We start from the raw sequence: 72,089 nt of genomic DNA on the forward strand, positions 1-72,089 counted from the left end.
TCTCTGTGAGTTCATATGTATGCCAGTCCTGTTGTGTCTACACGCCTTGACTCCTGGTTGTCCTACATCCCCCCACAGGCTCCTACACTTAATCTGCCTCCTCTTCCACAGAGTTCCCTGACCCCTGAGGGGAGGGACTTGACAGAGACATCCCCTTTAGGACCGAGTGTTCCAAGGTCTCCTACTCTCTACATATTGTCTGGCTGTGTGTCTTTCTATTTTTTGTTGCTGTTTTGTTGGGTCATATCCAAGAGGTCATTTGTCACATTAACGTCATAGGTGTTTTTTCTATATTTCTTTCTAGCAGTTTCATTGTGTTGGGTCTTAAATTAGATCTTTAATTGGAGTTGCTTTTCATTGTAGTGTGAGGTAGGGCTCTATGCTCATTCCCCTGCATGTGGATAGTGTTCCCACCACCATTTGTTAAGAGGCTCTCTCTTTCTCATTGGGTTTTCTTGGTGCTGGTGTCCAAAGGAAGTACTTTTATTATCCCATCTAATTTTCCTCATTAGAAAACAATACATCAGAGACTTTAATTAAGATATAACAGTGTCGAGCTAGTAATGTCTTACTATTTTGACCTGAGCCCTCAGGCTTACGTCACTTAGTCAGGAAAATAAAATTAAGGTAATGGGTTCTTATGTACTTGTAAGTAAGAGCTCATTGCTGTGTTTAAGTCACGAGTCAATTTTAAGGTGAGCTAAAGGATCTGTGAATGTGTGTGTGTGTGTGTGTGTGTGTGTGTGTGTGTGTACATGATGGGGAGGGGAAAGGGCTTTTAAAAACTAATATATTTTTAAATTATAATTACATTATTTCTCCCTTTCCGTTTCCTTCCTCCATCCCCTCCCATCCACTTCCCCTGCTCTGTTCTCTCTCAAATTCTCAAATTCATGACCTTGTTTTCTTTAATTGTTGCTACACACACACACACACACACACACACACACACACATTCACACACTCCTAAGTACATAAATACAACCTGCTCAGTCTATATACTGTTACCTGTATTATATGATCTCAGAACTGAACACTTGGTATTAGATAACCAGTTAGGGGGCTCTTCCCTGAGGAAGACAATTTCTCCTGCTACAAGCATTCCCCAGTTGCCTCCCCCTTCCATCTTAGCATGTCCATTGGTGTTGCCATTATTCAGGTCTTGTTAGGAGTCATGTTGATGAGACTTACTAGGTGTAGCCTTCCTGACATTTCCAGGAGATACTCTTGCAGCAAACTTCCCATTCTTCTGACTCTTACACTTGTTGCACACTTTCTTCTACAGTCTCTTCCATTCGAGAGCTGTTGGTTACCATGAGTGTCACCATTGCACCTTTAGAGTTATTGTGCCAGTGTTGGTCATGGTTGTCATTAACAGGTGTCATAGAAAGGTATTACTATGGGTTGCTTCCCTCCTTTGAAAGTGTACACGGCATCTTCTAGTACCATGAAAGCTGGTTCTCAGGGAGGGGGCATTCAGGTTGTCACATTCAGGTCAGGGGTCCTCTGGATCCTGTGTCCAATATTCATGGTGTCTTCTGCAATAGGGACTTATTTTCCACCTTTGGGAGGCAACCAAGGGCAATACTGACAACGTATAATGTTTTGTGAGTCTCTTGGACAATCCAGACCAACAGCTCAAAAGGAACTTCTCACACCCAATGTTGAGTTTTTGCTAGATAGTCTGTGACTCTTGGGGGTGGGGCGGTGGAGCATTGACAGCCTAGGTGGAAAACTATATATGCATATGTATACACAGACTTATATATGTATTTATATGTATGCACCTTTAGATAGATAATAATATGATTCCTTATGACATTTTCAGACATCCTTACTGTTATTTTATCCACCTCCCTCCTCCTCCATAGTTAAAGCCCCTCCCCCATTTTTCCTATTTACCCTCTCAAATAACTTGTAGCCTGGTATTAACCCTCTTTATTGCTCCACCATGATCTCCTTTTATTTCCTGTTTTCTGCAGTTACCCCAGGTTATACACTAACATCTGAAGGTGTTGAGTTGCATTACATGCAGATGCGCTCAGTCATGACAAGGCCACATTCAAGGGTAGAAGGAGGCAGCTGGCAAGTCCCCATCCTTTCTGATAGAAACTGGAAAGTTCTCCCATAACTACTCAGGGTGAGCCTTATAGCTTTTGTGTCTCAGTCTAGGCAATCAACCTTGAATCAGCACAAAACATCTATGTTTGGCTAAACATGAAGGACTAGTGTATAGCTAAGTCATTAGACTCTCAAATAAAAACATCATGCCCATGAAATCCATCATTGAAAAAATATTATAGAGTCAGTGAGAACAGGATAGAGTTTATTTTCATACTGAGTGAATTGTACCTTGGAGTTTATTTTGGTTCATGTGCATCTAAATTACTCATGATACAAAGTTGGGTCAGGTGATCTGTTCTCACACCTACCTTGAGGATATGAACTGTGTATGTGATAATGAAACTACTCCTAGATATGCATCATAATTACTTCCCTCACACATGTGGAATCTGCAAAACATCAACCTAAAGAGAGATGAAGAATCATCAGAGATTGGGAAGAGTGTGTGGTCTTGGGGAAGTAGAGAATGGATGGCTTGTTGTGACTCGTGTGCCCCATGTGTATGTATGAAATACTGTATAAACCCATTAATACACACCACGAATAGATGCTGCCAATTGACGACTGCAATGAACATTTTGATGACAGTTTTACCTAAAATATATTCTCTCCTTGTGAAATCTCCTTTCTAATTTGGCCATTGTAAAATTACATATAATTTTATACATAAAATTACATGTAAAATTACGCATGTGCACATCTATATTTAGTTCTTACATAAAGTTTTTCTCACTTTATAACAGAACAGGTGCTCATTTGTGAAACTTTTACAACAGGTAGTTACAGGTCCTCATTCAGTCCCCCCAAAGAACCTCTCTTGGTCAAAGATGCAACAACAGGAAAGTGTGTCCTCTTCCCACATGACCAGTCCTCCACTCTGTCTCTAGCCACACATTCAGGCAAGGGAAGGATCCATTCTCCATCACTGAACGTCTCTGCTTAGGAAGGATGCTCCCACCCCCGGGGAGAAAACATTCTTGCCCATGCTTGGGGTGCTTTCTTTCACTGTCTTAGCTAGTTCATCAGACTGTGACTTTCACCATGGCTCTTAGCGAAATGGAAGGCTATGATTACACAGACACTCAGGCAAGTAGAAGCTCCCATGCTAGTGTGGTGAATGTAAACACCAGAAAGTCAAAGCCAGCATGATAAAGATTGTAGATAAAGACTGTAGGTTGACATTAATTAACTGTTGGCCAGGATGAGACTTGGACAACGTAGACCAGTTTGCTGAACCAGCTGCCATTCCCAGCCACTATTCTTGGTTTCACAGCATCTGTGTTCTGGAAGATTAGAGAACTTTCTAACATGCCTTGGACTCTTTCTCCTCACTCACAAAGCACAGCTTTCTGAGTGGACAAGGCTCTCTTGTTGCCGTCACTCTTGGTCATATCGCTTCCTGACCCTTCGTCTTGATCAAGCATCTCTTGGCTTTCCCATCACAACAGCCACTTGTTTCTGTCCCTCTACTTGTTCCATTATGTATTGTCCAGCATCCTTTATGTTCCTTTCAGAGTTTGGGGTGGGGGGTGAGCAGAGGGGATGCCCGTATACACCCGGTGAAGACCTTGGGAGAATTAACATAGATTAAATGAATATATTAAAGGAAACGGGAGTTCAGCAGCCTTGAATGGGAGATTGTTTCTCTTTGTAATCAACACTTGAGTTGTAACTGATAGGAGACATTTTCAAGGAATGTCTTTTTAAAAAGTTTCAACGGCTGAATCGTCTGTTTCCTTTACATACAGGACTCCCTTTGAGGTCTATAACTGCTCTGAGGCTGAGGGCCCAGCAAGGAGGTGCAAAGAATGTTGTTGAGACTTTGAGCAGAAAAACGCAGTATTTGAAGAATAGCCATTACTAGGGATTGGGAAGGGTGTGTGCTTCTAAATGATCTAGTGCCTGCTCTGGCCATTTATCACTTTCCACTTGGGACTAGGCTACCTTGACTATCTAAAAGGGATTGAGTGAGCCTCTGACCTTGGTAGAGGTCAGAAAGACATCGTCTAGGCATTGAACTGTCCAACTGAGTCTGGGTTTCTGTTCAATCCTTTGCTGATTCGGTGAAGTTTTGTGCCTGTTTCTGTGGGTAGGCACCTGTTGTTCACAGGGTCTTAGTCCATGCTGTGTTTGTTACATCATAAAACTGTTAATTCTCTGGTGCCTTTCCATAAATTAACTCATGAAGACAGTAGCCGTACATGTACACACACTTGACCTGTACACTGCTGCATCCTATCTCCCAATTTCATTTATGACAATCTTTGGTTAAACTGATAATTAGTTTTTGTGACTTATAATCAGATAACTTTCATTCATGGATGGCACATATGTTTTAAATATGCATCTCTTTTGTTTGCTTTTATTTTTATTAGAATCACAGTGTTCTACATTTAAATTACAGGCTTCTGAGTACCCAGCAACAAATTTCCCCTTTGATGAGGCTATAGTATTCATTTCTATTTAGTATAGACATCAGGTAACCTGGGAGTCTCTCTCTCTATCTCTATATCTCTACATCTATATAGATAGATACTGGTGGCAGCCTCCTGGAACCCTTGTGCCCTGCTAGCTGTTCTCTGGGTGTGTTCACATGACATGCATACTACTTTCCATTGGCTCCTCTCTACCAACATGGACTCTGACATTGCCTAGACAGATTTTATGGACAGCATTTCCCCCAAGGTGGAAATCAATCAATGGAAGGAGTTGGAGGGCAGCTAATCTGGCCATTCAGTGTCTAGCTGTCTCTTCAACCCACTGTTCTAATTTCTCTTCTCTCTCTCTCTCTCTCTCTCTCTCTCTCTCTCTCTCTCTCTCTCTCTCTCTCTCGTGTCTGGCCCTTGCCCAGTATGTATGGTGCCAATCCTCCTCTTTCCCAGAATTCTGTCTCAGTATCTACCAGTAGGAAGCCTTCTGCCTCCCATTAGGGTGGTGGGGGGAGCACAGTGATTGACAGAGCCTTTTGGAGCCCAGGTATGAATGCTTCTTCTTATGCCCCAGACACCTACTTGCACACCTGCAGGTCCACTCTTAGGCTCCTCCTTGAAAATAGTTGCTGCCTAGTTTTGACTCTTTCCAGAGGCGTTCGTTATCTGGTATAACAGAGTTCATTTTAAAATAGACTTTTTCCCACAGCAGTTTTATGTTCATAGAGGGCACAGAACTTCTTGGTGTACTCACTGTTCTACTCACATGCCCAGTCTCCTCCACTGCCAAAGTCTTGCACACAGGGACATTTGTTACAGAGCATGAACCTGTACTGACACAGCATTATCACCTGAAGTCCACAGTGCACGTGAGTCTTCATTCATTCTGTTCAGACCAGTGGAATGCCTTGTATCCACCACATTAGTATCATACGGAGTTGCTTAACTAGACCCAGATCCCCATGCTCCACCTAGTCATTCCTCTTGTCTTTCAACCTTCGGCTCTGAGCAGTTAGGACTGAACTTCCTTTCCCATGCTGTCTGCCATCCCCTGTCCATCAACTTTCACTCTTCCATGGCTTTTAGTGGTATCTCATCTGGTGATACCTCTTCTCCTGCTTCATTTGTTTCCAGTGGAAAAAGTTGGAAGTGTTACTCTCTGGCAACGAGAAGCGTTTCTTGACTAGGGATGCAGGAAAACAGGATATGCTGTGCCTTGATTGAGGTAATAAATGTGTACGTAGATACACTTGAGAAAACATATCAGGTTCAAGAGAGTGCCTTGTTAATGTAAACAAAGTAACTTAAAGATAAGAAAATGGACTTGAAAAAATGAAAGCAGCACCTTAACAGATAGCACCAAGGGGACTGAACTTTCGACTTGCCTTTTTTCCAGTGATAACATATTAGGCAGTTTTATGAAGTAGAATTAGTATTTCTTCAATAAGGTTAGGAAAAATAATAGATGCTAGCAAGGATTCAGAGAAAGGAGGGTTTCCATAATCAGTAGCATGTCAGTTACCCTACAATTATGGAAAACATTTTGAGTGTTCCTAAAAAAAAATGGAGTTTCTACTCAGGGGATTAAGAAAAGAGATTTGGTGAGGACATTAAAAATATTTAATAAAAATCATAAAATATCATTAGAAAGCAGTAGCATGAATAAAGTGAATAAAAAAGAATAAAAATGTGAGCAGTCATATCAGATGTAAAATGATATTTAAATATAATCATTATAGTGTTGTTAGTTTTAACAGAAGGAATAATGTAAACTGTAATGTGTTTTCTCTCTCCATTGTCAGAAAGAGAGAAAGAAAGAAAGAGAAAGAGATAGAGAGACAGAGGAAGAAGGAGTGAGTAAGGGAAAGAGGGAATGAGAATGAATCTCTCCTAAAAGTAATGGGAGAAAAAATTCTACCAGGGAACTCCTACAGCTGATAAACAACTTCAGTAATGTGGCAGGATACTAGATTAACTAAAAAAAAAAAAAATCAGTAGCCCTCCTATATACAAATGATAAACAGGTTGAGAAAGAAATCAGAGAAATATCACCCTTTACAATAGCCACACACAATTTAAAATATCTTGTGGTAACTCTAACCAAACAAGCGAAAGATCCATATGACAAGAATTTTAAGTCTTTGAAGAAGGAAATTGAAGAAGATATCAGAAAATGGAAAGATCTCCCATGCTCTTGGATAGGTAGGATTAACATAGTAAAAATGACAATCTTACCAAAAGCAATCTACAGATTCAATGCAATCCCCATCAAAATCCCAACATAATTCTTCCCAGACCTCGAAAGAATAGTACTCAACTCTCAGCTTCATATGGAAAAACAAAAACCCAGGATAGCTAAAACAATCCCATACAATAAAGGAACTTCCTGAGGCATCACCATCCCTGACTTCAAGCTCTACTATAGAGCTATAGTAATAAAAATAGCTTGGGATTGTCATAAAAACTGACATGTGGATTAATGGAATTGAATTGAAGACCCTGACATAAATCCACACACCTATGAACACCCGATTTTTGACAAAGATGCAAGAAATAAATAATGGAAAAAAGAAAGCATCTTCAACAAATGGTGCTGGCATAACTGGATGGCAGCTTGTAGAAGAATGCCAGTAAATTCATATCTATTGTTATGCACAAAACTCAAGTCTTAGTGGATCAAATACCTCAACATAAATCCAGTTACACTGAACCTGATAGAAGAGAAAGTGAGAAGTAGCCCTGAATGCATTGGCACAGGAGACTACTTCCTAAATATAACACCAGTAGCACAGATACGGAGATAGACAATTAATAAATGGGACCTCCTGAAACTGAAAAGCTTCTTTAAAGCAAAGGACACAGTCAATAAGACAAAATGACAGCCTACAGAATGGGAAAAGATCTTCATCAACCCTATATCTGACAGAGGGCTGATCTCCAAAATATATAAAGAACTCAAGAAACTAGATATCAAAATACCAAATAATCCAATTAAAAAATGGGGTACAGATCTAAACAGAGAAATCTCAACAGAAGAATCTCAAATGGTCAAAAGACATTTAAGGAATTACTCAACATCCTTAGTCATCAGGGAAATGCAAATCAAAATGACTTTGAGATACCATCTTACACCTGTCAGAATGGCTAAGATAAAAAAAAAACACTGATGACAGCTTATGCTGGAGAGTAAGGGGAACACTCCTCCACTACTGGTGGGAGTGCAAACTTGGAAATCAGTATGACTGTTTCTCAGAGAGTTGGAAATGAATCTACCTCAAGACCCAGCGATACCACTCTTAGGCATATACCCAAAGGATGCTCAGTAATTCTGTAAGGACACTTGCTTAACTATGTTCATCGCAGCATTATTTGTAATAGCCAGAACCTGGAAACAACCTAGATACTCCTCAACTGAAGAATGGATAAAGAAAATGTAGTATATATACACAATGGAGTATTACTCAGTGGTTAAAAAAAAAATGACATCATGAAATTTGCATACAAATGAATGGAACTAGAAAAAAAATCATCCTGAGTAAGGTAATTCAGACCCAGAAAGACAAACATGGTATGTACTCACTCATAGGTGGATAATAGATGTAAAGCAAAGGATAACCAGGCTACAATCCACAGCCCCAGAGGAACTAAGTAACAAGGAGGACTCTAAGACGGATGCATGGATCCCCCTGGGAAGGGAAAATAGATGAGATCTCCTGGGTAAACTGGGGGCAGGGTGGGGGTAAAGGGAAGGGGATGGAGGATGAGAACATGAGGGATCTGGATGGTCAAGTTGGGGGAGGGACAGAGAGGGAGATCAATGAAAGTGATATCTTGATAAAGGGGGGCAATTATGGGGTTAGGGAGAAATGTGGTGCCAGGGAAACTCCCAGGAACCCAAGAGGATGACCCCAACTAAGACTCCTAGCAATAGTGGAGAGGGTGCCTGAATTGGCCTTCTTCTGTAATCAGATTGGTGACTATCCTAATTGTCATCATAGAACCTTCATCCAGTAACTGATGGAAGCAGATGTAGAGATCCATAGCCAAGCCATGAACAGAGCTCTGGGAGTCCAGTTGAAGAGAGGGAAGAGGGATTATATAAGCAAGAGGGGTCAAGATCGTGGAGGGGAAACCCACAGATACAGCTGACCCGAGCTCTTGAGAGTTCACAGTCTCTAGAACGACAGCTAGGGAGCCTCTATGGGACTGACCTAGGCCCTCTGCCTGTGGGTGACAGTTGTGTGACTTGGTCTGTTTGTGGAGCCCCTAGCAGTGGGACCAGGATCTGTCCCTTTTGGAACCTATTCCCTGTGGTGGAATGCCTTGCTCAGCCTTGGTGTGGGGAAAGAGCTTGGTCCTGCCTCAACTTGATATGCTATGCTGTGTTGACTCTCATGGGAGGACCTACCCTTTCTGAGGAGTTTGGGGGTGGGGCAGGTAAAAAGGAGGTGGGGGAAGGGAATGGGAGGAGAGAAGGGAAGGGAAATTGTGGTTGGTATGTAAAATAAACTTAAAAAAATTAAAAAGTAATGAGAGAATGGTTTCTTTGATTGACAGTGTTGGGAGAATCACTAATTGAAATATTTGGGGAAACTCAGCTTTTTCTCATCAGTCATCATTTGTCTTAATGAGAACACACAGAAAAACACTAATGTTCAATACACTGGAAAGCATTGAGGTCACAGAGGAGAATATGATTGTGTTCCAACTTGTTTTAAATCCAAAGATCAAGTTATTAAGGCTAAGAAAATTTGTTATATAAATGCTGTACCAGTTACAAATTACTGTAATATATAATAACTTGTTATAAACAAGAAAAACTAAATTAATCCACTAATGCAAATGACCCAAGGTCAACTTATAAATTTCATATAAATGACAAATCAATTCAAAATCTGATAATGTGAATATGACTTGTGATAGATAGAATCCAAAGGCCCTGACCTAGAGCATGATGGAAGTATAACTAATTTAAAGTCAGGGAAATACTTTGAAGAAATATTTTCTATGAATACATTAGTAGTATGCTCCAAAATTTTAAATGTCTTTCATTTTCAGCCAAACAATTTCTAAGGCAGAGTCCAAAGTCATTGTTAAAGACACATTTAGAATCGAAATGCAAGTACGGTGATGTAGCAATAGATATAATAATGTTGACACTGGGGAACACACAGATGTTTTCAGAGAGATGGACAAAAAACTGGTGGTACTCTTAAATCAGTGATACGTTAGGTGGAGTGAGGAAGGATCTGATGAATTACAAAACTGTTCATGATATAATATGTAAAACACTCAGGCAAACCCTGTACATTATACATATGCACATGTATACATAAATAACAGGTTCACACTAGCTGTATTTATATGTGTACAAATATCAGAAATCACATCAAATATAGTTTTATGTCCTTTTTATCATGTATCTCCATTGTATTAGTTGTAAACTTATTAGCTTAATGGATAAATAGCTGGGCACGGTGTCTCATGCCTAAAAACCTAGCACTTGGATAACTGAAGCAGAGGTTTGTGACTTTTGGAGCAGTTCAGGCTGTAAAGAAGGATCCTCCCTCTAAACACAGCAGCAACAGCAGCAAAAACAGCAACAATAAAACAAAACAAACAAACAAACAAACAAACAAACAAGTAAAGAGAATGTGAACAACGAGACCTCATAGCCCTAGTACTTTAAATGCAATAGCTATTATTTCTGGATAGTTGTAAACTGTTTCTAATTCTTCAATAATTGTAATGATTTCTATATTTATTCCTAAGTTGAATTCAGTTTAGTTAATTTTAAAGTTAAACTCAAATCAGGGGAGGGTAAATATACACAACTAGTTCTGATGAAATTCGGAGTGAGAAAAAATGGACTTTATCCAGAATGGGAATTTGAATTTGTTATGAATGAAATAAGAAAAACAACAACAAACAAACACACAAACAAAAAGCAAGAAAATAAGGAAATAATATTGGGGGGTGAGGGCATCTGGAAAGATCAACTCAGCAAAGTATTTGTGCAGGCCACAGATGGTGTGACATCATCTGATGATGGCCAGTCTATGTGTAACCTGGGCCATGAAGGCTCAGAAGTGGTTCAGAATATGTCTGCTAAAGAAATAAGGAAGGTGGGCAGTGTGGGAAGAAAGGTAAAAAGATGGTACAGACATCAGCCACTTCGTAACACGTCGTTCGAATCTTAGATGGTCTTTTAATAAAAACCCCAGAGCCAGATATCAGGGTGAAAGCTGAAAGATCAGAGAAACAGAACAGCCAGTCACTAGCTCTTAACCTCTACGAAATCCTCAGTCTAAAGAGAGTGAATTCCTGTTTCCTCAGGCCTTATATACCTTTTTCTGCCCTGACATCACTTCCTGGGATTAAAGACGTGTGTGCTTCCCAGTACTGGGATTAAAGGTGTGTGCCACCACTGCCTGGCTCTGTTTCCATTGTGGCCTTGAACTCACACAGATCCAGACAGCCTCCTGAGTGATAAGATTAAAGGTGTGTACCACCACTGCCTGACCTTTATGTCTAATCTAGTAGCTGGCTCTGTCCTCTGAGCCTCATGCAAGTTTATTAGGGTACACAATATATCACCACAGTAACACATGCCACCTGTCCTTGACTAGACTGACGGGGACTCAGGAGGCTTGGAAGGAACACACAGCTGCCAGCAAACCGAGATGTAGGCAACATGATCCCTGCTGTCAAAGGTGTGTGCTTTTTGCAAGGAGAGTGATAAAATAAGTCCACTGGGTGGTTTTCTGCCCCTCTGAACTGTGTGCTTAGGAAGCGCTTGGGAAACACCTGCATTTGACTCTGCCTTTTATCCTGAGAGAATGTGACATCAGCAGCCATGATGAGTCCCAAGCCCTGGGAGAGGCTGGGTCATATGCAAGAGGCTCGGGAATGATGGGCAAAAATTAAGATGAAAATGTGTATAGATTCTATACTCTGAATAGGTACAGGTGAAGTCTCTTCAGTATTTCATGATTTCCCTAAAAAGAGCACCGAGGACTGCATGCTCAGCATCAGGAAGGGAGGAGGAAGGCTCCTGCAGTGTCTACAGCATCATTTGAGACAGTCACATGACAGTGGCAGCCTCTTCTGAGACTAATGGCACAATCAGTGTTAAGCACGACTCTGGAATACAGGAACTCGAAACATTTTTAGAGGAGAAAGATTTCGAACAATATATTGGAAACTCTCCCAACAGATTGTAACCGATTCTGGAGTGCTTTCTTTCTACGGACAGGTTGAAATAAAGTGTGGCTGGCCTTTCAGTGAGCAATAGACATCCAGAGGCTGTAACTATTTTCAGGGCTGAGGATGAACCAGTGACAGAAGCTGTAAACTGGCCCAAAGGGAGCCTCACAGCAGCCGGTCCTGCAGTGTGTTCCTTCGCGGGCTCCATGTTAACTAAACTGAAAAGTAAACAGATGGTGACTAAGTGATAGCGAATCTTCCTTGCCATTTTAGACACATCCTGAATTCTGGGTTACCCAGAACAACTCTTGGCTCACCACAAAGCTACTGCACAAAATGAAGGTTAAATATTTACCCCTTGGTTGGCCGAAAGGGGGGAAATGCTGTCTTTTTAAACCCACGGGTCACATCACTATGACAAGAATGCAACTGTTTTTTTTGCCCCTACAATAAAATATGCAAGACACCAGGAGCCCAGAAACCTGGCTCTTCTCATTCCCATTGGGCTCATCCTTGTCAGCCACATGAGTCTTTTGACGTGCGCTGTCTTTGTCCTCTTCCCATCGGCTTCCTTCCGGCAGCTTCCCAGACCTCCAGCTTCCCAGACCTCCAGCTTTCCTGCTCTGACATTTCCTTTCAATCTAACTCTAATAAATTGTACCTGAATTCCCCTTTGAGTCTGTCTTTAAATTCCTTTATCAATAAGACTAAAAGCCTGCAATATAGATTCTGTGTCCCTACAATGACAGATTCATATTAATTTTAAAGCTCAACTATTTGAACAACTATAGACACTGCTTGATTTATGATGGGGCTATGTTCAGATAAATATATCGTAGGCTGAGCAACTGGAGCCTACACTGGATTCATTGAATGAATGCAGCCTAAAGAACGCCGAGCTCAGCAGTAGAGTGCGCTGCACCATGGGATTTTCTTCTGGTGGTCTGTGGTCAATGATGGCAGGACTGACTGGAAACGGTGGCTTCTAATTCTGTTCAGCATCCTGAAAGATGATCCATCTGACATGCGTGTCCCGTCTTTGACCTTGTGACAGACATTTCATCTACAAAATTCATGCTCAAGAACAGAACAATGGAGTTTAAATAATTTTTTTTTTTTTTAATCTGGTAACGTCTTAAGTGATCTTATACTTTCATGTTGGGCCTCATTCATTGCCATCCTAGAGAGCATGTGCCTGGGGGTTGCCTGTGAGACATATCAGTGCAGGAAAAATGCAAATCTGAAATCTGAAGAATAAGTCTTGTGATTGTTTCCCACCAGCACCAGCTTGAACAGAGGTGAGCCTAACCATTGTAAGTTGGCTCATTATGGTAAGCCAAGGTCAGCGTGCACTGACATACGGACCACAGTATCATCTACTTTCTGAAATGTAATACAAATTTTCTTTACGTAATATTGCAACAATTATTTATAAATGCAGAGAAGAAAACTTCCCACAAACCCCATTTTTTGTTATTTATATCACTATAATCTATTTGAAGTTCATAGTTTCTAATGTGTTTTATTCTCACCTGTTTCTCTTCTCTCAGTGTGAACACACACACACATACACACACACACACACACATACATGCACACTCACACACACACGTATGCATGCACACTTTTCAGAGATCTATATTTTCAATATCTTTCATTTCTCTGTGGGGACACATAGTTTCAAAACACTCTCCCCATCTCGCCACAAAGATTCACAAATCTAGAATCCTCTAATTGAGCACGCAGTGCGGCTTAGCACTTTCCGACAAATACTTTAAAGCCCATAGTTGGGGAAATGGTGGCTGAATACGATGTTACATTATGCAAAGGTCAACAGAGTCTATGAAAGAAAGGTTTTCTTAACCAAATCCCCTTCTAACTTTCAGAGACAAAACAGCATCTACCCCGCCTTAACACTGTGAGGTGTGTGGTCCGTTACCGGGAGGACCAACCGGTTCAAAGTTCATCAGGTTGGAGGAGCAAAGAAGGAATGCATCACAGCAGAGATGGATGATTTCAAAGCCACTTCAAAATGAATCCTTCTAGACAGAGGCCAGTGACTGTCTGAGAGGAGTGTTTCCAGACAGCTCCCTCATATCCAAATGGCATTTTCTGCTATGGAGTATTTACTATCGTCCAACAAAGAGGAATAAGGTCAGCAGGGTGTTCCCAGTTCTAGAGTACCCAAACATGATGGATAGAGTGTTTAAAAATTCATTTCAAGGAACTACATTTTAATATGTTTTAAGAAGAAAGTAAATACCCCAGTGGAATGGAAAGCTAAACTTACAGCTGGGAAAGCCTCCCAGGCCTCAGCAACAAAGTGTTTCTTTGAAATGGGACACTCAGATCAACTGTGAAGACCCAAAAGTCAACGGTACAGTGATGAGACCAGGAAAATAAAGTTACCTGCGAAAGTGGTAATATCCAGACACTGATGAGCTACTTCAGGCAGTGGGAAGATAAAGTGGATAATGGACAGTTGTTAAGGGTCTGGACCTCCCACAAATGTGAGAATCAAATATTACTTTGGCTTCACAGAAGCGCTTAAAGCCTTGCCGAGAAGTGCCCAGAATTGCTTTCCCAAAGGAAGCCCATGGAGACATAAAACAGAGACTAAACAACAACATTTGAAGTCATGTTAGCCCGTGGCATCATACACACACTGGACTGCACACAGGCTCACACCAACTGAAGAACACTGGTTACATTACTGACAAAGCGGATTCCAGGGCCATGATCTTTGTTCATCCTTTGATGGGATGGATGCTGGTGGAGAGAAAGCACTCATAGGGATGTTAGAAGAGAGTGTTGGAGGATTCTGCCAGCTGTTCTTGATTGAACAACCTTCACTCTAGCTGCCAGAGCCAGTAACATCTCTGAGAGGTGACCCGGGTGATGTAAAAGGTGAATACCCACAACTACCAGAGTTGTTCATGGCTTCTAGAGATCCCTGTACCAGTGGCTTTTCTAGAAAGTGACATTTTGCTGGCCCACGGCAGTGAGTGACCTGTCACTAAAAGTGTGTCTGGGGACAAGAGATTAAACTCACAAACATTGATTCATTTTCAAGGGGTGTAAAGAAAAACATAAATCTCTGAAGCGAAACAAAACCAAAAGTAAAACTGGAAAAAAAAAAGTGGGTAAAATGCAGCTTTTACATACTTGGGACCAGAAACCAGACTTGAAACAGCCGTATAGGAAGTCTCTTTCCCCACCTGTTTGCAGGAAGTGGGAAGAGCAGTCTGACACACAGAGAAGATACAACATAATGGGGTAGGAAAAGCAGCTGCTGGGCGCTCTGAGGAGGGCAGCTGTGGCACTGCCTAGTAACTACATTCTCTCTCTGTGCATGCCTGGGTTCTGTGGCTGGCGGCCCTCAGAGGGCTGGGGACCCAGATCCTCAGGCTGAGTGATGTTTGTTTTTGTCTGCCCATTGCGTTGACCTTGAGCTAGCACTTCTTGCTATGAGTTACATTGTATCTTGACAATATCCTTTTTAGCAAGTTGGAGTAGAGCTCAGTTTATCTCTCAATGCAATCTTTCAATGTTTTTCCCCCATATTTTCAGACATGTTTCCCAATTATAAAATTGTTTAAAAATACAACAAAATTTGCCACCTTAATTATATTTTGGTACAATGATTGGTGATATGAAATTCATTGGTAATTTTACCCAGCCACTACTAGCATCCAGCTCTGTAACTCTTCTTGTCCTGCGAAAGCAGAAGTTGGTACCCGGTGAACAGCAGCTTTGCGTCACCCTCCCTGTGGCTCCTGAAATCCACCATCCACTTGTCTTGGTGATGTTGACTGTTGTGTAAACCTCACATGAGTGGAATCATACACTGCTGTCTTTCTGTGACTAGTTTACTTCCCATAGCATATACCCCAGGATCCCTTCATGCGGCATATGTCATGCATCATCGGCACATCCTGAACATTCACCACTTTGCAAGGAGATCCATCCCGTCTTTAAACACTGCTTCATCATCTCAGTCCCAGTGAGCCACCCTTACCAGCCAGATGGCCACAGACAATGACATTCATGAGTGCTGTTGGGAAAGTCTTTCAGCTCTTGTGTCCTTTAATACCTTGGGTGTGACCATGTGCCTCGTGATGGATAGTGTGTTTCAGTTAGTGAGCTACTAAGAACTAAGGGAAGAAGACTGTGGGCATACACAGAGCTCTGTAGTTCTCCCATGGTGCTCAACTTGTCATTTAAAACTCATGCATCCAACTTCTGACCTAAATCTATTGGGCTACAAATGTTCAGTTATCTGGCAACTCAGGGTATGCCAGGGTAGCTTTAGTAACTAGCCAGGACCCAGTGGGACCAGGGGAAGTGCCCTGCCACAGCCTGCTGCAGAGCCTTCAAGATGCACATTCTGCATTACCAGGTTCACACCACCCAGTCATCCTAGGTATCCTGTGGTGTGCCTAGTAACTGCCTCCCAGTGTCTGAGCCAGTGTGGCTCTGAGCCTACTGTAGGTGGAGCGGGCAGGTTCATGAGTGGTACCCAAGTTCAGCAAACCTCAACACAGCTATCACCGAACAGTCAGAAGAGACCGAGAACATGGGCAACTAGTCTGCTCCGACCTTTAGTCATCAGGGCTCTGGGTGTGTGTGACTGTCAGTTGCTTCCAAGGCCCTTCTTTTGTGTCTTAAAGTGACTCACCTTGGGGGTTTGCTGCTCTCAACAATCGTGTTGAGGGATTTATTTTTTTAAATATATTTATTTCTTTAAAATATATTCCTGCACTCTAATCTCAGAAAATGGACAGAAAGTTACCATCTGATTGTTTTCTAAAAATCTATAGATCTATAGGGAAAGGTGAGGGATGGAGCCCAGAGTCTGCATGTGAAACGCAAGGACTGCAGTTGGTAAATGCATACTGTAAGGAGAGCTTACAGTACACGAGGAAACTTCGACTGCTCTTGTCACAAAAAGACCCCCTGGGGGCCACTATGTGACACCAGGGGAGCTTGCTTCAGCATAGCAGCCTTCTATATATATATGCATCATTGTTGCATACCTTAAATGTATACAATAAAATGTGTTAAAAGGGGTGCATTGGATTGAAGAAAAAAGCCCCCACATTAAAAGAAGGCATCACTAAAAGCCATGCTTGTGTGCTATAATTTAAGCGCCACACGGAAGGAGCAGTAGGAGACAGGAAGTGAGAAGGGTGACATCACTAATTCAATCTCTAAAGGCTTCTTAGAGTTGTAAGTGGTGCTGCAGTGTTTTATAGCTCCTCATATTTGGAAATGCTATGACTTGCTTGGGGATACAAGACTATTATATACGATAGATAATATGTCACCTAGATAGATTTTTAAGGCATAAAATATTTTGCCTAAAATAAAGCAAACCATAGACCCTTCTTATCCAATATTTTAAGCTGCAAAACAATACAGCAAAGTTTTCTGTAAGCATTAGGATTTAAAATTCAAGGTTAGTCTACTGTAACATGCTTTCAGCAGGAAAAAGCATGTGTTCTTAGGGTCTCTTAAGCTTGGGACAACGCCAAGACTGTACATTCATTCCTCGTGGAACGCTGAACGCTTCTACCACCTTAAATCCACATTTGCTATGAAGCATTCAACCACTGTGAAGTATTTTTGATAATTGGTGAAGATCATTTCCTTTGATGAACTGTAAATTCTCACACTGCCATGTGGTGGGGCTGGTGGACAAAGGTTGGTTTGTGGCTTTCACTTTTTGGATGGTTGCTCTGCGTGAAATGTCACTTTTTGCAGTTCTTACTAGTTTGTCAAGTCTGATAAACTTCCCGTGGAACTCACTATTTACTTTTATATTTCTATTGATGATTCCTGCACGGCATCTGAGTACCTCAGTCCTTAAAGAGGTGCAGAGACAAATAAAAACTGGAACAACTTTTCAACCAAGAAATCCTCACAGAAAGGCAGTTATGGGACATGGTGTCTGCATTGCAACCTTAATGCCTATGCAGTAGTTTTTACAAGGTATATCATTCTTAAGACATAATACATGCTGCGGCGGTGCTTGCCTTTAATTCCAGAACTCAGGGGGCAGAGGCAGTGGATCTGTGGGAGTCTGAGGAGAGCCTGGATGACACCAGTGCAACATAGCGGGATCCTGTGTCAAAACAGACAAATAAATACAAGATATTATACACTACATACTTTCAGTGGCAATACTATTCACATGGTAGCTCCTCTGAGAATACTCAGACATGTTTACTATACTCACCAACTTTTCCTCAAAGCCAACAAATTGTTACTGTAAAACCAGCATGGTTCTCACTTGGAATCAAGACACATTTGGGACAGGGTTGTGAAGATCATCCACTTTGTTAATGGTAGTTTATGTAACATTAAACCCAGTGATAAGAAAAGAATGAAGTATACCCACAATGGGAAGTGCTAACACTCAGAGTGAGAATCAAGATCTTCTAAGATGGATTTAATTCATGTGTACACCTTCCAATCTAGCTTCTAGATAACACAAGTACATAAATAATCAAATAAGATCTTACTCCAGACCCAAATCAAAGAGCTATGAATTCCCAAGGGTTTGTATTATACAGAAAGACTTGGCATTGAATCAGCAACTATCTCAAAATTTCTGATTTAAAATAAAATATTAAAACATCCCATTGGCCAATTTATTGTAAGTCAAAAGCCACACAAAGGGTTTAGAAATATTTAAGAAACAGTAGACCAGTGTGATTTTTTTCAATCCTATATAAACATCCTATGATTAAATCCAACTAAATATTTATCACTTAATTACAAACTCATTTAGCTGTAGGCTGTGAAATGGAGCTTGACGGGTCTCCAAAAGGAATCAGCTCTCACTGGATTTTCCAGGTATGCCCTGCATTAGGGAGAAAGGGCATCAGGTAGCAGAGCAAAGGTGAAGAGAAAGGATTTCACTGAAGTTTGCTGGTGTGAGGCTCCCAGGTGTGGCACAGTGCACACAGGGAGATCATTGCATTTCCAGAGGATTAACCCTAGCCGTGTGCTAAAGCACACACTTACTTAGGTCTGTAGGATGCTTGTAGTTTATATCTCAATCCATTTGTGTGTGTGTGTGTGTGTGTGTGTGTGTGTGTGTGTGTGTGAAGGAAATTGCAGTATACATAAATTAATAATATACCCAGGATCCAACTAGACTTCAGATTCATGTCTGTCTGACTCAGTTTCTATTCCTGAAACCACATGCCCATAGGTGTACCTAGCCATTGGGGAGTGAAAATTGGTGACTAATAAGAGTAGATACATATACGGGAAGAAAAGAGGGTAATTTTAGATAAAATGTAAGTAGTGAAAGAATGCAACTTTTTATTTATTTTTTTAGCTGAAAGTGAATTTACAGGACAAGTAGGTCATTATATCACACAAATGTTTGCAACTGAGGAGTGCAAAGGACGTATCCGTCACTTCCGTAGACACTCAGACTTCGAGGGCTAAGTTCAAAGTCAAGAGTTGAAGGGGGCTAGGCAAAACAGAGTTACAATTCAGCATTTAAAGTATTTTAATTACTTACGGTATATGGGAATAGAAAAGTATGTAGCTAAGTTTGAATGAGTGTTTAATCCTTGGTACTTAAAATGTATTTTGGATGCGTGAATGAAATGAAGAAAGTCTGTGTGGAAGGGAGGACATTTGAGCTGAGTCTAAAAAACAAACCGTTCAGTGGGTGCATAAGATAGCAGGTGAGAGGAAGAAAACACAAAAGAAATCATTAAAAATAATAATTAATAGCAAGAATAATAAGAAATAATCTCTACTGAAATAGTTTTATGATACTAGAGCCAACGGAGCCAGATGATTCTGATGTCAGACAGATGTTTAGGGCAAAGCAGAGACAGTCTCACCTCTCGGGAAGGATTAGCACATTTCAGCCCAGGGTCACAATAGGGCCCATTATCTCTTTGACAAAAGTTTGATTGGAATATAGCCCTCCACATGGAATCTTCACAGCCACGTCCACTCCACACAGCAGATCTGAGCACTTGCAAACACTGCCTTGTAAAGTCTGGGATGTTTATTGTTCAGACCTTCCCTGAATAAGTTTGCCAACCTCTATTCTAGGATTCTGGCTTAGTTTTCTGATTTTTTTTATTTAACACTGGAAAACAATAAGAGAAAAATAAGATGACTAATAAAATAAGTTGACTAAAATAAATATTTTGAATCCCAATTCTAGAAACATGTTCCTATTTGAGGACAAGACCAATGTGAGAAGACACTAAACAAAACATAAAATCAGAAGGAAGAAGAGACAAGATGGGAGAAAGACTTGGACACTTCTGAGTGGTTAATTTCTAAATGGAGAAAGGCCCAAAGGAGAAGAACCCAAGAAGACTATTATTAGATTTGAGATTAACAGCTCAGGAGACAGCCTTGGACCCAGGCAGGAAGGTCACATGTCCTGCGAACGGTTTCGTTCAACCTCATCATGATTGGCAATCTCATCCGGCACACAATAATGCTTCTTGCTATGTGCAATTTCTGTTCTGTTGTCTTATACATTTTGCAATTAAGGAACAAAAGGTTTGGGGCTGGAGAGATGGCTCAGAGGTTAAGAGCACTGGCTGTTCTTCCAGAGGTCCTGAGTTCAATTCCCAGAAACCACATGGTGGCTCACAACCATCTGTAATGAGATTTGGCTCCCTCTTCTGGCCATGCAAACAGAACACTATATGCATAATAAATAAATAAATCTTTTTTAAAAAAAGGAACAAAAGGTTTTTGTAAATTTGCAGGTGAATAGAGATGGAGCTTGGGGAATGAGCTAAGAGTTACAGAAATGAGTCTACATCATACACACAGGTAAAATGAACAAAACCCAGAAAAAAAAATGGAACATCTGGAAGGAGAAGAGACAGGAGTGGTGCTGAGGGTCTCAGACAGCTGTGTAGAGTGACAAGATGATAGAATGAAGCTGGGGAATTCAGCATTTTATACCGAGCCAACCACAAGTAGAAAATGAGGATAATAAAGACATGTTCAGTCATGAGAGTTCTCAAAAAGCTGACCTGCCAAGTACCATTTTTCAAAGAATCCTGGAAAATGTCTTCCCCAAGGTGAAAGAATTGAGAAAGAAAGAGATGGGGGTGGGAGGAGAGAGAGAGAGAGAATATAAATTTTATATTTAGACTTGTGTTCCATCGCCAAGAAATCTCATAATGTATTTGCAAATATTCCAAACTTCAAAAAAAATCTGAAATCTGAAACATTTCTGGTACTATGCATTTCAGAAAGGATCATCCTGGGATTATTAGGGGCACATCAGGGATGAGGCTCCAGCCTTTGGCTGTGAATAGTTAGGATTGGTATGGCAAAGGAGGTTCAGTGTTTAATATTTAAAGAACGACTCTATGGCAGCAAGACAGAGATGGCAGTAGAGACAACAGCAGATGTCTCTCCTGAGTCAGGTGGCGTTCTGTGGGAGAAATGAGTACACCTTGGCCACCACTGTCATCTACACTTCTTGTCTGTCTCATAAACATAGGTAGTGATGAAATGAGCTAGGTATAGCAATCAAATGCCACACATCCTCGCTCATAACTAGCAGGCTAAAGAGTTGGTTTTCTAGAAATAGAGTGTGCAACGGGATACCAGGGGTTGAAGAGGGGGAGTGAGAAGGAGATGGAAGTTAGTTATCAGCAACAAAACCACAGCTAGACAGGAACACAGCACAGTTGGTAGCCACGATGAGCAATAACTATCACATACGCTAAAATATAGATTTGGAGTGTTCCCAACCCAAACATACAAATTTTTGAGGTGATAGACATATTCATTGTAAAAATCCACCAAAATCTCATATTGTACTCTGCAAAATATGTAATTGTTATATACCAACTATATTATAATAATCTAGTAATAATCAGAATAATAAATACAATAATAATAATATTACCACAGGAAGCAAATAATATTACCACAGGAAGAAAAAAAGTGGGATGTTACCACTTTGAGATCTGTCCTGATGACTTGGGTCCATATTACCTTCACCAAGGATCACGGCTGCCTAAACCACACATAAAATTTTGTAATCAATTGCTAACACACAGCCCAGGTCCACCTCAGGGTTTGTGAGCTGCGGTAAGTTGTGCTAGAAGTTCTTGTAATGGTTAATCTTCATGGTTAACTTGATTGCATTCAGAACTAGGAGACCCCTCTCTGGGCATGTCTGTGAGGGTGTCTACAGAGGTCACCTGAGGAGGGAAGACACCCTGGATATGAGATGGCCCCACCCACCCTAACCTGAATAAAAGGGAGAAAAGGAGAGAGCCTGATGAAGACTGGCAGTCCATTCCTCCGTTTCCTGACTTGCTCAGACGTAAATAAGCAGTCTCATACTTGTGGGAGAGGTGTGGTGGGGAGATAGTTCTTGGCTGTAGGGGAAGGGGTGTGAGACCACCACTTAATTACCTGCATTGGAACAGCTAAGATGTTTATGTATAGATTCTTATAAACGAAAATGAACTTTGCAGGTGCTGAGTCTGCTCTTCAAAGTGAAATTTGTTAGGAGTGATTCAGAATGAAACTGTCAAACTTTCTTAGATTTTGTAACTCATCGTTTAGGAGACCATGTAGAAACGAGTGAATAAAACAATAAGCACATCTTTGGAAAACATTACAATCTTATGAACTATCCATAATATAAGCTAGTCAATGAGAAGGAGAGCTGATTGTTATGAACTCTGTATCGTCTGAGCCTAGGACTGATTTGGGGCAATTGGCATATAGGCTACTGACCTGTGAGCAGAGTGAGACGGGCCTGGAGCAGAAGCTGTCATGGAGAAATGCACATTACTGGGCATGGTGGAGCATGCCTTCAGTCTCAGCATTTGGGAGGCAGAGGCAGGTAGATCTAAGATTGAGGCCAGCCTGGTCTACATAGCCAGTTCCAGGCCAACCAGGGCTACACAGTCTGAAGAAGAAGAAAGAGAAAGAGGAGGAGGAAGAAGGAGAGGAAGGGGAAGATGATGAGGGGAAGGAAGGGAAGAAGGAAGAGGGGGAGAGGAAGAAATACACATTACAATAGCTCTTCTGGGGTGCAGCATTTCACATTTAGGGAGGAAATTTTAGCCTTCAGCCAACATTCACCAGGTAGTTTGGTCAGGTTTTGTGGTCAGCATGGGGATATAGCAGGATGTGACTGTGTATATTACGTAGATGCTACAGGTACTGCTAAAAACTATCCAGAAAAATGTCTCTGATACCAAAGTTGATAGACAGTAACCCAGTCATGGCATACACTCTTGAAGCTCAAACACCCTCAAACACCGTGCAGATTCTCAAGGCCTCATTGGTTTTATTTCACCAATTCCAGTGCTAAGCCTTGCAATTGTGGCCTTGTGCATGTTAAGCAAATGTTCTATCACTGAGATAAGTCTCTGGTAAAGGCAGTATGTTTAAGGCTTGGATTACTATACTGTTTTGATAAATTTTTCTCTGTGTCTGTTCATGGTACCTCTTTTATGACAACACCAAATTTAAATAAAAACAAACACGCAGCTCAGGTGACTTGCATGGCCATCGCTAGTTGGGTATACTTTCATCCTCACCAGACACAAACGTGGTCAAGAGTTCTGACTTTAACTTTGGGTCTTGCAATCATACCCTCACTGGGCCCTGGAGACCCTACCACACAGCCATGTTGTAAGTATCTGAAGTTAATTAGTATGTTTGTGTTTAGTGTGGATGTCTTGTTTAGTGTGGATGTCTTTAAGTATTCTGTCGTTGTCAGCTCTCCCTACAAAGGGAACATGTGGAAGAAGTGAAGACCTTGTGCACATGGCATCACGTGTGCTGATATTTCTGTAGGCAAAACTCCGAGAAGTCAACTTCTTATAGACACGTCTAGGGGGCCTCTACAACAAGCCTTATCAGAGTTCATCACTACCTCATCACAAGAGGCAACAGTTGAGGCTGGAGAGACGGCTCAGTCAGTAAAGTGCTTGCTGGACAAGCATGATGACCCCAGTTCAATCCCAAGCGACCCCCAGAGAAGCCAAGGTTGGCAGCATGAGCCTGTGATGCCAGTGCTGGGAGGCAGAGACCAGAACACCGTGGAGTTTGGTGGCTCCAGGTTCAGTGAGAGGCGATCTTAAACAGTACAGTGGGGAGGGATAACAGTACAGTGGGGAGGGATGGAGAAGATAGCCGATGTTAAGCTCTGGCCTTCAACATGCACACCTTCCCTTCCCCCATGTGTGCTTGTGTACGTGTGTGTGTGTGTGTGTGTGTGTGTGTGTGTGTGTGCATTACTACACATATTACTATAAAAAATAAGAAAAGGAAACAGCAGTGATGGAGTTTCTTTCCTTTAACCTTTTCTTTAAATCATTTCAACCCTTCAGTTCTCAGAAATAATTTTTCCTTTTACTCATTGCTTTTCAGCCACAATAAACCTAACATGTTACTCCGATCCAGAGTCATGAAAGGCTGTGTTCCCACCAGCCCTGGGCAGGAGGGTCAGCTCATTATAATAGGGTGACTATCCCTGACAGCCATAAACTTTGTATTTCAAAAAGCTCCATGAAAGCATGTAGAAAGCTACACTACAAAGAAGTAATGTCTAAGGAGAAAGGTAGGGGACTGTTCAACCCAATCGTGTCATGCATATATAGACTGAAATGTGACCTTGTGCATTAGCATGTGCATTTTTTTGGAGATTTATGTATTTTTATTTTTATGCGTGTGAGTGGTTTGCCTGCGTGTATGGATGTGTGCCATGTATATGCCAAGTACCTGCAGAGGATGGAAGAGGGTATTGGATTCCTGGAAATGGAGTCTCTGAGCTGATATGTGTGGGCTGAGAACCATGTCTGGGTAATTTGTAAGTGTCTACTAAGTCAGCTAAAATAAACTTCAATTGAAAAGAGAATAAGCAAATCAATAGATTAATTAGTGGCAATAAACACTCAGTGGTTCCCTTCTGGCTTTTGTGAGTCACATCTTCAAGTCTTTTCCTACTCTGGCTTTCAGCTCGACTGGGACTGATCGCTGGGCCACCAGGATGAAGGCAGGGCTCTTCTCACAGGAAAATGCGAAGAAGAGGGGGTGGGTGTTCAGAGCCAAGAAGAGAATCATTTGCCACAGTGTCTGGTCAGACCACTGAACTAGAACCACCCCCCCTCGCCGCCAAGCCCGTGTGTGTGTGTGTGTGTGTGTGTGTGTGTGTGTGTGTGTGTGTGTGTGTGATCTCGGTTCCGAAAGAACCATTCAGGCTTTCTCATACAAACACAAAACACAACCTGAGGCAGATGTTAGTCTGCTCCTTGTTTTTGAGCCATCCTCTGACTGCCACTTCTAGGTCACTCCATCCAGTGTGGAAGTCTTGGCAGGCTTGTTAAAAGGGGGAGATTTTTGCTACATTAAGTAAGAGTAAAGATATTCTCTGTTCACTCACTGTCTAGACATGGGAAACATCTGGGAAAGGCACCAGAATTTTCACATAAATTCCATTCTGCATGTCTCTGAGGCCCGCTCAGGAAGTGGTTCAACTGCTGGTCTCTGATAATAGTCTGTGGGCTCCCAATGCTCCCCTTGATATGCTCCTCAGCCCGTGCTCTGGTCCCCATCCAATAAACGCCACCTGGTTTCGAACTCAGTGTAGATGCAAATGTGTTTCTTTAACCTTGAGCAGAGGGGCGAAGCTGAGTGTCTGCGGCTTCTGTGTGTAAGCACCCTGAGCTCGGAGTCGCGGATAATGCCCCATCAAGTGGGAAAGCGTGGTCTCTCTTCCTGAAAGCTGCTTTCATTCTCATCTCTGGAAAAAGCTGCCTGGAGCCCTGCACTGGTCAGCGCCTTCTCTCAGCTGATGCAAGCTATTGCCGTTTGTTCTCGGTGATGTGAGCTTGCCTCGCTTGTCCTTGGAGAGTTCCCAGATCACTCAAACGCTCAGAGCAATCACTCTGTTAATTAGTTCTCCTGACAGTGTGCTGTGCCGCATGCATTATGAGATTGGCTTTAAAAATGCCAGTCTACATTTAGCCAGATAGCCTGTGAGAGAACAGTTACTGTGCTGTGTGTGACTTTGCATGACTCCCCGTGTGTAAACATGATATGCATGTTCTTCCTTGGCAAGGACTGTTGTCTCCTCCTCTTGAAACTCAATAGAGTGATACTTCAGTGACCCTATGGAAAGGAAGCCATGGTTGGCAGTCTGCAGGTGTCTCATACACTGTGTGGTGGAGTCTAAAGGTTCTTTAGAAGTTGACAAGGCAGGACTATATTTAGACACGTTGATACTTCTTCAGCTTGGTTATGTCTGACTGGAGACTCCAACTCAGAAGAATCTGTGAGATCATCTGATGAAGAGACTCGAAGAGATTTTCTAAGCTCTGTCTGTGGCGATGCAGGTCACACAGTGTGAAGCATCACAGCCTTTCTGGCGCTGCTGCCGCTGTGGCACTCAGGAGCAGTTCCTCCAGGAGAGACTGACAATGAGGCAGAGCAGAAAGTCCGGGAGGAGGAGCTGCAACCACAGAAAAGAGCAATAAGAGTGACTTTTGAGATAGCCTTCCCAAAACGGATTTCAATTATCTCACTGGAAATACTTGAGGAATAATCTATGTGATTTATATTCATCCTCACTAAGAGTAAAGAGAGTCAATCACTTCCACATTTGCCAAGATGAAGAGGAAGAGGAGGGCTAAACCACACTAATCTGGAATATTTTGCATGAATTCACAAATAAAACTTAGGAGCAACAACCATCAAACACCCTCAGCATCACAATCCTGCTTTTGATACAACCACTCCTGTTGAGGAAGATGATAGTCCTGATCCATCCTCCAGGAAACTCTCAGTAGTTGGCTAGCTATATACGGTCCTGGTAGCAATGCACTGGCAGGCAGGCACGTATTGCCAACTGTGTTATATAGAGATGGGGAAAGATCGACCAACAGGCACCAAGTCACAATTAAAAGAGAGAAGTAGCAGCATGATATTGAGCAGCAAGGTGACTGTGGCCATTGTTATGGACTGTGTACTTCTAAAGCTGGAGAAAAGGAATTTTAAAAGATTTATACCATAAATAAATATATGTTTTAAGAATTAAACGTGTTTATCCTGACCTAAGCATCGCACAAGGTTTTCATGAAAGAAACATAATGTAAACACACATAAATATAATTTCTTTATATTTTTATGTATCAGTTACAAATGAGTTTTAAAAATTAAAAAAAAAAACCCAGCAGTAAGACCTTAAGCATAGCATGTATTTTAAAATAGGCTACAGTGTGACAGCAAAGATGTGAAAGATTGTAGGTACTGCAAAACTGTCAGTCCTGCATGTAGTCAGTTCTCTGTAGGTGAGGGCACACCAGGAGTAAGAAAGGCTTGTCAGCCATAGCGGGAAAACTGGGGGAACACACACAGAATTGCTACAAATCCATTCATTTTAGAATTTACCTTTCTGTGGACTTTTAGGAATGAATTAGCATCCTAGTACATTGAGAGGGAGTATCTGTCTACCTGCTAACATTGTTTAAAATGGGGTAAACATAGTTAAAATAGAAGGAACTTGATTAATAACAAAACTCCATCTATGGACTTAGAGCATGATGTATACTAATCTCTTGTCAGCGTGATCAATTGCTATGTTATTGCTGTCTCACGTGTCGTTATTTACTCTGCAGGACAGTTAATACCCCTGAAATCTCATGGGAATATTTAATGGGGAGCCCATCACCGATGGATACAGGTTGAGGTTTTGGCAGCCATGGGGTTAGTGTGGAGAGGAGGTTTCATTATGAAGATAAAAGGATGAATTTAAGGAAAGCCCCTCTTCCTACTTGATGCAACCTCTCGGTGGTCCAGGGCCTCGCATGCAGGCTGCTTGCCTTCCAAGGCTTTCCATAAAGCCCAAGAGCTGGCAGGGCTCATCTCATTCTGAACTGTCAAGAAGGTAGAATCTTTATACCTAAAATTGCAAAGAAAATAGAATCATTTGCTCTACTAAGTAGACAGTGGGTCTTTTGATACTGCTATTTGCTTAGTGCTCTCATTTTATTTTGTATTTTTCGATGATGGGAATGAGCCCAAAGCCTCATAAATGGTAGATGAATGGGTGCTTTACCAGTAGGTCCATTTCCAGCCTCGACAGTGACTTTGCAATGAGATTCTGTATAGTTGGAGAGAGGGTGAGGAAGGGGGAAAGTTAATTTTCTCTCCTTAGCATTGAAGAGTCCTGTGCACGCAAAGAATGTATATAGGAAAGACAGTTTCAAGCTCTCATATTACATGGTACCAGGTTAAAGAGAGGGGAACAGAAGTGAATAGAATAGAAGAAGTGGATAGAATAAGAAGCCATCATTTCATCATTTCATTTTAAACCACAACGTGTGCCCGTTTCTTTATGGATTACTTCCCTGTTGAGTTGAAGATTAAGTTGGAAAGGATGATCAGAGAGAGGCCGCTAAGTCACTTTAAAGCATTAATACACAGAAAGGAAGCTGCAAGCCCATTTGGCAGTGAAAAACCCCTTAAAAATGCTTTAGATCACACTAACTGCTTACTAGAAGAAAAAATATTTTCAGAAATAAAACTTAAGGGGCTGGAGAGATGGCTCAATGGCTGCTTTTCCAGAGGTCCCAACATCCACATGATGGCTCTCAACTGTCTGTAACTCCAGTTCTAGGGAATTTGATGCCTTCTCCTGGCATCTGTTGGAACCAGGCATTCATATGGTGCACAGACACATATGCAGGCAAAATATCCATACACAAAATAGAAAATAAAATATAACTTAATACTGTTGTTGGCATGGCATTTCATGGAGTACTTTTGCTGGCTGTAGGATATGTTAATATTTCCCCTGAAAGAGACCAATTTTGATTTTATTTTTAGCATCTTTCAGCTAATACATCAAATTAGAATTTTTTAAAGTCCCTCTATTTAGAGGTTATGATGGAAATCGTCACGTAATGAAGTGAAAACTATTTTTACTTTAATCCAGGTTTCTGTATTCTACCACACCTAAGTCTTTTCCTGGAAAATGCTAATGACTAGTAAAGCATAATGACTTAATGAGGTCTCCTCTCTGTCCCCTAACAGTCTGTAAAGACTGGAAAGGACTCTCATTTAGACGAGGAGAGGTTGAAACTTCACTGGTACACACAACAAATACTTAGGATGCGTTAAGGTGGAGTTGAGTGTAGCCTCTGGTGATGGGTAGCAATTTCTGAGTTGAAACATTTCATACCAGGGGGAGGGTCCTTAGACTCTTCACAGGATATCCCTGAAACTTAGCGGATTCACAAGGCATCTTACTCTAAAAGATTATATAAGCAGTAAGGACTTCTGACGAAGAGGCTCGCCAACTCACTGACCTGTGGACCTGTCTGACCCTTGTGTAGAGAGCTCAAGGATGCAGCTTCCATGAGTCTGCCAACATCCAGGCTGAGCTGGGCTTTTTGGTGATATAGCTGCATTTGAGTGGTCCCTACTCTAGGAAGTAACCCTCACCTATACTCATGTGCACAGCCTCAACACACTCACTGGCTTGCCAAGTTGCCCTTTGTTAGATTGTTATTTTGGTCTGTTGCTAGTTCCTTATCTGGAATGAGTAGATGTTTCAGTCACATTTCTCTGGGGATTAAGTCTCACACAACATATGGAGAACATCAGAATTGGCAAACAGAAAGCCAGGCATGGTGGTGTACCCGTGTAATCTCGGTACTTGGGAGGAAGAGATAAAAGTACAAGCATGCAAAGCAAGCCTCATTTGGATGCAAGTTTGAGGCCAGCCTCAGCTTCAAGAGATCCCATCTCAAAAAAAAGAGAGACAGATTTGCCAGTGAATAGACTGAAAAATATAGAGATGTAAATAATAAGGTAATATTTGGGCAATAGAGTCTTTCATTAATTGAAATTTGGGGTTATAAATGAATATAAAAACTTGTTTTACTTTGCTTTGATGAGTATCTTCCCGATGTAGACTGCTGTGGGATGTCCTGTATGTCCTGTATGAATAAATAAAATGCTGATTGTCCAGTAGCCAGGCAGGAAGTATGGGATAGGCAGCACAAACAGAAAGGAGAGGCTGGGAGGTAGAAGTCTGGAGGAGACGCCAGCCTGCCGTCCAGGGAGCATCATGTAAAGGCAGCAGGTAAAGCCACGGAACACGTGGCGACATATAGATTAACAGAAATGGGCTGAGCATAAGAGTAAGAGCTAGACAATGATGGGCCTGAGCTAATGGCCGAGCAGTTTAAATAATATAAGCGTCTGTATGTTTATTTTATAAGTGGGCTACAGGACTGCTGGGGCTTGGCCGGGACCCGGAGAGAAAAACTCTAGCTACAGTAGACCAATTTATTTTTACTGCATAATTAAGTTCAGCAAAAAGAATTTTAGTTTTCTTAGTGATTGTTGATGGTACTGAACCCAACTTCTCCAAATCCAATGCTCAGATTTCAGGGAAAGGATGTAGCAGGCATATGATGACAGACTGTGATGCTGAACTCAAGTGTATGTCTAGGTGAAATGGGCTCTGACGCAAGATCAGGGCCATTTCAGGGCTAGGGACCAAGAGCAGGACATTCAGACTGAGGTGACCCACCTTAGGAACATCCTGAATGGACTGACATTGCTCTCAAATTCTATCCTTTTCTTTTTATTAAGAAGAGGATTTAATATTCCCTTTCTGGTTGTCAGCCTATCCTTCAACAATCTTCGTCCTTTGGGAACTAAAGCTTAAATTCGGAGTCTTGGTTATGCTAACCAAACACTCTACCACTGGGTTACACAACAGCACTGTGTTAACCTTAATTCTGTAGAAATCCATAGCACAGTAATAAAACAATTATAGCTGTCAGAGCGTCATTTGCTGGTATATTATATTATTTTCAATGCTCAGTCATCACAACTCCATGTGATAGATTCAAGTTATCTACATTTTTTTTTTTTTAACCAGGAGGAAAAATGGGCTCAGAGGGAATGTGTGACTTTCGGATGGTGACACAGCAGTTGTGTTGTGGCACTGGTTTCTGAGAGCACAGCTGGAAACAAGTTTAGTCAGTATAATCTGTTAGTGAAGAGGCCCACTTTCTATTGCATAGGGACATGTGTGTGTGGTCTCCTGTACGGAGTCTCTACTCTCAACTAGAACACAACTGTCCCTTCCCTTGTTATCCCATCCTCTACTAATCCAATGTTTTCCTTCTCCCCCTGAGATGGGAAGTGAAGAGATTTCTATTTGTTTTGTGTGTTGGGTATGGCACCATTAGACTAGCAAGGCCATTTGCTTCTTAAATGATCTATAAGAAATATGGAAATCTATCATAAGAATGTTGAGAATTCCATAGAACACATCACAGCAAAGTGGATCAAGTTCAAAGACAACTGGAACAGGGCATTTAGTAGTCAGAGCGATGTTTTTGCATCTCCTTAGTGTCTTTTGTACACATTCACTCCTGCCGGCCTGACCATCACTCTCTCCTCACCCTGCACACTGCTTCTCTCTACTTCAGGGATATCCTCTCAGTCAATGGACAAATGAAGGGTTAGTACAATCCATACATCATATTCAAAATGAACTATAGCCCCCCCTCCAATTCTATCCAGTGTCATAAAGTCATACTGAGTGGTTCCTTTTTTTATAACATAATTTTTACTCTTTTTCCTCCCTTCCTCAAAAGGAGTGAATTAAACAGTCTTTTCAGCCCATTATAGGCAGATGGAGATTGTCCACCCCAGTGTGATGACTCTATTTGATTTTCACTTGAGTGTGATTGTAGTAGTTCAGCATTCACATTTATAGGATTACAACTGCCCAACTATTTATCCTTACATTGTGTTTCAGAGCCAAGCATGAAACAAATGCTTTCTGGATGCCTGCTAGGCTGTTAAACTATTTTAGGAATACAGCACATAACTATTTATTTTAAATGATGTCTGATTTTGTCAAAAGAGCAAAACTACACCATGATAAAAGTCAAGCATGTAAAATTAGTTGTAAGTAGTATAAAAATTGAAACACACATTTGAATGTGTGTATGTGTGTGTGTGTGTGTGTGTGTGTGTGTGTGTGTGTGTGTGTTTTGCAGTTGGCAGACATATAGTATCTCATTAGGGTCTCTCAACAACCCACCGAGGAGGGTACACCATTCTACTAACATTTGGGTTTTTCCAAGATGAAGTGATGTGCAAGAATTCACAGGCTTCTAAGAGTTAGGATTGGCCTGGAGCCCAGGACCACTAGTTCAAAATGCATACCAGTTTCTATTGACTGTGGCACCATCACCTTTGAAAGAATATGCAAGTCCAATAGTCAGAAAATCGGAGGCTCTTGTAGAAAAACCTGAAAGAACTGCTAGAGATGGGAATGGAGAGTGTAACAGTTTAGGCTTATTGAAAGTGACATAAAATAAACCCAAAACACATTAGCAAAAATGGAAAGAGACTCTCAGAGAGAGAGAGAGAGATCTGTCTGTCACTGGAAGCCTGCGTTCTTGCAGTTGTCTCCACAGAGAACACATCACTCAGTGTAAAACCCATTGTTGGAGACGGGCTGTGAGCTGGAAATGGCTAGCCACAGCGGGAGCTGTGCCATCTCAGTTTGGCTGACCGCGGCCTTGTTTCAGCCTGGATGCAGGGCCCAACCCAAAGAACACAGGGCAGGACTCAACCCAAACAACCTGTCTAAACCTTTCCCCAGAGTGTCCTAGAAAAGACCATTTCTAGGTGCTCTCCACCGTCTCTGGCAGCTGTTACTCTCCTCATTACGTTCTTGACCCCCACATACACATATGAAGGTGTAGTTGGGATAAGAAATACATCCTGGGGTGACTGTGGCTAATCGTAAGACTCTGTGTACTTCAAAATATCTAGAAAACAGGGTTTTGAGTGTTCCCATCATAAAGAGTCAATATTGGAGGTGAAGAATATGCTAACTGCCCTGATTCATGAATTCAAATGAAACACTGCATTGTGCTTCCTAAGTATGTACAGTTAATATGATAATTAAAATCAGACTGAAAGTAAATTAAATCTAAAAAGATGATTTCTTGCCAGGCGGCAGTGGTGCACACCTTTAATCCCTGCACTCAGGAGGCAGAGGCAGGCGGATCTCTGTAAGTTCCAGGCCAGCCTGGTCTACAGAGCGAGATCCAGAACAGGCACCAAAACAACACAGAGAAACCCTGTCTTGAACTCCCCCGCCTACCCCAAAAAAGGATGATTTCTTATCTCTGGATTTGATGGCTTACCTACAGCGGGCAACTCTGTGCTCTGGGAGAAGTCCTGCCCAGTCATGAAGCCCAGCAGAACCTCACAGTCATGAACCTCACAGCAGCCTGCAGAGGGGGAGATGCTCCTGAGAAAACCTTTGCCCTTCTGAATCCCGTCAGCCCAAGGTCAGCTTGCCCCTTCATAGCTGATGAAGCCAACATATTCTCTACCTTAAGCTGGGTCCAGTTAGACCTGGTCCAGTTCTGTCGCCTGTTATTCCAGCACCTACTAGAACAATAGCATTGCCAGGCAGCTGTGCTGCAAGGTGGAGCTGGGATGCCATGTGTCACTTGTAGTTCTGTGGGTAATTAGAAGGCACTGGCGTTTTCTCAGGGGTGAATTTTATATTAGTGTTAGAAATTAAGACAGAACTACAGTTACTGAGATTTTAAGTATGACATTTTTATCTAGCATGAATAAAAAATTAAGAGACTAAGTTTCAAGCTTAGGTAAAAAGGAAATAAACACTTGAAAAAGCTTATGTTAAAGATATTTGGAACTGTAGCTACACGGCAGCGTTTCTGTGTTCACAACAACATGGATACCTGTTGATCTGAGGGAGAGTAGATTGAGAGTGGGGTGCTGTGTTCCCAGAGAAAGGAAAACCACACTGGGTATTGGAGGTGTGCAGCTGATTTCCTATCTGTCTCATCATTTTTGCCAAGTTCCAGAGGGAAAGAAGTGGAGTTCTCCATGTCCCAAGTGCTGGGGACAGGTGCTGGGGAGGGATGCAGCACTTGCAGACCTGGGTATCAGCTCACGTTCTTTGATCTTGCTCTGATGCCTACTGAGGCCTCCACTCTGAAACTAAAATACTTCACAGGGGTGAGGATGTCGGATGCCATCCTTCCTGCAGCAGCTTCTAAACTCACTGATTCTAAACTCTGTGAAACGATATCTAATGGGTTGCCTTTATTGACAGTTCTTATTAAGAACTGAGGCATACTGGTGTTTATTCTTTCAAGTTTCTTCAGGAATTCTCTCTCTAGTTCTCCCTCTCCTCATCTTTGTCTCTCTCCTTTCCCTTGCCCATCTCATTCCTTGAACTATATGATACTGAGCCAGAAGAAGCTGTGTTTCCTTGGTATGTGTTTCTTAATAGCCACTCCAAATGAGAGGCCAATCTACCCGACAGTAGCTTCAAACAAAATGAGTTTCTGGAACATTAAAGAAGGGCCAAGGATCACTGGGCAGTGTAGCACTGTCTGAGTGACTCTATCATAGCTTATTCCTCCTGAGAGGGTTGACAGGGCTGGGCACTCAGAGTGCAGCCCTGAGGTCACCACAGATTCACTAGCAGAGTGAGGCGCAGCTCTCACACGTCAATGGCTATGTGGGGTCTGTTCTTTCTCAAGGCACAGCCATACATTTAGTATCCTCACAGTGGAATGAGAGCCCAAACCTAGAGAGCCATTTACCTTTCTGTCACCGAAAACCAGAGTGGAGAGAGGGAGAGAGAAGGGCTGGGGTGAGGGCCTCAGTGCAGGGCGGACAGGAGTGGGGGTGGGGGTGGGGTGGGGGTGGGGTTGTGACTCTGCTTTGCCCTTGCAGTGACAGAAACTGAAGTTCCTTCAAGGACCCACTTCAGTGAGATGGTGGAGTGGCCTGCTTCCTCTCTTCCCTTTTAAAGCCCTTTGATATCTTGGTCTTTCCAAGATCATGTTGGGTCATAGTGGGCAAGGACCCAGTGGCCCATCACTTGAACAATCTTTGCTTTGCAGAGTGTGGACTCACTTCTGGTTCAGACAAAGAGTGTCTGGACTGTCTGCCCTTCGTGGTAAGTATATGGAAATGAGGAGGCTCCAACATTCTTCTGAACAGTAGAGGGTCGAAGAGGCACTCTCCAAAAGCTTTTGTCTGTCTGATGTAGAGACACAAGACAGCTGCTTGTGACTTGAATCCTGGGCCAAGTCTTGCTGCTACCCAGTGGTGTTTCTGTAGAAGTTCACTCTTCAGTCTGAGAGCCTGATGGGACATTTCAGCTTTCAGAAACTTCCCCAGACAGGGTGACCAGCTGCCACCCTGGGGATGGTTGTGCATGGAGACCTGCCTCAGGATTCACTCCCTGGAAGCAGGTGGTGAAGTGGAGTTGGGCTACACACTGATCTGTGGAGTTCCAGCTGGAGGCGTCAAAGCAGCCCTTTCCACAGCCCAGCAGCCTGCTGTAAATCTTCCCCCAGGAGCCAGCCCCACAGGAGAGCGCAGACATGAGCCCGCCCTTATCTCAGATCTCTCACGAGGGACAAAGACCCCTTTCAGGATATTAATGTGTGCCGAGGTATTGGATTAAGTCAAAAGTTGCCTTTCTTAAGAAGTCTTCAGAGCTATTTTGCACAAGTCTAAGCACAAGAAAGATTTAGCATAAGTCTGGTCCTCATTGGAAGCTACAGGAAACTCTGTAAGTGATGAGCTGTTCTTCAGGTTAAGGGTATGGGCCCCCAGAGTCCCTAACTCATCTATGTGGTTGATAACTCTCTCAAGAGATTTGACAAGACTCCATTACAGATCACACACACATACATACACACACACACACACACACACACACACACACACACATGCACACATGTTAACACACAAGCCGGAATACACAGAAAACATTTTTATTTGAAAAATAAGAAATCTGCAGACTGTTTGCTTCACTGACTCTCCTGGGGCCAAAGAGGTAGGGTTCCTGCCAGGAGTTCTGTCCTTGTTACTCACAGCGATGCTGGAGATGCTCAGGAACACACAGGGGAAATAATTTTGAAATGAATCATAGGCAAGAGACTCAGAAATCATCTTTTTTGATTCCTGTAATTGTTCAGTAGGTGGGATGCTGAGTCCCACACAAGATCTGGTTGGCTTCTGAGCTGCCATAAGCCATGTTCTTTCCCCGGCCAGATGGTTCCTTGCACCTTAATGTGACTCCCCACCCTATTGTCAGCTATTGAATAAAATGGACTACTATTGTGAATGAGCTGTTTCCACTGGGCGTTGGTCCCCTGGAGACTATTTCGTACAACTCCCAAGTTTAGACATCAGTTAGTTCATATTAACAGCTCATGGTGTTTTGTAGTCAGATTTGTTTTGTCAACTTGTTTTTACCTAACTGCTTGATTATTCCATAGGAATAAGCGGAAGGAAACATGCTGTCTTATGAAAATCAGACGCAGAAGATGCTTTGTTCTGAATTCAGTCTATCCTGTAATTGGCGCGGTTACAGAAAAGTGTCCAGGCTAATCCCAACCTACTGAAAATACCTTATCTCGGTTGCAATAATTCAGTTGGCAACGAAAGCATGGCTGCACGTCTAGAGTGTGTCTAGGTCTACAGGACAGCGGCAAGGGAGGAGAGCTCCCACATCCCCGTGCTCATTTTCTCCTGTCGACGCCATTTCTCACGGCTTCGGGGTTGCTGGTGTTGAAGGTGGCTATTGCAGGGAGTCTTGTTCACGGAAGTAGAATCCTTGGGAGACAGAGATGGGAAGAGGTGAGCAATTAACTTCCCATCATCAACACAGTCAGATGGGTTTGCTCGCACCCTTTCGGGGAAGCTGAAAATCTCCACCGGGAAACAGTTAGGAACTTCAGAGTGTGCTGGGTGAGGAGTTTCCTGTGTCCAGGAGAGTGTCACCTCCCACCTCACTCTCCGGCTGCCTCTCCATTTACGGCCACAAAGGCAGCGACCTTTAGTCACTTACGCGGTGATGTATTTCTGAGGTGGGGCCTTCCGTGTCATTTTTTTTGCCTTACAAGATAAAAGGGAACAGTTTGTGGCCATTTTCTATTTAAACAGAGTGGTCTTAGATATAGGATAAACAAATGTGCCCAGTGAATGGAAGCATTTATTTAAGTGCCTGGAGCAATTCTGAACCATCCACATGAATATTTCTTTTACCTCTTAAGTAGAAACTGTCAGAGAGATGGTATCGACAGAAAGGTTTCTTGAATGTGTCTTTACACTTGAACCACTAACTTGAAATGATTTAAAAAAATGTTTTTATATAAATATTTTTCAATTAGTAAATTTCACTAATGTAAAATGTAATGTCAAATATTCAGGACATTTAATTTTCTAACATGGAAGTACAATTGAATACCAGCAAATTAAGAGATTTCTTATTTTTATTTAAAATTCTACTTACAATCTGAAGACAGTGCCAAGTGAAATAGGCTAGTTAGAGTGTTTTCTATAGATGGTTTGCATTTATAGGCAATGTTGTATAAACAAATAAAATAATAAAAAGATGCCTAAACAGCCCTTTAATTTCATTCAGGGAAATTTATTCACAACACTGTCTCTATCTTATCTTCAGGCCACATGGAAGGATGGCCTCTGGGGTTTATTGAGCCTTGATGTCTATGAAGGATGAGTTCCAGAGGCCCCTCCAATACTGAAACCATGGATGTTCCAGTTCCTTTTATAAAATGATGCAGTATTTGCACATAATCTCAGTATATCTTCTTGTATAATTACTCATTTATGGAGGGGGGTTTGCAAGACTCACTCAGGAAGTTGTGAGATCCACAGGACATCTGTCCAAAGTTACAGAAGCAGCAACAGTTGCTAGAGAGGATGCACTCTCTCCAGGGAGCTGACTGAAAGCTGGATAGGGAGCTTCTGAAATGTAGCTTTCATGGTCACTCACACTGGCTTGGGTTTTGTTGATACTACAACTGCCTTTGAGATACCCAGGCTTCTGTAAGGAACCCCAGGAAACCCATTGGCCCACTGTTCTAGACTTGGGGAACATCATTAATTTGGGTGAAATAGTTTCTTCAGCTTGTCATCTGTGCTTTGTCTAGAGGGATGAGAAAAGTCACATCACAGTACTCAAACAATGTGATTGCTATGTAAGTAGTCATATTATCTCGGGAACAAGGACGAGATGGAGATCTGCACATTTTTGTTCGGATACAACTCTCTTTTTTACAGATATTGTGGATCTGCAGTTGGTTAGATATATAAACGTCAAGTCTACAGATCTCAGAGGACCAACGGGATGGGGGTGTGGTTCACTCTCATTCATTCATTCATTCATTCATTTGTTGAGTGACTTACAAACATTCTTGGGTTGTGCATATGGCACTGGGATGTAGTGACTAGAGAGGCTATTTGCTCCTTGTGCCTTTTAGGGGACAGTTGTGCACGTGCAGCCAAACAGAAGAGAACATAGAAAGACATAATGTTCAAGCCCCACGTGTGCACTGGGGTGCTCTCAGGGAGCACTTAGAGCAACAGCTGACTGGGGAACTGGAAACACAACCTTGAAGGGTCAGGACACAGCTCTGACTGTGTACCAGTTCTGGGCCTGTTTGAGAGTGGGGCTATAATTCAGCTGAGGGAGAAGTGAGCCGTTCCTCAGAGGTGTGCTTATACACCTGCCTATGATACACCTGGAGAGGAGAAGCTGTGGGAGAGCGAATGGTCTCAGGAAGACACTCAGTACTGCTCTAGCTGGTGTTCTCTTGACTTGTCTCATTTCTCACTCAAGGAGCAGCGCAGCACAGACCATGGTGAGCAGGTTTGTCATGTAAATCCAGTACACTTTTATTCTAATGAGATTCCTTTCAGAAGAAGAGAACAGAGTATATTCAATCTGGTAAAGGTTTGGTATTTTCATTTTTCTAGAAATTTATGTATAACGTACATGTGCATTTCAGAGAGTTCTTAATTTGATGATAGCCTCCTGGCTTCTTTGCATGTGCCATGTGAGAGGGTTAATCCCCCAGCCCTGGTTTCTTATTAGGATTCCAGATGACAGATTCAGTCCATACGTAATAGACACCTAGTTTTGTGGGACAGACCTAAAATTTTCAATGATTAGGTTCTGAAACTTCTCTTCCTTGTTCTTGTTCATCTGGGAGCTTGGAATTTCCCACACGCAGAGTAGGTGAAGTTATACCAATGGATGTTGTCTTAGGGATCTGCTGGAATTCAACAATCAGGTCTGTGGTGGTGGGAGACACTGACTGCTGGAGACCTGGTGGCTGTTGACAGCGCCTTGCTGGCTAACGATTCTGTGGCAGTTGGTCTCTGTTAGAGGTGTTGTGCCTGTTTTTGGTGATGTGATTGGCTGATTTTTGAGTGTACTGTACACATCATATGACAAATGACTGGACACATATAACATTCAGAGTTATAAGTGTGTGGGTGAGTTAAAATGACTGTATGTTTAACTTAGCTAATCAACTTAATGGGACATAGTTACTTACCATTAAGAAGATCTCTGACATATAAGTGAAAACATACATTAAAGACAGGATACTTGAGGATGTAGTTAAATCTTTTCCAAGGAGCAACTTTTCATTTCTCTAGGCTGTTGAAGATTCCATATCTGATTATTGAATCTCCCACTGTCTTTGTATATCTGAAAGGCCATCACTCTAATCTGTAGTCGAGAGCTCAGGAAGCTGAGGCTGAAACAGGAGGACTGCCCAGCTTGGGCTGCATATTGAGATGCTGTCTCCAAACAAACTCATTACAAATAAAGAAATGCCTCTGTGAACTCTTGCGTGCTGGACTGAAATGTCATGAACTGCTGAGCGTGGTGAAGCAATGTTCAGATGAGCTGTGTGCAAGCTCTCACTTTGTGTGTGTTTTTTTCTTCTCTCAGACAAATCCAGACAAACTTGTTTCAAAATTATTGACAGCAACAGACAACACACACACACACATACACACACACACACAAACAAAATGTTTGGATATATTGATAATGAGTTAAAAGTCTTCAAATAATGCAATCATTATTATTTTTTTTCTGGCAGCAACAAGATGTCCGAGATGGAGAATGGTTTATTTTCTGGGTTGGGTCTCCTCGAGAGACTTCTGTGGTCTGTGCTGCCACTGGAGGTCATGTTGATGTACGTGGTCCTTGGTGCCCCCTGAAGACATGTGGATGCCCATGATCTATGCTGCTGCCAGAAGCCATGTTGATGTCTATGATGTGTGGGGCTGCTGGAGGCCATGTTGATGTCCATGATCTGTGCTGCCAGCTGCTATGGGCAGGGAAGCTTCTTTTGCAGTGGTGTTAATGCATGCAGACTCATGACTGAGAACGAGAGACATTGACGACTTCTGTGATAACCTCCTCCCCACCTCCAAAAAAAAAAAAAAAAAAAAAGAAATGGTCCAGAGGAAGCTATTGAAGAGAGTCCTTAAAAACTGTGATAAAGATGCCGGAAGTGTAGCTAGCTCTTCACAGTTGATGGCTTCTGGCAGGGGTGGGAGTGGAGAAGTACTTAGTTTTCTTTAAGGGGCTGACCAATGGGAGTTTGACCATGCTCTAATGAGCATGTGGGCAACCCAAATTGGACTTGGTGCTTTTTCTTCTCTTTTCTTTTTTGGCGGGAGGCACAAGGGTGGGAGGGTTACTTGGGAGGAATGGGAAGCAAGTGTGATGGGGTACGTTGTATGAAATTCCCAAATAATTAATAAAAATATTATGTTGGGGGAAAAATCAGTGCTTGGATGGTGAATTCAGCCACTGAGTAATCAGCCTGTTTTAATTAGAGGGGAAGAACTGAATATGGAGACAGGAGGTCAAGTCTCATGTTTTGCAAGTGCATTATTCAGCGTGCATGCATTTCAGAATTTTCAACTCTGTCTGCTATTAGTGCCATGGTCATTGGTGTGAAGAGAAGATTTTAAAAAACAAAAAACATATTACAGTTCATATGCACACTAGGCAGAATATTAACCTCTGTAGACTGATTTTTTTCCATTGGAATTACCATCTTTTGACAGGGAAACTCTGTTCACTAAAACTTATAATCATTATGGATTATGGGCCAGAGAGATGGCTCGGAGGTTAAGAGCATGTATTGCTCTTTCAGAAGACACAAGTTCAATTCCTAGCACCCATGATGGACAGTTTACAACTATCTGTAACTCTAGCTCCAGGGAAATCCAATGCCTCTGTCCTCTGTAGGTACCTACAGCTCACATGCAAATCCTCAGCTAGACACTCGCCATATACAGAATTAAAAAATAAAAATAAATCTTTAAAAATTATAATCATAAATAAATATTTGGATATCAAGTATATGTCAGACATTGTGCTTACTCACTCCAAAGAAGCCGAGCAACCATTAGGTTTGTTTCCCAAGGTTCCTGCCTTTTAAAAATGTGTTTTTCATTTACATTTTTTGGCATTTATAGTCAAGCCTAGGACTTCAGAAATACTCACAAATATAAGCCCTCTCACTCACTTATACCTTTCAATGTTTCTCTGAGGCATTCAGTCTTTGTGTCTTAGAATATTATAAAATGATTAAGTTTTTTGCTCACTTAACACAAATTCTTACACTCTTTTGGACAACCCAATCCAATCACAAGTAAGATATTTTAAAAATTAAAAACATTTTTTTCTAAAATTTAAATCAAATTTTAATCATAACTTACCACATCATTCTTTTAGATTCTTGTAAGTTTTGAGGCTTAATGTGGTATAATTCTGAAATCTAGAAAATGCCTGTCTCAAGATCCACTGGGTCATCTTCTTCTCTTTCCATTCGACACACACATATATGTGTGTATGTGTATATATATACACGGACATACACACTAATCTATATATATGTTTCATCAAGATCTTTATGCATGTCAAGTAAGAGCCAAATGACACTGTGGCCTGGACTGTCTGACTTCCACTCTCTCCTTGGTGTAGCCCCCTCCCTAAGTCACCGTCCCAGAACATCCACTCTTGATTAGGTAACCCTGATTGTTCTTAAAACAGAAAAGCTCCTCAAATATCACTAGAGTAGCCCCCCCCCCCCCCGCCCCATCCCCTTTCTAGAGCAACAGGAGTTCTGATACAGGAAATGGTCGCAGCCAGACTTCCTCAGCCCCAGGCCCTGACAGTAGCCGCTGGAACCAGTCCAGTTTATCCCACACAGGCTCTGCCTCTTCCCATCTCCCCTCAGCCCTCTTTCTCTTTCCACTTCACTAGCTCCTTGCAAGTCCTTTGGCTTTTCCCTTTGGAATTCAAAGCTCAAACTGTCAAATCTAATCCTGACATCTGCCGACTGTGTGTACAAAAGGAAGGAAATGCCACTGGGCTCTGACATTTTGATGCCCCATTATGATCCCACGTCTTGCAAAATCTTCAGATTTGTGTGCAATACAACAGAAGATTCAAACCCTAATGTTTACAATGTGTCGTGTCACGTCCGTTGTGCCTGGGTGAAATACTCTCTCATAACTTTAGAAAAGGTGTTTGTATTTAATGAACACATACATACTGTTGTTCGTTACAAGGCTTTTAGGTTAAACATGTCTGGGTTGAGCCCCTTGAGTGACAAGGAATAGGAAGACAATAAAACAGATCACCACCACGTGTCTGAAAATGAGATGATGTTTTTGGGCCATTGTTCTGGAAATCATTTTAGCATGGTTCTTTGTTGACTCTTCATATGAATCCAGGGACAGTTTCTCCACAGGGCTCACATGTTGGGAGAATGAACTTGCACTTGGCTGGAGGGTATGAGAGCTGTAGTTTCCTATTGGAAACTCCTGTTGCATATGGTCGTCTTCTTTGTGCCTCTTCTAATAACCTACATGAGCCTAAAAGACACATTTCACAAAGAATGCTTTTTATGCCCATTTAATTTAACATCTTACCTTAAAGACAGGGGAGAGAAAACTTCTGCCGCTTGGTCCCTTTGCAGTTAGTTATCCTAACACACTGCAAAACTCCCCCGAGATGAAGATGAGAGAGTAGTCTGAGCTTGTTCCCAGAATTGTGATCTAGTCTGCAACAATCTGCATGTAGAAGTCTACTGACATAACCTTTACCACATGCAAGTACCATGAAGGCTTCAGGTATGCACACACTTGTTCTTCAGTTAAAATAGAAAGCCTAGTCCTTCCAAGTGATTGTCTTCCACGGGCCCAAGAGGAAACAGTGCTTTCCAGGCTCTGTATTTAGTCCATTGAGTGAATAATTTATCTGAACTCAAAATGAAGTATTTAATGCCACCTTTAGTTCTAGGATGTAATCTTCTATGCTTGGTCTGTGGAGCCAAAGGCCTCTCAAAACGATTTTCCCCCGAATGGGTGTATTCTGCCCTCTAATTCGTGGAACTGTATACCCTGATCCTGTGGAATAAGATGGAAGTCAGTGCAGGCTTGTCTCTGTCTCCCCTTATCCGTGCCAGCAAATTACTCAGGCACATGCAAACACACACTTGTACATGAGAAGGTGTGGCCGTGACTCCACAGCTGGCCTGGCAACTTCTCTCTGGAAACCGCCATTTTAGTAAACGAGCAGCTGCCCCATGCCCTTCCACACAGAGTCATGGTTTCCTTTGCATCCCGCAGCATGATGCTCCTACCACAGAGCTGCGGCCCCTTCACTTCCCCAGTAGGATGGACTGTGTTTCCTCAAACTGTGAGCTAGGTAAGGCCTTCCTCCTTCAAGCTGCTCTTGTCAGGTGAATTTGATCCCAGCAGCATGAGAAATAACTATGCATTTCACTTTTCTAAATAACTGTTCTGAAGTAGCCAGTCATACCTCATTCCACATATATACTAACTTAAATATCGCATAGTCCTCGTGTGTTATATTTGTGCTTGTTTTATAACTGAGCTGAAAATAAATGCAATGATGTCTGCTGAGAAAGATTAACTTGTTGCCATGTGGATGATAATGAACTTTAATGGCAATTTGTTATTTAATGGAAATTTAATGTTAATTTTTAAAAAAAAATAGGATTTAAATCTTACCCAAGCATTAAACCTGGATTTCTAGTGAAAGGGCCATGCAGTGGTAAAAATATTGTGAACACAAGGCCATCCATCAGACCGGACACAAAGCAGACAGACTCTAAAAACAGAAAGGAGGCAATGCCAGGTCTTGATTGGATGGTGTGGCTGAGAAAGAGTTCAGGATCATTCCTGCATCCCTGAATTTGAAAGACTTGTGAGCGAGAGAATCAGCAGCTTGAAAAGAGACTTGAAGTGTTTGGTGGTGAGTGAGGGGTGTAGGACAAGGAGTGTTTTACTAAACACAGCCAATGCCGAGTCTCTGGTGGCGTTACTAATACTCCATCTCCACATTCACGTTTCCATAACTGTGCTGTTATTGCCCTACTCCCTCAGTAGACATTGACTCTCTTGAAGACAAAAGGAGAAATAGAGGCATGGTGAGATCCTGTTAAGGGGCCAGAGAAATGTGATAGCAAGTACCACATGGCCAAGGGCCGAAGGGTCCTTCTGCCACATGTCCCTAAATGAATGAGAAGTGAGTGACTGATCAAGGCATATGAACTCAGGTTATGTTGACTGGGCAAGGATTTGTACCCACAGATGCCTTTTATGACCCACGTGGAGGGATGCTTGAGAACACTGTTGGAGCCTCCCTTGAGGATGTAGAGCAGGACGCTGCCACAGCAACAAGACCAGCTCTAGTCCTGGGATCTATCTGGAGCAAGCTCTAGGCTTTGTGAAACAGAGCTCGGGGTGGGGTTTCAGGGGCAGAGAGAGAAACAATGATTTCCAGAAAGAAAAAGAAACCGTGTACATGGTGTGGGGGTATGTGCAGAGAGGGAAGGGGAGAGGGAGGGAGGAAGGGAGGGAGGGAGGGAGGAAGGGAGGGAGGGAGGGGTATTGCCTTGCTATACCACTTGTGCCCACAAATCCAAATTCCAAATGTCTTAATTCCAAAGAGGATTAGAGAATTGAAACCCAATCCTTTGGTATTTGCTCAGATATGTCTCAAAAAGACAGGGATTCTTTTTTTTTTTTGAAAATGTGAAAGAGCGGTTGAGAAGAGGGGAAGGCAGAAAGGCAGAATATGCAGAGGCCAGGGCCATGGTCTCAGGAGACACAACCCCGGTGTCACAATCTCAAATGTTGACTCTTCCCCCCAAATCAATGAATAAAATTGAAATATCAAAAATATAATTTGACAAAAGTCATCTAATTTTTTTTTGAGTTAGAACACTTTATTCAGAATTTGGGGAAAGGTTGGTGGGGGTCCATGCTGTCTGCTGTGCGCTGCAGGGCAGATCTCAGAGGCCCCCTGTTGCTAAGGGACATTTACATTTTTAAAAAAATGACATTGTGTACATTTTAAATGGAGGATTTATTAGTGAAATATAAAAACATGACAAAATAAAACACAGGAGACTTAAACAATAAAAATAATTGTAACAAATACTTTCCCTAGCATAAACACCAAAGTATACAAACAAGAGTTGCACATAGGGAACATGAATTGGATTCAGAAAAAAAACAGGCTCCAACATGCAATGTATAAACAGAGATGGATTAAAAACTGTGGCATGCACACTGTGAGCAAAGCCATGCCAGAGACCAGTGTGAGCTGAAAAAAAGTTAAAAGTTTTACTCTAGAGGCTGGAGAGATGGTTCAGTGGTTAAGAGCACTTGTTGCTCTTGCAGAGGACCCAGGTTCAATTCACATGTGGTTCACAGCCATTCATACTTCTAGTTCCAGGGAATGAGGCCCTCTTCTGACCCTTAAGACATGCACCAGACATGCAAGTAGTGTACACATATACACGAAGGCAAAACACTCCCACATAAAATAAATTGAATAAATCTAAACCAACTTTTAAAAGTATTCTTCTACTTAAATATTGATCATCAAAATCCTCATGCCCCATATGAAAATGAGATGAAATAAGAAGACAGGAGAAAAGCTGAAGTATGGTCAAGTCCCTGTGGTGTGGGAGAAGGTTGCAGACCTTCCATTGGGTTAGGAAGCAAATGTGTTCAGCCTGCCATCTGGATCGATTAGCAAATAGACTGTGGTCTGAATACCGTGCATAATAAAACTGGAGCAGTCTGTCAGCTCAGAAGAATACCAAGAACTGAGAAGTAAGTGTAATGAGATTGTTTTAAAAGGAGAAAGTCTGTACCACATTGCACCCCAAACTTCAAAAAAACAGACAAAATACTCAGGGATCAACACAACAAACGGATGCCAGGGTAGTTGGCTCAAGACAAAAAAAAAAAAAAAAAAAAAAAGAAAAGAAAAAGAAAGAAAGGGAAAAAAATACAACCAAAGAAACCAGTTGTAGCTGATTCCATTGTTCAACGACAAGCTTAGAGACTTTAGAGGTGATGCTCCCTGCCCCAACAAGGCATCAAAAGACAAAGCACTTGAACACAGCAAAAGGACGATGCATACATCATTTTAGGAAGCGAACAGAACAACTTCAGATTAGGAGCTAAAAGTAGGAAGAAAATTTACTTGTGAACTCATCTCTTAAACGTTCACCACAAAGAGAATGGAGAGTGCAGCAGTATCTACCACAGAATGGGGGGAGGGACAAAGAGCAGGAGTGTAGTATCCTTGTAAGAGAGAACATACTGGGGTCTCTGGGTCCAGGAAGAAAGAAATGGCGTGCTGCACGCACAGTGAGTGTCAAGAAAGTCATAGTGGTCATAGCAGGCAGAAAGGAGCCCTTGAAAGGAGAAAGAAGGTATACAACCTTGGTGCTAAGAATATAGACACATTTTATAACACTGACAAAATAATAATGTAGACTAATTGATAGTCACCTCATCAAAACCACTATTTGTTGTTTAGGAATATATTTAATGAAAACTATTCAAGCCTGCCTAGGAAAAAAAGTTTATAAAATTTATGAGACAGAAAACCAGAATAAATTTAGAATGTAAAAAAAGAAAAGGTTAATTGTGCTTGGAAAAAAATGTACAAATTCAGCAAAGTGACAATCAAGTTATTAATTGGCATTTAAAATGAAACTCGACTAGCGGAGCATTAGCTTACATGGAAAAGTTGGAAATATTCTAATTTGTCAGGGAAGAATGATGGACACAGAGAGAGGGGATGATGAAGATGCCTTACCAGACTGAAAAGAGGGTTTGTAAAGCCCGAATCCAGGGAGGAATCCAATTGGTGTTCTCCAGGGATGAAGACTTGGTAAGGACAGGACCAGAAGCCATGCAAACCCGGGAGTGTGATTCAGAACACGGTGCAGTTGCTGACTATTAAGGGGATGAGGGGCTCGTTCGTAATACGAGTTTGCTTCAGACTCTATAAAATGACCTCTCCTGAATAAGTTCAGTCCTGAAGGGTACAGTTTGGAATGGTTAGGTGAAAATATAGACAGTCTCTTTGACCCGGAATTACAGAAAACTGTATTTGTCCATGAGATTTGCTTCATTTAAATAAAATACAAAAAGAAAACACTAAGAAGGAAAAGGAGAATAATTTTATAAGAGAGAGTTTTGCAAGTTGTGTCCAACCAATGCCACTTAAACAAAGGGCAATGACAGATTTTTGGAGTAAGGTTTTGGCTGCACAGAAATTATACTTTGGGCCAAGTGTTCCCATCTAAAATCCTGGGACAAGAAGTAGTCTAAATTTTTGAATTTATGTTTGATTTTAGAGTATTTGCATAGGCATAATCAAGCATGGGACTTATATGACTCCATTTTCCTCTGCTATATCAAAATATCAGAAGAGAGGCTGTATGTTCACAGTTTTGGAAGTTCAAGAGAATGTTGCTGCCTTTGTCCTGCTCCTGTGACATTGTGGTGGTAGATTATGTTATAATGGATAGAGTACCTCAGAATGGAGAGATGGCTGGGCACAGGAGAGATGACGGGGAGCCGGAGTGGAAAGTTATCTAACCTCTTGAGAGAACACACTGGTGTCCCTCAGTAACAAAGTTGATTCTTTTCAGGGTGGCACCCTAATGACCCAGTCACTCAGCCACCATCTCAGTGAAGATGACACTTCCAATACACCGGATGTTCTAACCATGTCCAAGCCATAGCAGGTTGGCAATGTCTAGACTAAATACGAAACTCACTAGGATTGCATTTGCACCACATGCTCATGGCCTGAACGTAATTTTACGATGTTTTTGGTGGATCTAAGTTTTGACTGTAACTCATCATGTGAGGTGAGATGTGGAACTTTCCACTTGTGGCATTATTGTTGGTGTCAAAAGAGTTTCAGATTTTGGAACTTAAGATTAGGGAAACTGGCATATACAACATTATGTGGATCATTGTAAGTAATAACTACAGAAATGGAAACCAAAGCTTCATGGGAGGCCGCTCGAACCCACCAGATTGCCTGTGAGAGCACCAAGCCTGGCGCGGAAGTGAGCCACGCTCCTCATCATTGTTTGCGGGCTAGGAATTGGTCCAAGTCCTGTGAAAGCAATTTCATTCTGAAATGATGTTGAAAATGCCCAAGCGCCTTCCAGTGTGGTGCCACATGAAGAAGCTCTTATTGGAAGAGGCAGCGGGAGAGCTGGCAAGAGGCAGCAGCCGCATCTCTACCCACCCACGCTGGGAACTCCGGAGAGCCCATAATTAGGAGCCTGCATCTCTGTTTATGTGTTGTGATGCTCTAGAGTAGACAGGACAGGGGAACTAGAGCTTCTACTTTTTACCAACAGTAAAATAATCTCACAGGCAAATATCTGGTCTAGTTGAAAAATGTGTGAAAGGATTCGGTGGTTTGCCTTTTATGTCTAGCCTCACATACAGCTTCATGTTTTCCTTTGTATATAACTATATATGTAATCTATCTATCTATCTATCTATCTATCTATCTATCTATCTATCTATCTATCTATCCATCCAACCATCCTTGAGACAAGGTCTCTCTACATAGACTAGGCTGGCCTTGAAGTCACAGAGATCAGCTCACCACTGCCTCTGAGTGCTGGGATCACAGGCATCCACGTCATGCTTTCTGGCTATCATTTTATTCCTTAGAATATAACAGGAAGGGAGGAAGGTGAGATCCTTCTGTAAGGACAGGATGGAAGGAAATGAGCTGGGGTTCCAAACACAAAGGCTTAAAGACCTGGTGTTTTTATGTGATATCTTGCTCCAGGTTTCGTGTGACCAGTCTCTATTGGGTGACACTATTCTTCATCTTAGACAGGGAACCAATGATAGGCCAAAATAATCGTACCACTAAAATTCAACTTGATGGTGAACCGATGAGTTTATTGGGATGACTTACATCCCACTCACACTGGTGAGGTGTAACAGCTGATTGATTTGGAAGGCGCCAAGAGTCGAGGGAACACAAAAGCCCCAGCTCTGTCCCGCCTTAGGGCTCTCAAGTATTTCTAGGCAACACAGGGCAGAGAGCTAGCTCAGCAGAGCACCAAGGGCCAGCGTTTTCTTCACAAGACCCACGGCTCCTGGATCACCATTTTCCAATTCCCCGGTGACTGATGGTGAGCTCTGAGCTGCAGCCCATGTGTTCCGATGGCGTTTTATTTTCACTGCACTGTGGACGAGGAGTATGTTTTGTTCCCTTTTGACCTCCCGAAGCATGCAGCTAAGGCCTTTGCTCTGTGTCGATCATTTCTCATGTCTTGGTTATTCTTTTAAGCAAAGTAGTGTTTGGCAGCTTCATGAAACTCAAAGGTTGACTGTCTACATCTGTGACTTCCCAAAGCTTTGTTAGTATAGGGGGAAGTCGTTCGCGTATCTCAGTTTACCCGTGTGGAGCCCTTGACATGGATTGCTGAAGCTCTCCTGGGAATTTCTAACCAAGCCCTGGTTGCTTGGCTTGCTGGCTGCTTCATTCAATTCTTGGGTCTATTACTAACAAATAAAGAAAATTTTCTGTCGCAGACCAACCCGAGTTCGTGGTGTGTTCTAACAGACCAAAGAGATTTTGCGTTTTGTTTTTATTTTTCAATATTGATCTTTTACCAGAGCCAGCAGGCCTGACTTCAAATGTCTGTTTGGGGGCTTGTTTCTCTTATGTTAAAGCAGTATGACTCTTTTGAGAGGAAAAAAAAAACCAAAAACAAAAACATCAACTCGCACGCAGAAGATAGATCCAGCCGACTTAATATATGTTTAAGAGAGGTGAAAAGAAGAGATTAGATGCATTGAAAAGTACTTGACAGGGAATCAAAAGTTTTCTTTTCTTTTTTTAAAACGGGAATTGATGCTGCAAATCCCCTGTGCTTCTGAAATACGACCCACTCTGTTAATCACCCGCATGTCTGTATTTTGTTGACGGAACCCCTTCATTCTCCCAAAGTCACTCTTCGGTGTCTCTTTGTAGGAGTCAGTAATTACAAAGCATAAAAACGCCCCATTTGGAGGGGCTTTTCACGGGGAGAGATTTAGGAAGCCCAGGTGTGGCTGCCAAGCAAGTGTGACTTAAGGAGACCAGTGTGTAGCAATGGTTCCGAAGGAGCCTTGAGCTCAGGCCGGTTGTGGGATTCCCCTAATTAGTAATTCAAACTGTGAAGCTCAGTTCATTATAGTGTATTAGTGAAACAATGCGGCCATTAAGCTTTATATTCAAAACTCCTCCCATGCACTCCCAGGCAAGGCAAGAATGTACCGTACCCCTTTCTTGGGTGTTTTCATAAGAACAAGTTATGACTAATCTTGCCCAGGAAATCCACTTCTGTCAGAAAACCCAGATTCTTCCCCCTGTGGAGTGTATCAGATTGCTGACAACCACCATTGCTCAAGATAGAAAATGTTTTCATTATAAAACCTGCAAGACACATTCAGATGTGTAAACTTGTTCGCCTACCTTGGAAGAAAGTTCTCTTTATCAGTATCTGAAAGCTCAGCTCTGCACTGTTCTTAGACTCCGGCTACACGCTGTCGTCATCTGAACAGTTTTCAAAATAGTTTTTAACAAAGCTGTCTGTGCTGTTTTCTAAACAGAATGCTGTAGGAATTACACTAATCTGCAAAACTATGAGTCCTAAATTATGCAGCAAAGTGCATTGGAGAGAAACTGGGAAATCTGAACACATTGTTCTAAGCAAAAATGAATTTCTAGTTCATTAGCCATGAATAATTTCAGGGAAAATATTTTTGAAATAGGTCCAGGTAAATAGGTTTATTTATTTTGTCCAGATCTCATTATGCCTGAGACAATCATGTCCAGGATGTTTCCATTCAGTGGTTTAACACTTTGGTCATATAAGCATTCATTTACAGGGGGCTTATTGAGTCCTGGGAGGGGAGGGATAATAATGAAGACAGTAGCAAGCAGACAGAAAGGAAAACTTCAATGAAAAGAGAATACCTTCAAGGTCTCCCCACCCCAAACACCAAGGACGCTAGTGTCCATAGGAAGGGAGAGAAAGGATTTAACCTAGTTTAGCCTCCCTAGGAGGGAAGTCTCCGAAGAACACAAGAACAGATGGTCGTTTAGTGCTGGAGGTTGACACATTTATAGGTGTCTGCACAGTGGTGGCTTAGTGCACACCCAGAGATACTTATGTATGTGAAGACAGTGGTGTAGTGAGTGCAGCCAGAGCCATGCATCCCTCCTCTTTCTGCCCAGAGCCCAGTGTCCATGATGTACACTGCTGATGCCATCCATCCCTACCATCAACTCATAAAGCAATGCTCATTCATTTCCTCTGTAAAACATGCCAATTTAAGCGATAATTAGACATGACATACCCATAAAGAATTGTAAATAGCAATGACTGGAAGAAAAAGTCATTAAGGAACACCGTTTTTGAGAAATTCAATTCACTTTCCTTTTAGTTTTGTTTCTGATTTTGGGTATTTGTTGAACCCATGTTGGAAGCTAGTCTACAAGTCAAGATTTGTTTATAGTTCCCCACTGTTTTTTTTTCAGTGTTTCCCTTTCTTCTCTGAAGCAACACCCCCATTTCACCCCAGTGATGCCCACAGTAAAATCCTGCCCAGGCTTCTACTGATTCATGCTCAACTTTGTTTATGGCATCGATGACTCTCTTGAACGTCTGGGGCTTAGCTTGTCACCTTACCTTTTGGTTCAGGCTTCCTTTGGACATTTACCCATCTTGAACGTTTCTTAAGATGAGAACCTAAATCACCAAATACTTTTCATTGTCGTATATATAGAAGGGGTCAGAAAGAGGCACATGCAAAGAAGGGATTTGACCAGCCTCATTGCTGCCCTACTTTTCATGAAGTTTGGCAGCAAAATCAACATAAGGATCTTGTCCTTGGAGTTCAGTCATCTCTGTCCTGCAGTAATCATGTTGGGACACTTTTTTTTTTTTTTTTTTTTTTTTTTTTTGTGGCTGTTGTTCTGGCTCATATCTGAATTAGTGGCATTCTTCTCTGCAGGCCCCTCATAGTCACTTCCCACTTGACTGAGCTCCTCAAGTGTAAGGTCTGAGCATCTCCTTAGACATCACAGATCTTGGAGCCAGAGGAGTGGTTCAGTGGTTAAGAGCACTCGGTGCTTTTTGCAAAGGACCTGGGTTCAGATCCCAGAAACCACAAGGTGGCTCACAACTAACTGTAACTCCAGTGCAGGGGATATGATGCTCTCTCCTGGCCTCCTCAGGTACTGCATGAATGTACATAACAGACAAAACACTGCTACGCATACATTAAAAATAAAAAATCTTAACAACAAAACAAGAAATCACAAATCTTGCCTGAGGGGAAAAGGAGAATATGCTCTCTAATAAACCGGTATTTGTTTGCAACAGGGACCTGGACTAGGAGTTTCGCTCTTTTCTGTGCCTGATTTTAGATGAGATCTGAGGGGGGTGGAAATTCTCCAAGCAGCTGTTGTTATTGAGATCGCCTCCTGGAGGAAAAGGATTGATCGCGCTGGTAATTGTATCCTCCACGCTGTAACTGCTGTAACTACAGATGTTATTCTCATCGGTAGCCAACTCATCACCCTGAATTTTACGAGCTAATTGTCTCCGTAGATATCATCTGCAATCACAGACATCATGGGCATGGCTTGGTCAGCCTCTATGGAAACTTCTGGTCCAGGTGATGGTTGCCAACAAACATCAACAGGAGATGGACTAGTCAGCCCCTCGTGATGCAGGCAAACACAAACATCAACAGGAGATGGACCAGCCCCTCGTGATGCAGGCAAATACAAACATCAACAGGAGATGCAGGCAAAGCCCGTGAGCTTGAAGGAGAATCACTTCTTTAACAGCACAGGTCAAAGGAAGTTGACTTGACTTCAGAAATATTTATGACTTCATGAGATGGAAAAATTACTAATATTATCCCCATTTCACCCTTCAGAAACACTGAGGCTGATACTTACAGGTCATAAATCAGCCTCGTATAAAACATCCACAACAAGGCACTGGAAAGAGCTAATGAGTCTGACACTTTAGTCCTATTTCATTAGAGATATGATATCTCGTAGTAAATCTATCAGTTCCAGGTGCCCAATTCATTAAAATGTATGTGCAGCATTGCATTTACAAAATGAGAAGTGGGGACTCTGATAATAAAAATGAATGAGCACATGTCATCTTATAAGTATAACAAGGAGGTATATGATACGAGGAGTAAATCAGCAGACGGGGGGGGGGGGAGGGATAGCTGATGAATATGCATGTGAGTGGCTTAGTATATTAGGACGGGCCTGGGGACCTTGAGGGATGGAGGAAAAGAAGGTGGGTGTGGAAATGGAGGTGGCTGCCACCGTGCCATTATGCAGATAAACAGTGAGCCAAACTGTGAAACTGGGGAGGGCAGTGACATGGTTAGTGGATAAAGGCCTTTGCCAGGCAAGTGACCTGAGTTCCAGCCCATGTAAAGCAGGCGGGAGAGAACCGACTCCACGAAGTTGTCCCCTCACTTTCACATATGTGCTGGAGCACGCGTGCCCTCCCCATCCTAAACACACCCACACCCACCATCGATTAATTAAATGATATTTTAAATGTGATGTTTTGGAATTACTTTTCTTAATCCTTTGAGCTTCCTTTCCAGCCATAACTTGTGACTTTCTGAAATTTAAAAGGAAACAAGAGGAGAGGAGAGGAAGGGGGCAGGGAATAAAGAGATGGGGGGGGGAGTGGATGAGATTTTTTTCGTTTTGTCTTACACATTTTTTTTTTAAAACTGTGGGTAATATGTGTCATTCCAGACATACCAGGGCCATGCATTAGTGACAGACTAGCATTTACTCAAACCTCACTTTGTATGGAATTTAAGCTGCTACTCGTAGGAGTGACTTGTGAAATGGGTTGAAATTTTAGGCTATCTAAGTAGCTTTTGAGGTCTGTGTTTTCTTCCTTCCACAAATACTGCCATTTAGCTGGGTCACATTCAGGGCACAGAACAATGGAAGGATGACCCTTGTCTTGGCCGAGTGGGGCACATGGGGTGAAAGTCTCATGGCACAGCCTGGCATGTGCTGTGGAAGGCAAGTATGACCTTCCAGAGTCAAGTCTAACGCTGTGTCGGGGGCAATGGAAAAAAAAGACAGTTCAGACAGGTTCCTGCCACATGGCCTCTGCCATTTGTCCTGACCATGAAATCCCTGGGTCCCCTGCCACCCAGTCATGGCCATCACCCCTTTCTATCTCCTAAGCCTTAATGGCTAAGTCTGCATCTCCACCAAGCCACTGCCTTTGGTATAGAGGCTCTGCTTTCCACCTGCTCACAGCCTGCTGCAGGTGTCTGCAGGGAACTTGGCTCGAGCATATTCCAAATTGATTCTTTGGATGATCCCTTTTATTCCTAAACTCATCCCTCACCCTGGCTTTCCAGGTAATGTGCCAGAAACATGCCATTTCTACTGCTGCTCAAGCCCCAAGTCCTACAAACGCACTCACAACTGCTTGACTTGCTAGTGCCCTAAATGGCTGCTTCCTACTGAATCCATCTGTGTGATCATAATCCAGACTCGGCCATGTAGGTAAAACACCTTAAGAGACTCTTGAAAGTCCCCTTGTCACTACTATGCCTCTGAAATTCACTTTTGTAAGCCCCAACCAGAATGACATTTTAAAATGCAAAATGTGCTGGGCAGCGGTGACACATGCCTTTGATCCCAGCACTCAGGAGGCAGAGCCAGGCGGATTTCTGTGAGTTCGAGGCCAGCCTGGTCTACAGAGCGAGATCCAGGGCAGGCACCAAAATGAAACAGAGAAACCCTGTCTGGAAAAACCAAAAATAAATAAATAAATAAATAAATAAATAAATAAATAAATAAATAAAACTAAATAAATTGCAAAGTGAGTTATCATTTGTCCACGCAAGCCCTTCCAGAGGCTTCCCCACATCTTCCCTTAAATGGTCTATGGAACACGGCAGTCTGACACTCAAGGTTCATGAAACTTGAAGAATCTAGACTCTCATTCACCACTCTACCCACTCATATGTGTGCAGAAGTGATAAGTGATTTCCCTGACTCCCAACCCCATCCCCTAGCTGGTAAACAATGTCTACCATCTTGATGATGATGTCTGGACCCCTGAACACTCAGTTCTTTCATTACTTCATTGTACGACGATAAATGAACGAAAGCCGTGACGGCTCTTGAGTTTTGTTCTGACTTACGTGCACGTGTACATGTCCACATGTGGCCGTGTACCAGGGAGTGCAGGCGCCTGCGTAGGCCAGAGGCTTCAGATCCTCCTGGGCTGGAGTTACAGACAGTTGCAAGCTGCCTCATGGGGTTGCCAGAAGAGCAGCAAGTGCTCCTGACAGGTGAGCTATCTCTCCAGCCCTGGTCCCTTAAAAACAGCAACCGTTACCAATACTGAGTTAAGTTTTGACAACAGTATTGTTTCAAGTGCTTGAAATCTCTGTGCTCAATTCTGTATGAATTAGAACACCGAGAACAAGTGATTACTCCACACTCACCTTCCAGATTATGACCTCATGGAAAAGGACTTCGGTTTCTCTTCATCCTCACCAGGAGTCAGTTGCAACATCCACAGAGGCCAGGAGGCTTGGGAGGAGATTTGGCATACACCTCTGGCTGCAGAGATGTCTCTTTATTTACAAAAATAACCTGCTGTTACCAAGCACGGACGTCAATAACTTCTTCTCTACTGTCATCGGTCTCAGTAAAATGCTATCTGCCTCCTTGGAGGAATTTACCAGAGAAGCTCCAAGCCTGTACCTGCAGTGGGATTGTTGAGTCCTCCAAGCCATGTACTCCTACAAAAGGAGAGGGAGAGGGAGAGAGGGAGAGGGAGAGGGAGAGGGAGGGAGAGAGAGAGAGAGAGAGAGAGAGAGAGAGAGAGAGAGAGAGAGAGAGAGAGAAGGCAAGAAAGTGCCAATATCTAGAGGGCTCAAGTGGATCACTTACAGTGACGTTTGGACACTTGGACACTTCATGGAGTGCTCATCTGCTCTACATGGGCGTTTCCAACCTTGAGCATCCAGAAAACACCAGGGGTGGTCCAGCCTCAGGATTCAGGTATGGTGACTCTACACCTACTGAGCCCTGGGTATCGATACAGGGTCCAGGCTTCGAGCTCCCAGGCCAGGCATCTGAAGTAGGACAATTCCTTGGGTCCAAATTCCCTCTACATCTCTGCTTTGGAATGAGGTTCCCTCAGGAATGGTAACATCTCCTGGACCAGAGCTTGGCTGCTGACAGTGAGCCAGGTACTCCTGAGGCTGGCTCCTGCTGAAGGAGCCAGGCTGCTGAGAGGCCTCCCAGCTTCGCCTCTGGCCTAACTAATCTTTACCCTAGATACAATTAGGAGGAGGATGAAAAGTGTTTCCACAGACACCCCCCCTTGAGTGGGGAGGTTGTAGGGAGGTGAGGAAAGTTTGTTTTGATGGCGCTGAGAAAGAAGCCAGTCTCTTTCAGCTTGCCCAAATTACATCACTTTTCCTTTTGAAATGGGCCCTTTTATGCTAATACGGGCACTTAAACAGAATCTAGAAAAATGCCAAACATCTGGTGGTTGAGAACGAAAGTTCAGGCAAAAGCAGAGGTTTTCAAACAGCTGGATGTTTGGTCCCAAATTAATCGAGTAGTTGAGATGATTGTTTTTGAGCTGTATTTCTCAGGCTCCACTCGGAGTCTCTGTACTAACTTGTAAGATGAGAGCCTTTAAAAATGAATAACTGGAAATTAGGACGTGGCCCTCAGAAACATTGGCGGTGGCTGTGGGTGACAGGAGACACTGGAGAGGCTTGAAGAAATGCCTTTCCAGTTGGGGAGAACTTCTGTCACGGCATGAGAAAACTGTAGGAGCCAGGGATGGTGGGGAGGCTCTCTCCGCAGGCTCCTAAGCCCCCGACAGGTGTGGGATTACTCAGGCCTGCTCACTTATCTGAACCTGTGGCATGGCCTGACTTTATCGCCTTTAATCACTGAGGAAACAGCAGCTACAGAGCGAGCCTGAGGGGGTGCTGGGGAGGGGGGCAAAGGAACAGAAGGGTGCTGTTGTCTCAGGGATAGCTTCAGTCTTTGTTGAATGTATTAATTAATACGGGGGTGGGGGTGGGGGGATTGCTGCATTGCGTTTGTCAAAAAACCGTTTATTGTCAACATGCCGGCTGCCCTGCTGAGTGATTTACAGCCATAGCAAGCCCTGTGCTTGCCCTGTGACTAATATCTCAGGCAGGATGTGTGATTAGATCATAAAATTTTATTGTGTGGTTATTTATTTATATTTCTAGAAACTAAAGCAGACAATGAAGCTGGGTTGTACACAAATTTGAACAATATCAAAGGAAAAAATGTCACTTCTCCTGGTAGGGTTTGATCTAGAAGAACAGACTGGATGGTCGTCCCACTGAAATGTGGAGACACATGACTTAATGTTCTGCTTGCTCAACTGCATAGTTCATGTTCTCTGCTCTGAGGAGTTGGATCCAAAGTGGATGCAAGGTCTGGTTGAGAATGCCCTTTAATAGCATAGGTAAAGTGTTCTTCATTGGCTGGAGCAGCAACAAAAAAGACCATGACCATGACAGTTTTTTTTTTAAAGCCTGCTAACTTTTTTTTTCCCATCTTCCAATGCACTGTGAGCAGTGCCATGGCTTCTGTAAATGCTTTATGTCTTTAAGTGGCTGTATTTGCTTGTAGATATGCATCTTTCTGTAACAAAACACGCAGCTGCTTACTTGGCCTTTGGATTTTATTGGCATCCTGTTTATCTACAGCAAACAAGCTACTGAAGGGCAGTCCTCTCAGCCATTCACAGGCGCCCAGGGTATGGAGCAAGATGACTCTTCAAGCGACTGACAGCTGCAGGACCTCTGCATGGGGTCATGCAGTGATGGTCCCCAGTGAGTCTCATCAATTGCTTTCATCAAAAGTCCCTAGTTGCTTGGAGAGTTTCCTTCTCTGCCCTGAAAGGAAAATGCAATCTGGCCAAAACTAGGTCTTGACCTAAGGCTGGTGGTGTCCTAGCCTCTGAGGGGCCCCCAAGTGTGCTGGGAGGTGAGGGAGGTATATGTCAGGAGGCCTCACCCTGTACCCCACCTCATCTTAACAATTCCCTGGATTCGTGCTTGGAAGTCGTAAGCTTAGGAGATAAGCTTGGCAGTTTTCTATTCACCAGAATCTGCAACTCCAGTAGCTTTGGAGGGTGGCTTCAGTTTCCTTACACTTGGATGCCCCATTGCCACTGACCAGTTAGGGCAGAAGAAGGAGGACTCTGGCGCGTGACTTTGCCTGTTCTACGCAGGGAGAACAGTTTGCGACAGTTCCTAAGGGTTGGGAATTTCCCCCCACATGTAGTAGGAACGTGGGAGTGGGAGGTGGGCAGTCTACCTATGTCCACACGAAGAGCCTGATCCTGTGACCACAGCCAGTCCTCAAGGGGTAGTGCCTCTGGGAGTTGTGAGTGGAGCTGCCCATAAAACTCCTGTGCCTTACTCAGGAGGGTTCCTTCCGGATGGCCTTATTTCCTACTACGGACTTGGTTTTACTGTTGTCCCCACCACCTACACTGGGGCTTAAAGTTGAGTGCTGTATGCTGTATGTCACGAACTTCATCAAGTTTCCAGGAAGTGCCTGCAGGAAAATGAAAGACTTGAAATCCAAAGTCAAGGTCACGAAAGTGAGCAGGTGGAAAAAAAGCTGTTTAGCCTAGTTTCTGAGACAAAATATATTTCAACAGGAAATTCTTGGAGGAGGTACCGCATAGCAAAGTTTTGGTATGATGCATGTATAGGAACAAAAGGTAATGAAATTATAAAGGAGAGGGAAAAATTTGCTATAATGATGGAAAGTCATAGTTTTCGTAAGTTGAAGGATGCCCAGTTTCAAAAGAATTCCTTTGCCTCCTGTCTCCCTTAGAGTGTTACTTCTAAAACAATAAAATCTTCATCATAAAATAATAAAATCATAAAACATAATAAAACAAAAAAATAAAACATAGTAAAATCCAGTGAGAATCAAATAGCATGAGATCTTGAACATCCAGTATGGCGAAGAGCAACAGTCCAATAAAACAGCTTTCTTCTCGTAGTAAGCAGGGGAGGGAGACGCTAACTGCTCTCCCTTGCGTGGGCCTGTTGGGATAGCCTTCGCTTTGGTGAATTTGGCTTGTGTCTTCGTGGAGGCAGCTTAGGGCAGTTGTGTTTCACACTGTTTCTGTGTGAAGCTCTGTGGAACAAATCGAGGCACAGATTAATGAAAATAACTGCCGAGGCTCTTCCTGAAGGTGGTATAGAACGCGGACTGAGTGACTTGGCGACTGATTGATTTGTCCCATAGGCACGAGCAAAGTGTCGGGCTGTTGGAAGAACAACAGTGTAGGTGGGAACCATCCGGGTCTGTGGGGACCCTGAAGACCACCTTCCCTCTTGGCTGTGGCTGAAGGCGGTCATAGCTATAATCACTTTTTACTGCCTAAATATTTTATATAAGCAAACTCAAGCCATAAGCTGGGCTTGTTTCCCTGGCCCTTTCTCCAACCACCCTGGCTGGCTTCTTATTCTGCTTTTTGGGGCTCCTTGTTGGGTTCTTTGAGTGTGGGCTTTACAGTTCACCAACTAGCATGAAGGACCCAGCCTTCCCATCTTGGTGTGGTCTCTGTTGATAATGATCAGGGTAGGAAGGCAGAAAATGAACATGTATTAACAAATAATCAAAGCACACTTCTTGGAGTTCACGGGCACTCTCCAGATCCAATTGTGAAAGGTTAGAACTGTCAGGTGAATGGGACGTGAAGAGATGGCTGGACTCTGTCCAATAGTACCTGGAGCAGCTGTCAACCCAATTAAGCCAGATGTGCATTCAATGTAAACGGACCTCCCAGGGGGAATAATAACAGATTTCAGTCTCTGGCAAAGGAAGAAAGGTGGGGGTAGGGATGGAAGGAAGAGAAGGGAAATTAAGATCTGTGGAATGTTTCTCGTGTCAATGTCACTCTTAACAACTCCTTAGTGACACATTGACTGGACTTGGTGGAAACAGTCCTGCAGGTAGATGACAAATGTGGCTATTTGTAAGTGAAGTCTGTGTTGGTTTTCATGTTCAATAATGTGGAATACTTGCTAAAACCCTTTCATCTTATACACAGACATACACACAGCTTATAGCTAGTGCGTGGGCTCTCTCTCTCTCTCTCTCTCTCTCTCTCTCTCTCTCACACACACACACACACACACACACACACACACACACACAGAGAGAGAGAGAGAGAGAGAGAGAGAGAGAGAGAGAGAGAGATACAGACAGAGAGAGATAGAGAGACAGACAGACAATCACAGAACCTCAGTCTGACTTTAAGTCCTCAGTTATTTGAAAAATGACATTTAAGTCTTGCCAACTTTGACAGCCTTTCAAGTGAGCATGCAAACCATGAGCTAAGAAAAGGACACCCTTTGGATGTCCTCAGACTATATTCCGTTCATAGCTGAAGATGGTTATCAGGCATGCTGTCTGTACCCTTATTGACTATTTAGCACAAACAGTCTGCAAACTTGTAAGATGCCATCTATAAGTGATTGTAAGTGTTATGTTAAAACACACACACACACACACACACACACACACACACACACACACACATGCTCTAACTTCTAGACAATTTTTTCCATTCATGCTATAAAATGTCGTATCTCCAAAACAGAAGTGTTTGGGAGGCAGACCTTTAAGCTGGGCCAGGAAAATGCTTCTCAGAAAATTTTCCTTCATGTTGCTGAATTTAGTAACTACCTTGATGAAACCAGCTTGAAGCTGCCACATCTGTACGAAAATCATAAGGAACAATCTCTACCTTTTGGGTGCTTGGCAGATACAGAATAATTCCTCAGTTCTGACGAACATGAAGAACTATTTATTTAACGACTATAGAGGAAGAATGCATTCTGAGCCTGAGTGCTTGAAATACCTTAAAAATAATAGTTTACTGAAAGTTCATAACAACACTCAGCTGTAGGTAGCCTTGCTATCCCCATTTTTCAAATGAAGAAATACAAGTCCAGAAGGTTCACTGTTTGTTAAAGCCAGACAGCTACAGTCTTAGCACTCAGACGTATCTGTGGTCTGTAAGGATCATCTCCTACAAGAGGGGTCAGACAAAAAGGCAAAAAGAGCAGGTGAAGTGTAGATTTAATCAGAAATAGCTAACGTCTATCCCTGTGGCTTCAGTAGATGGTAGGCTCAGGCAAGCTCACCCGGGGACATTCACAGACGCACAATTCCGTGGGATGAACACTAGTTTTGTGTAGCTAGAGTTTTCCTGCCTTGCCCACAGTCAGGACAAATCTTTCTCACCTGCCAGTCCCACAGCTGCTCAGACCCGACCAAGTAAACACAGAGACTTATATTGGTTACAAACTGTATGGCCGTGGCAGGCTTCTTGCTAACTGTTCTTACAGCTTAAATTAATCCATTTCCATAAATCTATACCTTCCCACATGGCTCGTGGCTTACTGGCATCTTCACATGCTGCTTGTCATGGCGGCGGCTGGCAGTCACTCCTTCTGCCTTCCTGTTCTCTCCATTCTCCTCTCTGTTAGTCCCGCCTATACTTCCTGCCTGGCCACTGGCCAATCAGTGTTTTATTTATTGACCAATCAGAGCAATTTGACATACAGACCATCCCACAGCAGCTTTGTGAGAAACAAAGGATTGGAAAATTGAGTCTGAATCTTAAGTTTTCCTCAGATAAAGTGGGTGCCAGTTATTGCATTTATCTAAACATAAGGTAAAAACTGGTTCTATTTGACAATTAGTGAAGAAGGGCTTCCATATGCTCACTTGCTCCTAATTACTGGACACTAATAACCACTGGAACTACAAAGATGTATCAACACTCTATAACCATGAAAGGATGCAGAAACTATGGAGAAGGTTGAATAGCACCCTCCAAGATCTATGTCATCCAAGAGCCTCGAAGTATGACTTGATTAGAAATAGGTATTAAATAGAACTAAGTCAGGGTGAACACTTACTACACTGGATGGATGCTGAAGTCAGTGGCTAGCATCTTTACCATAAGAGACAAGTCCAAAGGCAAGGGGCACACAGGGAGGGAAGAGGCCATAGAGGCAGGGGTGGGAGTGTTGCATTTGCAAAGTAAGGGACTTCCTGGGACACATGTCAGCCTGAACTACAGAGTGAGTTTCAGACCAGCCTGGGCTACAGTGTGAAATCCTATATCAAAACAAAGCAAATCTAGGGATTCACTGGATAAGGGATCTAAGGAATATATGAGCCCCGAACCAGGGATGCAAATGCTGAAGACCCTCCTTCCATCTTTCAACAATGCTAACCTTTCTTGAGACAAACTTTTCTCTCCCTGTCTGTTGGGAATCTGGAAACACAGGAAGACAGTCTGCCATGGGAATGTTTACTCTGGTCTGTAGGCTCACATGGCAAGTGCTCTTTGTTTTCACCCAAGTCTCTGGTCTATCTAGTCTCTGGTTCTTGGTTACCCTAGCAGTGCCAGGTATGGGTTTCTTCTCATGGAGTGAGCCTTAGGTAAAATCAAACATTGGTTGGCTATTCGCAAGTTCTGTGTTACCAATGCCCTAGCATATTTTGCAGGCAGGACAGATTGTAGGTCAAAGGTTTTGTGGCTGGGTTGGGGTCCATGTTTCTCTTTCAGTAACCTGCAGAATACCTTCCTGCATCAAATGCACTAGAATGTAGGGGTAAAGGCTCCATGTAGGTACCAGTTCCACCTCTCAAAGTTCAGTGGGTTGTGTTGGTGTTGTTCTCTGCAATAGGGTGCCCGCTGTCAGTTTGTGGAAAGAAACCCTTTGTCTTAGCAACAGCCTGGGTTGTTGGGGATTTTCATGGGACCCCGCTTGGGCAACAACTCAACCTAACGTGACCCTGTCCTGCCACTGGCAGCTTCTCCTGACAACAAGAAATGGCCAGTTGAGACTCCGTGTCCCCCATTACTGGGAGTCCTCACTAGGATCACCTTCATAGATTCCAGGAAGTTTCCATCACACTAGGTTTCCATGTTACCCCCAAAAGCCCCCCAATTCCAATTGTGTCTGCCCTCACTCTCTCCCTCCACCTCACCTCCCCCACTATATGATCCTCCTGTTCCCATCTCCATCCACTCCCAGTCCACCCATAAAATCTATTCTGTTTCCTTCTCCCAGGGAGGTCCATGTGTTCACCCAGACCCATCCTCTTTACCTAACTTTTCTGAGTCTACAGATTTTAGCTTGGTTATCATTTACTTAATGGCTAATATCTACTTATAATTGAATTTATCTTTCTGGTTTTGAGTTACTTCACTCAGGATGATTTTTTTTAATTTCATCAATTTGCCTGCAAATTTCATGATGCCATTTTTTAAACAGCCAAGTAATACTCTATTGTGTAAATGTACCACATTTTCTTTATCCATTCATCTGTTGAGGGGCATCTTGGTTGTTTCCAGGTTCTGGCTGTTATGAATAAAGAAAGGCATAATGCACATAGTTGAGCAAGTGTCCTTGTCATAGGATGGGACATCCTTTGGTTATATGCCCAAGAGGAGTATAGTTGAGTCTTGACGTAGATCAATTCCCAACTTTCTGAGGAACTACCATATTGATTTTCATAGTGTCTGTGCATGTTTGCACTCCCATCAACAATGGAGGAGTGTTCCCCTTGCTCCGCAGCCTTGCCAACACGAGCTGTCACTTGTGTTATTGCTCTTAGCCATTCTGACAGGTACATTGTATGAAATTCCCAAATAATTAATAAAAACATTATGTTGGGGGAAAAAAGAATTGCAAAGTAGTTTTGATTTGCATTTCCCTGATGGCTAAGGAAGCTGAACATTTTTTACAAAAGTGTTTCTGGGCCACTTGGGTTTCCTTTATTGAAAATTCTCTGTTTAGATGTGTATACCATTTTTAAATTGGATTATTTGGTTTTGTGATATTAGTTACTTAAATCCTTTATATATTTTGGATATCAGTCCTTTATCGGATGTGGAATTGGTAAAAAACTTTTCACATTCTGTAGGCTGCCATTTTGTCCAATTGACAGTGTCCTTTGCCTTACAGAAGCTTTTCTGTTTCATGAGGTCCCACTTACTTGTTGTTGATCTTAATGTCTGTGCTATCAGTGTTCTGTTCAGAAAGTTGTCTCCTGTGCCAATGAATCAAGGCTATTCTCCACTTTCTCTTCTTTCAGGTTTAGCATATCTGGTTTTATGTTGAGATCATTCATTCATTTGTAGTTGAGTCTTGTGCAGGGTGATAAGTATGGATCTATTTGCATTCTTCTATATGAAGACATCCAGTGTGAGCAGCACCATTTGTTGAAGATGCTGTCTTTTCCAATGTGTATTTCTGGCTTCTTTATAAGAAATCAGGTGTCCATATGTGTGTGAATTTATGTCTGGGTCTTTGATTCGTTTCCATTGATCAATGTGTCTGTTTTTATGCCAGTACCATGAGGTTTTTATTACTGTAGCTCTGTAGTACAGCTTGAAATCAGGGATAGTGATACCTTCAGAAGTTCTTTTATTGTACAGGATTATTTTAGCTATTCTGGGTTTTTTATTTTCCATATGAAGTTGAATATTGTCTTTTCATGTATTGTAAAGAATTATGTTGGAATTTTAATGGGGATTGTGTTGAATCTGTAGATTGCTTTTGATAAGATGTCCTTTTTCACTATGTTAATCTTACCCATCCATGTGCATGGGAGATTTTCCATCTTCTGGTATCTTATTCAATTTCCCAAAGACTTGAAGTTTTTGTCATATAAGTCTTTCCTTGCTTAGTTAGAGCCACCCCAAGATATTTTATATTATTTGTGGCTATTGTGAAGGGTGATGTTTCCCTGATTTCTTTCTCAGCTTGTTTGTCATTTGTATATAGGAGAGCTGATTTTTTTGAGTTCTTCTTGTATCCAGCAACTTTACTGAAGGTGTTTATCAGCTGTAGGAGTTCCCTGTTGGAATTTTTGGGGTCACTTATATAATCTATCATATTATCTGCAAATAATGATACTTTGACTTCTTCCTTTACAATTTGAATCCCCTTGATCTCCTTCAGTTGTCTTTTCACTCTAGCTAAGTCTTCATGAACTATATTCATTAGCTATGGAGAGAGTGGACAACCTAGTCTTGTTCCTGATTTTAGTGGAATTGCTTTAAGTTTCTCTCCATTTAATCTGATGTTGGCTGTCAGCTTGCTGTAAATTGTCTTTATTATATTTAGGTATGTCACTTATATCCCTGATATCTCCAGGACTTTTATCATGTAGGGATGTTGGGTTTTGTCAAAGGCCTTTTCTGCATCTAATGAGATGATCGTGTGTCTTTTTTTTCTTCTTTCAGTTTATTTATGTAGTTTGACTACATTCACTGATTTTCATATATTTAATCATCCTGCATCTCTGGGATGAAGCCTACTTGACCATGGTGGGTGATCTTTTTGATGTGTTCTTGGTTTGGTTTGCAAGTGTTTTCTTGAGTATTTTTTGCATCTATGTTCATAAGGGAAATTGGTCCATAATTCTCTTTCTTTGTTGGGTCTTTATGTGGTTTGAGTGTCAGGGTAACTGTGGCTTCATAAAATGAATCATGCAATGTTCCTTCTGTTTATATTTTGCAGAATAATTTGAGGGGTATTGGCGTTAACTCTTTTTTGAAAGTCTGGTAGAATTCTGCACTGAATAAAGCACATCTGACCCTGGGATTTTTTTTTTTTTAAGCTAGGAGAGTTTCAGTGACTTTTCACTAGGGGTTATAGGTCTATTTAAATTGTTTATCTGACCTGAATTAAATTTTGGTAAGCTGCATGTATTAAGAAATTTATCCATTTCTTTTAGATTTTCCAATTTGGTGGAGTTCAGGTCCTTATGATTCTCTGGATTTCCTTGATGTCTATTATTATGTGCCCCTTTTCATTTCTGTATTTGTTATCTTGGATATTCTCTCTCTGCCTTTTAGTCAGTTTGGATAAGGATTTGTCTATCTTTGATTTTCTTAAAGAACCAACTCTTTGTTTCATTGATTTTTTTGTATTGTTCTTTTTGTTTCTATTTTATTGTTTTCAGCCCTCAGTTTGATTATTTGTTGCCATCTACTCCTCTTGGGTGTGCTTATTTCTTTTTTTCTAGAGCTTTCAGGTGTGCTGTTAAGTTGCTAGCATGAGATCTCCCCAATTTTTTAATGTCTGCATTTAGCACTATGAACTTTCCTCTTAGCACTTCTTTCATTGTGTCCCATAATTTTGGGTATGTTGTATATTCATTTTCATTGAATTCTAGAAAGTCTTTAATTTTTTTCTTTATTTCTGTCTTGGCCCATTTTTCTTTTAGTAGAGAGTTGTTCAGTTTCCATGAATTCATAAACTCTCTGTTATTGTCATTCAGCTTTAATCTGTGGTGTCTGATAGGATCCAGGGAGTTATTTCAATTTTCTTGTGTTTGTTGAGACTTGCTTTGTGTCTGAGTATGTGGTCAGTTTTGGAGAAAGTTCCATGAGGTGCTGAGAAGGTAGATTCCCTTTTGTTTGGGTGAAATGTTTTATAAATATCTGCTGGGTCCATTTGGTTTGTAATGTCTGTTAGCTCCAGTATGTCTCTGTTTAGTTTTTTTCTGGATGAGCTGTCCATTGGTGGGAGTGGGTTATTGAAGTCTCCCACTATCTGTGTGTGAGAGTCAATATGTGAGATAAGCTCTAGTAGTGTTTCTTTTTCAAACTTGGGTGCTCTTCTATTTGGGGCATTGAAATGTGTTCTTGGTGGAGTTTTCCTTTGATGAGTATGTAGTGTTCTTCCCTATCTCTTTTGATTAGTTTTGGTCTGAAGTCTGTCGCATTGGATATTAAAATGACTACACCATACCAGCTTGCTTCTTGGTCCATTTGCTTAGAATATCTTTTTCCAACCCTTAACCCTGAGGCAATATTTATACTTGATGTTGAGGTATGTCTCTTGGACACAGCAGAAGAATGGATCCTATTTTCATATCCATTCTGTTAGCCTGTGTTTTTTTATTAGGAAATTGAGACCAATAATATTGAGAGATATTCATGACCAATGGTTGTTGGTTTCTGTTATTTTGTTGTTGTTGTTGGTGGTGGTAGTGTGTGTGTGTGTGTGTGTGTGTGTGTGTGTGTGTGAGAGAGAGAGAGAGAGAGAGAGAGAGACAGAGACAGAGACAGAGAGACACAGAGACACAGAGACACAGAGACACAGAGAGAGACAGAGACAGAGAAAGAGGGAATGAAATTCCCTCCTTTTGATTTTATTGGTGTGAGATTATTTCCTGGGTTTTCATGGGTAGAGTTAACCTGTTGTTGGAGTTTTCCTTCTAGTACCTGTAGGGCTGGATTTGTAGATAGATATTGTTTAAATTTGACTTTATCATGGAATATCTTATTTTTTCCATCCAAGGTGATTGGAAATTTTGCTGGGTATAGTAGTCTGAGCTGGCATCTGTGGTCTCTTAGAGTCTGCAGCACATGTGTCCAGGCCCTTCTGGCTCTTAGAGTCTCCACTGAGAAGTCAGGATAATTCTAATAGGTCTGCCTTTACATGTTACTTGGTCTTTTCCCCTTTCAGCGTTTACTAGTCTTTCTTTGTTCTGTATGTTTAGTGTTCTGATTATTATGTGAATAGGGAATTTTCCTTTCTGGTCCAGTCTGTTTGGTGTTCTGTAAGCTTCTTGTACTTTTACAGGCATCTCCTTCTTTATATTAGGAAAATTCTCTTCTATGATTTTGTTGAAAATATTTCCTGGGCCTTTGAGATGGAAATTCTTCTCCTTTCTTTGTTCCCATTTTTCTTAGATTTGTTTTTTTCATAGTGTCTCAGATTTCCTGAATGTTTTGTGTCATGAGTTTTTTAAATTTAACATTTTCTTTGACCAATTTATCCATTTCTTCTATCGTATCCTTAACACCTGAGATTCTCTCTTTCATCTCTTGTACCCTGTTGGTGATACTTGCATCTGTCATTCCTGTTTACTTACCTAGATTTTTCATTTCCAAAATTATCTGAGTTTGTGTTTTCTTAATTGATTCTATTTCCTTTTTCTGGTCTTGAACAGTTTATTCATTTTCTTCAACTGTTTGTGTCTTTTTGGATTTCTTTAAAGGATTTATTCATTTCCTCCAACTTTTTGTTTATGTTTTCCTGGATTTCTTTAAGGAATTCATTAATTTCCTCTTAAAGAATCTCTATCATCTTCATATAATTGGTTTTAAGGTCTATTTCTTATGCTTCAGCTATGTTGGAATATTCAGGGCCTGCTGTGGTGGGATATCTGGGCTTTAATGGAGATATATTGCCCTGGACATTATTGATTGGCTTTTTATGCTGGTGTCTAGGCATACGGGTATGGGATGATAATAGATCTAGGTGCTGATTTCTCCATTTGTCTTTGTTGGGTGGGTGTTTTGTTCTTGTCTTTCTGTTTCCTCCCTGGATTTTAGGAAACTATGATGGCTATATATTACCTGCTCTCCTGGACTGCTTAGCTGGTGTGTTCAAAGGGAATGCCTGGGGGTGTTGGAGGCTTGGAATACTGGGATGAGTTGGGGGAAGGAAGGTTGGTAGGGAAGGTCTTTGGATCCCTTGGGGATGGGGTCAGAGAAGAAAGGGGGACCATGGCAGATTTCCTGCTACAGAGCTGGGATGAAACCAGGTGGAGGGGTGGATTGGATCTCAGGAGCAGAAGGAGACAGGTGGGTCCACCTTCAGCCTACTTGTTGCCCTGGAAGGAGCAGCCATTGGGTTAGCAGGGGGTGCCTGCTGGGATTAGGGTCTGGGACAAGGCTACAAGTGAGGAAGAGGAAGGTTAGAAGGGGAAGATCTGTGGGATCCATAAAAGATAGGAGCATGGGGACAGGGAAGGCTGCTGAAGGTGTTCTGCTGCAGAGCTGGAGATGAGAATGGGGGATTGGCTCTCAGGGAACAGAAAGAGGTTAGTGGGCAGTTTACCTGGTTTTCTAGAAGGTATGGCCTGTGGTTTAGCAGAGAATGCCTGCTGGAGTGGGGGGCTGGGACAGCAAGTGTTGGGAGCGAAGTTAGGAGGGGGTGGTATGTGGGATCCACAGGAGATATGGGAACTGGGGAAGGAAAACCGAAGGTAGTTTTCTGTTGCAGCACTAGGGAGGAGACAGGGGCTTGGACTGGAGGGGAGGAGGGAGTAGTGAGTCTTCAGTTAGATTACTGTTTCCCTGCTCTGTTTGGCTGGTGTGTTCTCACTGAGTGCCTGCTGGGCTTGGAGGCTGGGGTAAATGTGATGAGTTGGGGGAAGAAGGGATGGGGAGAAGATCTTTGTGCTCCCTTGGGGATGGGGGTCAGAGAGGAAAGTGATTCTTGAACATTCTTGGTGATTTTTACCTAATGGTCTCTGAAATTAGAAAGCAATTTCAAAGACAAAATAAAAAATTTCAGTGAATTCCAAATGATGGTGCCAGGCAACGTGTTCAGTTTCCCCTGTCCAGTTCCACTCAAGGTGAACCAAGCCTAACTAAAATAAGAATGACAAATTTGGAAAGAATCACTACAAAACTGAATCCTTGGGACTCGTGGAAAGATTTAATTGGGCGGTCCCCTCTTCCTCATAGAACTCTCAGTTTGCACATTAGCATAAATATGCATAATTCAAGTCACTATGTATCTTAGGGTTCTATTGCTGTAAAGTGACACCATGACCATGCAACTCTTATAAAGGAAAACATTTAATCGGGGCTGGCTTACAGTTTCAGAGGTTTAGTCCATTGTCAGCATGGCGAGAAGAATGGCAACATGCAGGCAGATGTGGTGATGCAGAGGGAGCTTCTCAGCTTCTACATCTTGATCTGCAGGCAGCAGAAGGAGACTGTGACACTAGGGCCTAGTTTGAGCATGTAAGACTTCAAGCCCACCTCCCCTGTGACACACTTCCTCCAACAAGGCCACACCTACCCCAACAAGGCCACACCTCCTAATAGTGCCATTCCCTATGGGCCCAGCATTCAAACACATGAGTCTGTGAGGGCCATACCTATTCAAACCACCATACTATATACTTCAATAAAATCACTCCCTGATTATTTATACTCACGAGGCCTCACTAACCTATGCTAGGGCATATTACCTCTATAGTTACCTTAACATGGAGTGGGAAGGAGTGCTCAGGCTCAGCTGTCCAAAGCTGGTAGGATCGTCTGGAAACAGCTCGATATAGTAACATATTCTGTAGTGAGAGAGTGACATGGCCAGCCAGCATAGTCACTTGTTGACATTGTGCTATTGGAGAAATGCTTAAATAAACAGCTTCAGCTCAAGAGTTCTTTTGGATCCAAGTGCTGCCATGGAAAGACAGAGGCATACATGTGTCTTTATGTTGACTTTAGCCCCATGGTATGTAAGCTAATATCCTTTCCAAAGCCCTACAATAACTATATATTTGTTTAAGCTCTTACCAATGTGCTGGAGTGAAGATGTTGACCTCTTGAATTGGCAACAAGACATTTAATAAAATTAGGAGATTAGAAGGAATTCAAAGAAGATATTTTATCCACCCTGCAGTCTCAAAACGCTACTATTCCAAAAAACAAGACAAAACAAAACAAAAAAATCCAGAAAAATGCCAACAATGAATTATTGGACAGCTGGAATTTTGTTTACGTATCTCAGAGAAGCAAGTGCTGAGACTAAAATCTGCCTTGGATAAATACTTGTGGGATGATATAATAGATGGTCTAACAGCCCAAGGTGCTGTAACGAGGTTCACTGAGCTCGTATCATTGTGTCTTCGTCATTCTTCTCCGGAATAGGACCTGCTCTGAATTTACAACTGGGGACAACTCTTTGCATTTTATCCCTTTGGAGCCTGGCCCTCCGGACACTAATGGAAGTCTTAGAATCATCAGTTTTGTTGTTTGGTGGGGATTTCAAGGTCTTTGAGTGCCAAACTCCAAATACTAAGCTGTTTTTAATCATTCTTCATTTGGTATGGTGACCTGGAAAAGCATTTTGTCTAAGAACCACCTCCCTCAAACTCCAGAACAAATCTACAAATAAAAAGCTCAAATTCTTCCTTCAAGTTTGAGCTTTTTGCGTCTTCTCTAGTTCACAGCTGCTATTCGGAGCTCCACGGGGAAGAAAGAGTACCAGAGAGTCCAACCAGTTTTTCCGGGAGTTCCCAATCTTATACACAATACATTCTCTCTCTCTCTCTCTCTCTCTCTCTCTCTCTCGACATTTTTCCTTTTACTGAAAATAGATTTTTTTCCCTATCATATGTCTTATTTATAGTTTCCCTCTACTCCTCCCAGTTCCTCCCCACATCCCCTTCCATCCAGATCCACTCCCTTTCTGTCTCTCATTAGATAAAAAAAAAAATGGGCTTTTAAGGGGTAATAATAAAACAAAATATAATAAGATAAAACAAAAATGAACACATCAGAGTTGGACAAGACAAACCAACAGAAGGAAAAGAGCCCAAGAGTAGGCACAAGAATTGCACTCTCAGGGGTCCCATAACAACGCTAAACTGGAAGCCATACTATATAGGCAGAGGACTTGGTGCAGATCCACACGGGCGCCATGCCTGTTGCCTCATGTCTGTGGGTTCATATGAGCTTTGCTCATGCTGATTTAGTGGGCCTTGTTCTCCTGGTGTCCTCCATATTCTTTCTGTCTTTTCTCCTATGGGGCACCCTGAGCTCTGAGGGGAGGGATTTTATGGAAGCCTCCCATTTAGTGCTTTGTGTTCCAAGGTCTCTCACTCTCTGCATAATGTCTGGCTGCGGGTCTCTGTATTTGTCCCCAACTGCTACAGGAGGAAGCTTCTCTGATGCTGGCCGAGCAAGGCGCTGATTTGCTTCCCTAGTTGGAATCCACTTTCTTGTTTCAAAGAACACTTGCCATTTTATTTGCCTATGACTGCACACTACAGAGTCACCAAAGAGTCCTACCTTTAATCATCATGAAATAGTTTTATGGCTATTTGTTTTTTTCTCTACTTCTCAGATTTTTACTAGTGGATAAGAA

Source organism: Peromyscus eremicus, chromosome 9, assembly GCF_949786415.1.
Source record: "Peromyscus eremicus chromosome 9, PerEre_H2_v1, whole genome shotgun sequence".
Taxonomy (NCBI): domain Eukaryota; kingdom Metazoa; phylum Chordata; class Mammalia; order Rodentia; family Cricetidae; genus Peromyscus; species Peromyscus eremicus.